Raw genomic sequence first — 60,757 nt, 5'->3', positions numbered from 1 at the left:
TATTGTACTCCAGCATTTATATCGTGAACGCCGTTTTACACGGTATTATGATCTTATATGATGTCTTCTCGTGGCTGAGCAGAATAACGAATTGTTACTTAAAACTCATGAGTCCCGTCCTTGTGGTTCTGTTCCGGTGCCCGAAGTAAATAGGGAATCGTATTCTGGACATGGACATGATTGTGGTAAGAAGGGTTATCGTGGAAAGAAGCGTAAACGCGGAGGCTATAGGCATAGAAATGCCCACAACCATCCATACAAAAAAAAGACGGAAGTGAAGCAAGATAAGGGGAAGGGATCGACTTCCAATTCTCAAAAGAAATCTTAGAATCCCTCCAAGAAAAAGGACGAGGGTTGCTATCGCTGTTGTTCTACAGACCATTGGTATAGATCCTGCCGCACTGATCTCTGTGAGCCTCCCAGGAAAAAAAAGCAAATGTTCATATGAATCGGGAAGAATGCAATATTTCCACTGAATCTCCAAAGTTAGAGGTTTCCGAATACCTATTAATTTTGAGAGAACTGAATACCAGACTGGGTTTGATCAGTTTGCTGATGGTTTGTTTAGCGTAAATTAAAGTTGTAATATCCTGTTTTAGTGTTTTTCCTGTATTTTGTACTTACCTATTTTTGTATTTTTGGGTTTGTATGTATGTAATATGTATGAGTGTATGTAATGTACGTGTGTTGCCAAAATTATCTTGTGCAACTATCTTATACCTTCTTTATGTATATGGAAGGATATGGACCCTGAAAGCAACCCCGATGGTGAATTTTTTCTTGTTGATAGTAAAACGACAAATTCAATATTCCTAAGTATTAAGTACTTTGTAACCTTGAAAAGGTTCAAGGATAATATCACTACCATCAGTGGTTCAACAAACCTTGTAGGAGGTGTTGGTAAAGCTTGTGTCTCATTACCATGTGGTACCATATTCACTATCAATAATGTGTTATATTTCTCAGGATCCCACATGAATCTGTTGAGTTTTAAAGATATACGCAGTAATGGATGCATATTAAAACGGTTGATGAGAACAATAAGGAGTACTTGTATATTACATCGCCTGACGGAAGGCATATTGTTGAGAGGCTTCTAACTATCTCTTCTGGGTTATACCATACAAAGATTCGAAGAGTTGAATCTTATTCGAACGTTTTATGACCCTAATACGTTTGTGTTATGGCACAATCGACTTGGACACCCAGGTTATACTATGATGAGTAGAATTTTTCAGACATGTCAAGGACATCCTTTGCAGAAACTTCTGCTTAACAAAGAACTTGGTTGTACTGCTTGTTCTTTGGGGAAACTGATTACGAAACCTTCCTCGACAAAAGTAGTTCTGGAATCACCTGATTTCTTGCAAAGGAACAAGGTGATATATGTGGTACTATACATCCATATAGTGGCCCCTTTCAATACTTTATGGTTCTGATCGATGCCTCTGCTAGATGGTCACATGTTTGTTTACTTTCGACGCGTAATTTAGCATTTGCTCGGCTCCTTTCCCAAATTATTAAATTACGTGCTCATTTTCCTAATTATTTTATTAAATCTATCCGGCTTGATGGTGCAGTGAAGTTTTCTTCAAAGGAATTTGATGCATACTGTATGTCATTAGGCATTGAAGTTGAGCATCTTGTTGCTCATGTGCACACACAAAATGGTTTAGCAGAATCATTCATTAAACACCTGCAACTCATTGCCAGACCTATGCTTATGAAAACTCAGCTCCCTGTTTCTGCTTGGGGACACACTATTATGCACGCTGCTGCACTAGTGCCCTATCGACCTTGTGCAAATAATCAGTATTCCCCCTTACAACATGTACTAGGTCATCCACCTGATATATCCCATTTGCGTGTTTTTGGTTGTGTTGTTTATGTTCCTATTGCACCACCACAACGCACTAAGTTTGTCCCACAACGTAAACTTGGGATATATGTTGGCTTTGACTCACCATCTATAATTAGAAATCTTTAACCATTAACAGGGGATGTTTTTACGGCTAGATTTGCATATTGTCATTTTGATGAGACAGTCTTCCCGTCATTATGGAGAGGAAGTCTACCGCCCAAGGAACGACGTGAATTATTCTGGCATACACCAGAATTGTCTCATCTTGATGTACGCACAAGTCAGTGTGAAACTGAGGTGCAAAATATTTTAAATCTTCAAAATATTGCAAATCAAATGCCTAATGATACAACAAAAATAATGAAAGTAAATGTGCCAGCTAAAAATTCTCCATCACGCATTGTGATGAGTGCCAAATATTGTATATATTTATCCCTTTTTGTTGGCATTTAACTCATCTTTTGTGCAGTAATTCTACATTTTATCCCATATTCTGTATTTTCATTGTTTTCAAGAATAAATATTTTTATTAATTAATTTTGCATTTTTAGGTAATAAATAAAGTTCGGATGAGTCGCGGAGCGAAAAGAGCAGAAAAGTAGTGAAAAGCCGGGAGAAATCACGCAAGGAAGCCGCGAAGAATGGTGCGCACAACCTCATTTTCTACACACAAAAACGCCTCCGTTCTCAGCCATCAGATCAGTTCTCAGAAGCATCCGACGGTCGATCCTTCATAGAGCATCAAAATCTGAAGTCTCTGCCGAGCACCACAGCGCTGAAATTCCAAGCCTTCAGATTAGATGGTAGTTGAATCCAACGGTCGCTCCCTTGCTGTTCATCAATGTTTGATATCTCCGCCTTACACTACAACACCTAACCCCATCTAGAGCCGTTAACTTCGTTGTATCAAAAAATCTGACGGTCGCTACCAACCTCATCAGGAGGAACCATCCGATCCACCTACCAGCTTCGCATCCAGTGACTCAGCGTCGCAGAACATCAAACTCGATACGCCCGCCTAACACCCAAATACATAATACCCTTCTTCCCAAAACAGTCGACCTCTCCTCCCTCACTTCTCCACAGCAGAGAACCATCTCCTTCACCTGCCGCACCACCATCATCACCACCACTCCCTGACGCCACCAAACACCACCAACTCTCCACAACAACCACAACCCATCACTACTATCATCACCCCCCTTTTTCTAGCCCCCTATTTGATTGATTTTTCTTCTCACCTTTCTCTGAAACCCTAGAAGAAAAATCAATCGATTAGGCGAGTCTAGAGTAGCAATTGGCGCGTGGGAATGGAGCAGGAGAGTCAGAGGAAGAATGGGTCGACGCATGGGGGAGAAATTGTGCCATAAAATTAGGTAATTTGAAAAACCTAATTTCACTGATTTTGGGGGAAAATTGGGTAGAACCCTAAATGTGTTGTGGACTATAAATAGGAACTATGGGTGTGTTGTAAAAGTATGCTTGGAATAGCCAGCATCCAGGACTTTCATGTCCTGTTAATGTTTTAAATTTCAGTTCAGTTTCATGTTCATGTCTACTATGTTCTGTTGATGTTACTGTTAATCCTTTTGCCTCCTGTTAGTGTTAGTTTATCATGTTAGGTTAAATTAATTCCTGTTAGTGTTTCTGTTAATGTGTTCATTGTTAATTTCAGTTGGTTATGTTAATGTTAAATGTTGTAATGCTCCTGTTGATGTTTGTTAATGTTCACTGTCATGTTTAAACTGCTGTCACAATTGATGGAATGCTAGGCTAGATATCTTTGAAGCATTGAACTGATTGTGCAATGGAAGAAATCAGTGCTCATAGCAAGCTGATTATCTTGCCATTCTATTTGTGTATGCTTAGGTTGCAGTGTTGATTGAGCATTGGGAGAAACTAGTGCTCATAGCAAGCTAGTTCTCTTCCCATTCTATTTGTTTGCATGTATTCTACCTTAGCCTTGCTCCATTTCAGTTTCTTTATCACCCCTGCCCTTGGCTTAGGCCTTGGTTCATCTTGTACTGTTTTATGCTTGTAGTTGCTTTGTTCTTTGTTTCTGTCACTGTTTTACTTCCATGTTCATTTTATTTGCTGATTTACTTCTATTGCTGCTACTTCTTTTGGCTTGTTGCAACTCTGTTGCATTTCTCTTATTCCACTGCCCTGTAGCTGCTGTGCAGCACTTGTGCTGCATTGCCTTCCCTTACACTTGCAGTGCTGCTGCTTTCCTTCCCTTGCAGCTGCTGCTGCTGCACTGCTGCAGCTGTTGCTGCCACTCCACTTCTCTTGCACTTGCCCTGCAGCACTTCTCCTGCTGCTGTTGCTTCACTTGCAGTGCTGCTGTTTTCCTTCCTCTTTACTGCCTTGTGCTTCTGCTGCACTGCTGCTGTTGCTGTTGTCTGCTGCTGTTCCAAAGCTCATAAGTTACAAAGCCAAAGTCCAATTCAGTGAAGCCCAAAGGCCTAGTTCAATAGCCAAGCCCAATACATTTCATCCCAAAGGCCCAGAACCTTGACTGAATCCAAAGCCCAGTTCACAACAAAAGACACTGAGCCCAATTCACAAGTGAACTGTTGAGCCCAAGTTCAGTTCCCTGTAAGGCCAAAGCCCATTTACACTTCAAAGATAACTGAGCCCAAGCTCAGTTCATTTTATTGTTAACAAACCCACTAAGCCCAATTCATTCAAAGGGCATTCAAACCCATTAGTACTCAAAGCCCAATTTAAGCCAAAAGGCTTCATAGCCCAATAGCAATTTAGGAACCCAATTAGCTAAAACACTTCCAAACACACCCGATCTCTGTGGATCGACCCGTACTTGCACATTTGCCACTTTCGACACCGTGCACTTGCGGTTATAATTTGTAGGACCTTTTAGAAGCCTATCAAGTTTTTGGCGCCGCTGCCGGGGATTGGTGCTGTGTTTTAGCTGTGTTTTTCTTAGCTATTTTTTGCATTTCATTTCATAGCATTTGCATCTGCATCTGCTTCACTTCATTTGTTGTTGGACCTGCTGTTCTGAACCTGTTTTTCCTCTGCTGGGACGCCACCAAGGAAAAGAACCAAAACCCAACTGGGTTTTTGCAACAATATCAGAGCAGCTGGGCTGTGCTAAAAAGGTAAGCCTAAACCCATTCCATTGAGAGAACCCCACCTGTGGGCTTCCAAATTTCTTTAATTGTGGGTTTGTAATAATTAACCCAATTTTTTGGGCTTTTTATTTTTCTATTTTGGGTTTGTAATAATTTATTTTTGGGCTTGTTGTTTAATTTGTGGGCTTGTATTTATTTTGTGTGGGCTTGTTTAAATTCTTCCATTGGACTTGTATTTTGGACTCTGGGTTTAAACCCAGCTGAGCTTATAACTGATTGTGGGCTTGTGTTCCACTCAAGAGTGGACCTCGAAACCAAAGTTTTAAAACAAACGTCGGGCCTTAACCAACTGGGCCAAATTAAACTTTCAAAATTAAAACTTAGTGTTTCGTGGGCCGCAGCCTTCCATTCCATTAGAGGACAAACAGTGGGCTTGCTCCCATACAAAAACCAAATTTTATTTTCTTTAAAAAAAAAAAAAAAAAAAAAAAAATTCTTTTGCTCCCAATTTTTAAAAACCAAATTTTTTTCCAAAAAGTCCAATCCCATTAAAAAACCAAAATTGTCTTGTAGATAATGTGTTAGTTAAATTTCCTTTTGTGTATATTTTGTGCTCATCCATTGTGACTGCTAATATGATGGATTTTTGCCTTGAATAAACGGAGTTTTAATTCTGCTTTCGCCGAAATCGGGTATTCTCCCTCCTTTTACTCTACTCAGCATGTCCCTTTCCATATGTTGCATTTTAATTCTTTCCATATTTTGAAACATTGAGGACAATGTTTAGTTTAGGTTTGGGGGTATAGAGTAGATACCATGATAATATGCTATAATTGAAAACGAACTCTTTCTTCTTTTTGAAAAAATTGAAAAATTCCAAAAAAATTGAAAAATCAAAATTCAAAAAAAAAATTAAAAAATTGAAAAAAATCATAAAAATGGAGCTCATTTACCTTGAAATGTTGACTCTTGTGCAAATATGTATTTTTATTAGGAGTCTTAGTCTAGATATTTAGGCACCCTGATTCTAGCACAATTCACATAGTAATAAGAAATTTGCACGCGCACGATCTACCAATACATGTATGGCCTCGATCTTCAAGGTGTTTGATAGGAAGTTACGATTGCCAATCCTTTAGAATACTGAACGAAACTTGACTAGCTTGTTCTTTGGTTGGTTGGGATAGAAGGTGGGGTTACATTAAGAAAGACAACCATCGAATTTAACTGGGTGCATCAAAAAGGGCTACCTCTTGCAAAGTGTCATGTAATCTTTGTTTCTTTTTGTTAGTATCAAAAGTGTTTCTTTGTTATAAAAAAAAAAAAAAAAATATCAGAAAAAAATCAAAAAAAAAAAAAATCAAGTATTTATCAATTCCATTCTCTCTTGTTCCAAAAATAAAAAGAGAATAGTAAATGTAAATAAGAGTCATTTTGTTGTTTCATTGTAATAAGCAAGGAGGGTGTATGCCATTGATGTACAACGCGAGTAATTGTGAAATACCTCCAACTCATTCACAATTCTCGTAAAGTCCGGACAGCTAGCTAGATTTCGACCTCAGTTCTTAGCCTGAGAAACTATCTCTTGGTGATTAGTAGTCATGACTTCAGATCTTTCTTTACACATGTGTAGATACACTTTACACTCTTATCACATGTCTTTATTTGTTATCAGTGCTAGGATTGTGCCTTCGATAGCTAGATTGACATCTCCATTTTGCTGTGAGCTTAAACTGTTTTGCACATGTCACATTTGATGGAATCTGAGCTTATATTTTGTCCTTAGGTTTTGTAGGCACACCTCTGGTAAACCTTCACGAGACTTAACTCGTCCACTAGGGACACTTAGTGGTTTAAAAGGCTTAGTGCATACGCTAAATGCATTCGAGGACCAGCGACTGTGAGTATGTTAGGATTTCCTTAGTTTTGTTTTACTTGAGGACAAGTAAAATTCAGGTTTGGGGGGTATTTGATGAGTGCCAAATATTGTATATTTATCCCTTTTTGTTGGCATTTAACTCATCTTTTGTGCAGTAATTCTACATTTTATCCATTTCTGTATTTTCATTGTTTTCAAATAAATATTTTTATTAATTAATTTGCATTTTTAGGTAATAAATAAAGTTCGGATGAGTCGCGGAGCGAAAAGAGCAGAAAAGTAGTGAAAAGCCGGGAGAAATCACGCAAGGAAGCCGCGAAGAATGGTGAGCACCAACCTCATTTTCTACACACAAAAACGCCTCCGTTCTCAGCCATCAGATCAGTTCTCAGAAGCATCCGACGGTCAATCCTTCATAGAGCATCAAAATCTGAAGTCTCTGCCGAGCACCACAGCGCTGAAATTCCAAGCCTTCAGATTAGGGGTAGTTGAATCCAACGGTCGCCCTTGCTGTTCATCAACGTTTGATATCTCCGCCTTACACTACAACACCTAACCCCATCTAGAGCCGTTAACTTCGTTGTATCAAAAATCTGACGGTCGCTACCAACCTCATCAGAGGAACCATCCGATCCACCTACCAGCTTCGCAGCCAGTGACTCAGCGTCGCAGAACATCAAACTCGATACGCCCGCCTAACACCCAAATACATAATACCCTTCTTCCCAAAACAGTCGACCTCTCCTCCCTCACTTCTCCACAGCAGAGAACCATCTCCTTCACCTGCCGCACCACCATCATCACCACCACTCCCTGACGCCACCAAACACCACCAACTCTCCACAACAACCACAACCCATCACTACTATCATCACCCCCCTTTTTCTAGCCCCCTATTTGATTGATTTTTCTTCTCACCTTTCTCTGAAACCCTAGAAGAAAAATCAATCGATTAGGCGAGTCTAGAGTAGCAATTGGCGCGTGGGAATGGAGCAGGAGAGTCAGAGGAAGAATGGGTCGACGCATGGGGGAGAAATTGTGCCATAAAATTAGGTAATTTGAAAAACCTAATTTCACTGATTTTGGGGGAAAATTGGGTAGAACCCTAATTGTGTTGTGGACTATAAATAGGAACTATGGGTGTGTTGTAAAAGTATGCTTGGAATAGCCAGCATCCAGGACTTTCATGTCCTGTTAATGTTTTAAATTTCAGTTCAGTTTCATGTTCATGTCTACTATGTTCTGTTGATGTTACTGTTAATCCTTTTGCCTCCTGTTAGTGTTAGTTTATCATGTTAGGTTAAATTAATTCCTGTTAGTGTTTCTGTTAATGTGTTCATTGTTAATTTCAGTTGGTTATGTTAATGTTAAATGTTGTAATGCTCCTGTTGATGTTCACTGTCATGTTTAAACTGCTGTCACAATTGATGGAATGCTAGGCTAGATATCTTTGAAGCATTGAACTGATTGTGCAATGGAAGAAATCAGTGCTCATAGCAAGCTGATTATCTTGCCATTCTATTTGTGTATGCTTAGGTTGCAGTGTTGATTGAGCATTGGGAGAAACTAGTGCTCATAGCAAGCTAGTTTTCTTCCCATTCTATTTGTTTGCATGTATTCTACCTTAGCCTTGCTCCATTTCAGTTTCTTTATCACCCCTGCCCTTGGCTTAGGCCTTGGTTCATCTTGTACTGTTTTATGCTTGTAGTTGCTTTGTTCTTTGTTTCTGTCACTGTTTTACTTCCATGTTCATTTTATTTGCTGATTTACTTCTATTGCTGCTACTTCTTTTGGCTTGCTGCAACTCTGTTGCATTTCTCTTATTCCACTGCCCTGTAGCTGCTGTGCAGCACTTGTGCTGCATTGCCTTCCCTTACACTTGCAGTGCTGCTGCTTTCCTTCCCTTGCAGCTGCTGCACTGCTGCAGCTGTTGCTGCCACTCCACTTCTCTTGCACTTGCCCTGCAGCACTTCTCCTGCTGCTGTTGCTTCACTTGCAGTGCTGCTGTTTTCCTTCCTCTTTACTGCCTTGTGCTTCTGCTGCACTGCTGCTGTTGCTGTTGTCTGCTGCTGTTCCAAAGCTCATAAGTTACAAAGCCAAAGTCCAATTCAGTGAAGCCCAAAGGCCTAGTTCAATATCCAAGCCCAATACATTTCATCCCAAAGGCCCAGAACCTTGACTGAATCCAAAGCCCAGTTCACAACAAAAGACACTGAGCCCAATTCACAAGTGAACTGTTGAGCCCAAGTTCAGTTCCCTGTAAGGCCAAAGCCCATTTACACTTCAAAGATAACTGAGCCCAAGCTCAGTTCATTTTATTGTTAACAAACCCACTAAGCCCAATTCATTCAAAGGGCATTCAAACCCATTAGTACTCAAAGCCCAATTTAAGCCAAAAGGCTTCATAGCCCAATAGCAATTTAGGAACCCAATTAGCTAAAACACTTCCAAACACACCCGATCTCTGTGGATCGACCCATACTTGCACATTTGCCACTTTCGACACCGTGCACTTGCGGTTATAATTTGTAGGACCTTTTAGAAGCCTATCAAGTTTTTGGCGCCGTTGCCGGGGATAATTTTTTACACCTCTTTGAGGCCTACTGATGTATTTTCAAATGTTGTAGTAATAGTGGTAAAAGGGGTTCTTTTCGAACTTGTGAAGGTAACTTTTTTTTTAGATTTAAACAAATAAATAAATGAAGGAAATTAATAGTAATGTCAAGATTTAGAAGGATTGAGGCTCAGGATTCACTACCACTCCAAGTTGATTGGTTATAAATAATATTTCATAAATTATTATTAAGCTCTTTTTCTTATTACATCACTTTTTAATTTAAAAGGTGTCCAAATATTAAGTTGTAATCCTTAAGCATGATTTATCAAAGAATTATTCTAAGCATAAAACATCAAACTGATTCACAACTAATTAAGAAAACCATTTTATCCTTTTTTTTATATTTATCCAAGTGAATTAAATAAAGTAAATAATTAAAGAAATTATAAATAAAAATATTACCAATCAAACATGAGTGAATAGATCCTCCATTGCCTCAATCACCAAGAATTTAGCCGCTCATCATGTTGGAAAACCTCTCAAAATATTTCATTGATGCTCAAAAGTGTTTTACAATATGAGAGAAAGACAAGAAAATGATGTAAAACAGGATTCTGCGACCCACGAAAAGCGTCCAGAATCAACGACAGAGCTGAAGTGCTGTTGTCGCTGAAGAACTACGACCCAAAGTGACAGTCGATGTTACTGTTGATAAACGTCTGTCCTGGGGAGTCTGTTCTTCACGTTCTTCCTCCTCGCAGCAGCAGCAGCAGCAGCAGAACCAGACTCTCTGCAAGTTGGATTTTCTTGCTCTGTAGTGTTCTAAACCTCTCCAAATTCTTCCTAAACTTCACTCCCCCCTCTGCTCGACACTAGGGACCTATTTATACACAACAGGTCACTCAAATCCTTGTAATAACTCCAAGAATATCCGGCCATAAAAGAATATTTTCCGATATTTTTTTTCTTTATTTCTCTGATTCGTTACGGATTGTTTCCTGGTTTATCTCTTTCACGCATCATCTATGAGTTGTAGGAGAAGTTTCCAGCCAATAGAGTTAACCCATGCACGTCTCTTCCATCCACAAATTCTAAAAATAGGATATCTTCCTTATTTGAGAATATCTTCCCTGTTTTGATTCCCACCGATTATCTAACCAAATTGGACCGAATCCAACACCCATACCAGCTCTGTCTAGGCCCTAGGAACAAACCCATTTAATTTGGGCCATTGAATCTCACTGTAACACCTTCGAATCATCAACCCTAGTCACGGCAGTTCAAGACAATTTTTTCCCGCCAAAACTGTTCTTGATGTTTTCATCACCTGGTGATTATCCAGCCAAATCCGATCGAATTCGATGCCATAAATGTGTTTATTAAGCTATATCACATCTTCCTACCAAGTTTCAGCCATTGAATCGCACCACAACACCTTCATTTTGTCGATTGAAAATCTGCCAGTTGATGAACCTATTTTTCCCGCCAAAAAAATTAATTTGAATTTGAGAAGAAGGTGTTCTGGTGGTGCCCTTAGTAATTAGGTTGCCCCTTATCCAAAAGCGAGAGTCCAAATAACACTTGTCCTCCGGGTACCAAAATCAACTTTTCGAGCCAAATTTTCCAAAAATGTTTATTTCCTAAAAATACATAAAAACACAATATTAGTACAAAAATAGAGTTCCAACAATACTGACATTGAGGACAAATTAGACACAAAAATGTGTCTATCAAATACCCCCAAACTTATTGTTTGCTAGTCCTCGAGCAAATTTATTCTTGAAAAGTGACCGAGTTAATCTCGGGTGGGTTTATCAGAGGTGTACCCAAAAAACCAATACTCAGACCCTAGCTATCTACGCAGAACCTTGGAAAGCACTAAAGAACCTCCTTGGTTGGCATACAATTATTGACTCTAAGAGGAAGAACCCTGATGCGAAATTCCAATTGTTGTACACGAGTTTGCACTCAAGCATACTAAAATTCATATAAGTGACAGAGCTCTACTAAGATAGTTTCACGATGGACATCATACTCGGAGTCAGACTAATCACATGAAAAGATTAAGAAGATGGAAAAAGAAAAATGTAGATGGTTGAAAAGTGAACGGTGTTTCCCATATCTGTCTGAAGGCCTCTGCCAAGGTGAACCTAACCTAAATGACTGAGATACCGGTCTGACTAATATTAACACACTGGCATATACAAGGGAACCAGTGGTCAATAACTTAAATCTAGATCAACAAACTGGCAAATACAAGGGAACCAGCAGTTGACTACACATAACAATACCATTTTATTTTTTTTTTACTTAACGGCATGAATAGATCTTTGGATCCAAGCGCAGCTTCTTGTCAGCAGATTACACGATAGTTCCCACGGGTCCTGCATTCCACGCTTGCTTAGGCGACGGAAACAGGGAGAACACACACATATTGCTATCCAAGTGTTAGTACTTATTCCGATTGGTCTAACTGGTCTGGTTTTTTTTTTTTTTTTTTTTTTTTTTTTTTTTTTTTTTTTGGAAAAGGTAACTCAGTCACTCTATTTCATCCTAGCAAGGTAACAACTTGAATCGTGTGCCCCACCAAATCACTTGAAATAAAAGAAAACTAAAAATAGAAAGTGAAAAGGACTCGACAAGATATGGCGAAACTATCATGTTATTTCTAACACCTGAGCTCTGTGCTTTTATGAATAGACTCTATAGATGTTTCCATCTAGTCAGATTGGTTCCTCAACTCCTAAAACAAAAATGTTTCCATCCACTTAGATTGGTTAGTGCTATCCTAAATACGCATAAATTTCTAGGCTCTGGAGTTTATTTTTGCAACTTAAAACTAACAAAAAGTTTCTTCCCCCCCCCCAAACTTAAATCTAACATTGTCCTCAATGTTCTAAAGATGAAACTAAAAGCATGAACAAGGAGAGACAGTTACTATTTGAAGTAAAAGAGTTAAGGAAGGATATTACCGTGTTGCGAGAGATTGGGTTACCTCCCAAGAAGTGCTAAGTTTTAAGTCTTCAGCCAGACATCAAATACCTCAAAAAGGATCTTCACCTTCCAAAGTCATATACCAATAGCCGAAAAAGTTGTGGGTCCATAATACCAAATAGAGCTAACACCAATATGAGACAACTGCACTGGTTCAGAAAAATGAACAAAAGGAGCACATCCTCATCTAAGGTTTCTTGCAAGACAACCGGATCTATCCAGTGCCTCCAGTTGGGCTTCATAAGAGTGTCTTGAAAAATAGGTTCATCCGAAAAACGGGTTTCTAATATATGGATTTCCTCCTGAACAGAATCAGGCGGATCAGGTTGTGGAGTCTGAATAGACTCAAGCAATACCTCAGATGCACTAGGCTTGAGTCCCAAGTTAGGAACTTCTACTGGGGATAATTGACAATCTCTACCCCCAAATTTAGGATAATCACTATTCTCCGTAAGACCTTTAACTATGGCTTGAATTTCCGGATCCGGAGAGTATTTAAAATACTCTAGAGCTTCTTCTAGTTCACTACCCCCCCAAACTTAGAGTTTTGGGTGTCTCTACATAAACTAGTCACAATATTCCTAATTTCTAGACCATCCGGTTCCTGAAAAAGGTCAATTGCTTTCTCTGAATTATAATCAGGTGGTTCATCCTCTAAATTATTTTGAGGTATACTAGCTATAGGACTTATATGTTTTATATCCTCTATGGTCATCCCTAGAGTTTTCTTATTGTGTTGAAGCACGGTTACTGGCCTAATCTCATGATCACTATCCAAATCGGAAGTTATAGGCAAAATCTCAGATGGGCCTACAAATGCATAATTGGGGTCCAACTTAGGAGGATCTTTAGGCTCTTCGAAATAAGGGATTAAGGTAGATTCGGTAGCTAGTAATGGTTCAAACCTAGATTTCCATCTATCGGTATCTAACATAGGAATAGAATCCAACAGAGCATTTACTTGTTCAATGTTGCTATCATCGTCGAAATCCATGCTAAAACGGGCTAGACAACTCTCTAATGGATCTTCCGATTCGATGTTTGGTACAGACTTCGGAACTAAGGTTCCTATCATGTTGACCTCCTCAATGCACGTGTCATCTAGCTCAGAATGTAGCTTATTGACATTAAAAATATTCAACTCAATAGTCATATTACCAAAAGATAGATTCATAATACCATTTCGACAGTTTATGATCGCATTAGACGTGGCTAAAAACGGGCGACCTAAAATCACTGGTATTTGGTTCTCTAGGTCAGGGACAGGTTGGGTATCTAGGATAATAAAATCCACTGGATAAATAAACTTGTCAACCTCTATGAGAACATCCTCAATCACACCACGAGGAATTTTAATGGACCTATCAGCTAACTGAAGTGTCATCTGTGTAGGTTTCATCTCACCAAGCCCTAGCTTAAGGTACACATGGTATGGAAGTAAGTTCACACTGGCTCCTAAGTCAAGCAACGCTTTCTCTACACGGTACTTACCTATTGTACAAGCAATGGTAGGGGACCCTGGGTCTTTATACTTAGGAGTAGTGGTATTCTGAATAATAGAACTCACGTGACTAGCTATGAAGGCTTTCTTCTGGACATTGAGCTTACGCTTTCGCGTACACAAGTCCTTAAGGAACTTGGCATAAGAGGGAATCTGCCTAATTGCATCTAATAATGGAAGGTTGATATTAACCTGCTTAAAAACCTCCAATATATCATTAAAGTTGGATTCCCTCTTAGTCGGAACTAACAGCTGGGGGAACGGGGCTCTGGGAACAAAGCCGGGCTCATCAGGACCCTCATTGGTCTCTTTGGAGACTCTATCAGTCTCTTCATTTTCTGGCTCATAAGCATGTTCACTATCAGGCATGGCAACCTTATTGTCAACTTTCTTTCCACTCCTAAGGGTTGTAATAGAGTTCACATGATTGTACGATTTATCTTCTTTAGGATTGGGTTGAGTTTGACTAGGAAACTTACCTTTTTCCCTCAAAGACTCATTTATATGACTAACCTGGGTTTTCAACTCGGAAATAGCCTGAGAGTTAGCCTGACCTATTCTCTTATTTTCTTCTATACCTTGAGCAACAGATTGCTGAAACTGCATAGTGTTACGAGTTAACAAAGCAAGAGACTCTTCTAAACTCATAATCTTTTTATCCGAAGGGTTCTGAAACTGTGCCGGGGCTGAAGGATTCTTAGGATAGCCAAAGCCTGGGGGAGCTTGAGAGTTACTAGACTGACCTTGATTCTGGCCCTTAGACCAAGAAAGGTTGGGATGGTTTCTCCAGCCAGGGTTATAGGTTTCTGAATAAGGGTCAAACTTCTGACGGTTATCGAATCTAGTGTTGTTATAAAGAGCATTGGCTTGCTCTTCAACAGTATGGTCTTCCCAAAAAGGCTCTATTTTACCACTAGAATGACCTAATTCCAACGCTTCTAACCTTTTGGCTATGGCTGCTATTTTAGCATCTGACTCATAGGATCCTTCTACCCTATTGACGTTTCCTCTACTTAGAAGAATTGTTTTCTGGGGTTCCCTATTATTTTCCCATTGTTGGGTCTTATTGGCAATTTCATTCAAAAATGTCATCGCCTCATCAACAGTTTTATTCTCAAACCCACCTGTGCATAAGGACTCAACCATGGTCGTTGTTGAATAGTCTAAACCCTCGTAGAGGATCTGAACTAACCTAACCTTCTCTAAACCATGATGAGGACATTGAGAAATTAAGTCATTGAACCTTTCTAAATACCTATATAAAGATTCTCCCTCTTGTTGAGCAAAAGTACAAATTTGTGTCCTAATAGACGATGTTTTGTGCCTTGGGAAAAACTTATGTATAAAGGCAGATGTAAGTTGTTCATAGGTTTCAATTGACTCAGAATCCAAACTATACAGCCAAGATTTGGCTTTATCTTTTAAGGAAAAGGGGAATAATTTAAGTTTCAGTGCATCATCACTAAGGTTTTTAATTTTCAGAGTACTACATATTTCCTCAAATTCCCTAACATGAAAATAGGGGTTCTCATTCTCTTTTCCTAAAAAGGTTGGGAGCATCTGTAAAGTCCCAGGTTTGAGTTCATAATTTGCCTCGGTTTCAACTAACTTGATACAAGACGGACGAGAAGTCCTAGTTGGGTTCAACAAATCTTTTAAAGTTGCCATTTCTGGCACTACCAAAGGACTAGGAGAAATTTCTTCACAAAGACGCAGATTCTCAAAACTGAAGCTTCCAAAAACAGGGCTCTCAAAAGAACAATCTTCGAGCTCCCTGCCTAAATCAGAAGAACTACTAGGTTTTTCCCTAATCAATCGACCTAGAGTATCTCTTTTCCAAGCCCTATTAACAAAATCGGGCATACACTAAAAAAATCAAAAAGAAATAAAAATCCTAACAGGAAGGTTCTAGCAATCACACAGCAGGCTGACTCGACTTTACCACAGCAAACCTAGAGATTTCTAGCAAACAACAAGCATGATGGCTCACTTAGATTGTTTCTAGACCAGCTTCTATCTCTCGAAGGGGAATTCGTTACAATTTAAGCAAACCCCTCTGGAATCAATCCGAGTCAAAGTAAGTTGAATCGAGGCGAGGGAAGCTTTGTGGAGCTTTGATACCCAAGGCCTCACCGCAGTACAAGGCGGCGCAGTCACGCATTCAACTCACAGAAACCGTCATGAACTTCGAAGTATGCTAAAAGAATAACCAATATCCTTCGAAAAATTTTCCTAATAAGCTCGATACCCTATAGGTCTCTTTCTAATCAGATTTTAAGGCTTAGGTTCGCGTGAGGTTTTGTTTTCCTAAGGCGGGCAAGAAGGGAGCGGTGATGAAATCCGAACCCTTATCTTGTCTAGGCCAGGCCTTGCCCTTTACTAGGAAAATTAAAGACAGTCCAAATTCGTCCTCAAACAATTAGCACCTTAAGGCAGACAGTAACTCGCTTGCAGGGGAGTCGCGAGTGTTTCGATGGACTTACCTCCCGTTCCAGACGGGGGATGAACCGTTGTCGTCGACTCGGGCCACGACTCCTATGCCGTGTGCGAACCCGAGGGGCCGAGGTGATATTGTAATCACCGTCCTTCCCTGCACACAGTTTGTATTTAACTACCCTTCCGTAGGGTTTAAAAAAAAATTAATAATAAAGTCCAAGAGTCCAGTCCAAAGTCCAAATAAAGTAAAGTGCAAAAGAAAAAGAAAAATAACCTAAAAAAAATATATAAAAAAATCTCTCTCTTTTTTTTTCTCTCTTTTCTATATATAAAACAAAAAAAAAAAATTCCTCTTTCGCTCCTTCCGCTTTAAGCTTTTCCTTCCCAGGTCCTTAGCACTCCACTTCGAACCTGCAAATCAAAACAAAAAAAAAACCAGTAAAAAGGAAAAAAAAAATAATAATAAACCTAAAAAAAAAAAAAAAAAAAAAATTCTACCTAAGCACAGGTCCGCGTCGGCGGCGCCAAAAACTTGATGTATTTTCAAATGTTGTAGTAATAGTGGTAAAAGGGGTTCTTTTCGAACTTGTGAAGGTAACTTTTTTTTTAGATTTAAACAAATAAATAAATGAAGGAAATTAATAGTAATGTCAAGATTTAGAAGGATTGAGGCTCAGGATTCACTACCACTCCAAGTTGATTGGTTATAAATAATATTTCATAAATTATTATTAAGCTCTTTTTCTTATTACATCACTTTTTAATTTAAAAGGTGTCCAAATATTAAGTTGTAATCCTTAAGCATGATTTATCAAAGAATTATTCTAAGCATAAAACATCAAACTGATTCACAACTAATTAAGAAAACCATTTTATCCTTTTTTTTATATTTATCCAAGTGAATTAAATAAAGTAAATAATTAAAGAAATTATAAATAAAAATATTACCAATCAAACATGAGTGAATAGATCCTCCATTGCCTCAATCACCAAGAATTTAGCCGCTCATCATGTTGGAAAACCTCTCAAATATTTCATTGATGCTCAAAGTGTTTTACAATGAGAGAAGACAAGAAAATGATGTAAACAGGATTCTGCGACCCACGAAAAGCGTCCAGAATCAACGACAGATCTGAAGTGCTGTTGTCGCTGAAGAACTACGACCCAAAGGTGACAGTCGATGTTACTGTTGATAAACGTCTGTCCTGGGGAGTCTGTTATTCACGTTCTTCCTCCTCGCAGCAGCAGCAGCAGCAGCAGAACCAGACTCTCTGCAAGTTGGATTTTCTTGCTCTGTAGTGTTCTAAACCTCTCCAAATTCTTCCTAAACTTCACTCACCCCCTCTGCTCGACACTAGGGACCTATTTATACACAACAGGTCACTCAAATCCTTGTAATAACTCCAAGAATATCCGGCCATAAAAGAATATTTTCCGATATTTTTTTTCTTTATTTCTCTGATTCGTTACGGATTGTTTCCTGGTTTATCTCTTTCACGCATCATCTATGAGTTGTAGGAGAAGTTTCCAGCCAATAGAGTTAACCCATGCACGTCTCTTCCATCCACAAATTCTAAAAATAGGATATCTTCCTTATTTGAGAATATCTTCCCTGTTTTGATTCCCACCGATTATCTAACCAAATTGGACCGAATCCAACACCCATACCAGCTCTGTCTAGGCCCTAGGAACAAACCCATTTAATTTGGGCCATTGAATCTCACTGTAACACCTTCGAATCATCAACCCTAGTCACGGCAGTTCAAGACAATTTTTTCCCGCCAAAACTGTTCTTGATGTTTTCATCACCTGGTGATTATCCAGCCAAATCCGATCGAATTCGATGCCATAAATGTGTTTATTAAGCTATATCACATCTTCCTACCAAGTTTCAGCCATTGAATCGCACCACAACAACTTCATTTTGTCAATTGAAAATCTGCCAGTTGATGAACCTATTTTTCCCGCCAAAAAAAATTAATTTGAATTTGAGAAGAAGGTGTTCTGGTGGTGCCCTTAGTAATTAGGTTGCCCCTTATCCAAAAGCGAGAGTCCAAATAACACTTGTCCTCCGGGTACCAAAATCAACTTTTCGAGCCAAATTTTCCAAAAATGTTTATTTCCTAAAAATACATAAAAACACAATATTAGTACAAAAATAGAGTTCCAACAATACTGACATTGAGGACAAATTAGACACAAAAATGTGTCTATCACCTACCACATTGGTATTCCTGTAGAGCAATCTGTGGATGTGGCAGCAAACAAGTCGTCTGAGGTACGTCGTAAGCGTGAACGACCAATTGGATCAAAGGATTCTGCTCCTCGAAAGAGGAAAAGCCAATCTCAATCATTGACTAATAGTGTTATTGAGGAGACTATTAAAGAAGGATCCAAACTCTTTGAGAATAAATCTCCTGACGAGGAGAATGTCTCGACGGAGACAATCAAACCTCAAAATGAGGAAGCCTCTATTATTTATGCATGCAATAGAGAAGTTTGGGATCGAAACACAGTGGTTGTTGACGACATATTTTCATTTGCAATAGCTACTGACATTTCCTTGATAATGATGGTGTTGAACCACACTCTATAGAGGAATGTAGTCAAAGGGAAGATTGGCCGAAATGGAAAAAGGCAATCCAAGCAGAATTACTTTCTCTCGCTAAGCGCAATGTTTTTGGTACTGCAGTCCGAACACCAGATAATGTGAGCCCAGTTGGCTGCAAATGGGTGTGTGCGCAAGCGAAATGAGAAAAATGAAATCGTTCGCTATAAAAGCGAGACTAGAGACACAAGGTTTTTCACAGAAACCAAGGATTGATTACGAGGAAACATATTCTCCTGTAACGGATGCAATTACCTTTCGTTATTTGATTAGTATGGCAGTCCATGAAGGAATCGACATGCATTTAATGGACGTGGTTACCGCGTATATGTATGAAAAACTGGATACAAATATCTATATGAAAATCCCTGAAGGTTTTCAGTTGTCAGTAGACAAACCATGTCATATGTATTCACTAAAATGAAATCGAGCCTTGTATGGTTTGAAACAATCCGGAAGAATGTGGTATAATCTTCTGAGTGAATACTTGTTAAGTCAGGGTTATGTGAACAATCCTATATGCCTATGCATTTTCATTAAAAGGAAGACACTGGGTTTGCCATAATTGTTGTATAAGTAGATGCATCAATCTTATTGTAACTCCTAGAGAGTTATTCAAAGCGCAAAAATGCTTAAAGAAAGAGTTCGAGATGAAAGATCTCAGTAAAACGAAGTTTTGTCTTGGTCTACAACTTTAGCAATATGAGGGAGGAATTCTTGTCCATCAATCATCGTATACAGAAAAACTTCTCAAACGCTTTAATATGGACAAATCGTATCCGTTCAGCACTCCAATGTTTGTGAGAACTCTTGATCCCAAAAGAGATCCATTTCGCCCAAAGGAGGAAGGCGAAACACTTCTTGGACAAGAAGTACCATATTTGAGTGTCATCGGTGGGCTACTGTATTTAGCTCAGTGTACTAGACCAGACATTTCTTTTGCAGTAAATCTGTAAGCCAGGTACAGTTCTGTGCCGACAATGAGACATTGGGTTGGAGTAAAGCACATTTTCCGTTACTTGCGCGGCACTACGGACATGGGACTTTTCTACTCAAAAGACTCAGATAACTGCTCGAAGATTAAGAGATACATAGATGCTGGTTATCTTTCAGACCCCCACAAAGCAATCTCTCAGACATGATATGTCTTTACAAGCGGCGACACAGCGATTTTATGAAGATCTTGTAAGCAGAGCATGCCATCTACCTCCTCCAATCACTCTGAAATAATCGCTCTACATGAAGCGAGTCGAGAATGTGTGTGGATGTGATCATTAGTCGAGCATATCAGAATCTCTTGTGGTCTACCGTCCATCACCAGTACCCCAATAATAATTTGTGAAGACAACTCAGCTTGCATAACGGAAATTAAAGAGGGCTACATCAAAGGCGATAGGATAAAACATATTTCTCCAAAGTTATTTTATGCTCGCCACCTCCAGAAGAGCAACGAGATTGAGATCCATAAGATACAATCTTGTAATAATTTTGCTGATCTGTTCACCAAGGCATTGCCAACAACGCTCTTCCGGAAGTTGGCCTACGAGATCGGAATGCGCCACATATAGAAGCAGACAAATTAACAGAGATTTTGTTGAGGGGGAGATCTTGGACTATAACGCGTTGTACTCTTTTTCCTTCGCCAAGATTTTGTCCCACTAGGTTTTCCTTGTCAAGGTTTTAACGAGGCAGCATATGTGTGTCCAACACTGTTCTAAGATTTTTGTTGTACTCCTTTTTTTTTGTCTGGGTTTTGTCCCATCGGATTTTACCGGCAAGATTTTAACGAGACAACATACTTAAAATGGTGGTCATCCAAAGGGAAGCGTTATATAATGTGTCAAAAATATGTGTGGCTGACTCACCATATAGGTCAGGTGTCTACATCCTACGATACTCTAACCTCTCATGCAATTCCACCTATAAAAGGGGATGCTCGGTTTGTTAATTTGGTGTAAGAATAGAACTTGTGAAAGAAATATCAGTGCCTTTCTCTAGCATTATTAATTAGTACTATGACTGTTCATATGCTGGTACCGTAGAATACAACTACAGATGTGTAGTACCACTAGTATATAGCCTTTCCCTACTTTATTAATTAACATAGCTATATATAGTTTGTATACAGTTCTTGGTAAATTCTAAGGTTGGTCATCCCAACATAATAACAGAATACCACTAGTACCACGTAGTGGATTTATAAAACGACAAACAATGAAGGCAACACCCCATCAAAAATTCTCGTGCAAATTAACTAAGTAAAAAACGTGTAGGCACAACCCTCTGTATTTTATGAATCTTGACCTTACTTTCATATTTTACTCGTAGAAAAACGAGAAAATGACACCGACAGACTGTCCAATAAGGTTTGAAGCTACTCCCTCCGTCTTAAATAATAGTCTGGCTTCATGTGTAATTTGTATATGAAATCAGCCTATGCTATAAGAGGGAGGGAGTATTTTCTTTTTGACTCCCGGAACCTCCAATGGATCCACCTTCTTTAACAGTTGAGAGTTATTAATGTTTTGATTTAGTCGAGAATAGAGATTCATGTACGTAAGACTTTAGAGTTTTGACGCTCAAATTCAAATGTCTAAATGGAAGGACTTGGTATATTGAGGATTTTCTTCCAATATTCAGCAACGATAGAATTCTTCTTAGACTGCCGTTTAAGACTTTTGATTTTGGGCTGTGATTGTTCATAAGGAGTACCTTCACTAATCATCAGATGAGTTCAATATGGGTCATCCTCCTCCTCGTCATTATCTATCACGGCGGCCTTGGCCTTAATCCTGGACAGTTTTCTGTTCCACCACCACCACTTTTTGTTTGACAGTTCTTCTTCTTCCCAGATCTGGACTGGTCTAAAAAAATTGAGTTCTTATATTCAGTGAAGAAACCAACTATATATGATGGTCAGAAAACTGTACCTTTTTGTTGCATCTCGTCTACTCTTCTGGAATGGTAATTTTTCGTTTTTTGGATTTCACATTCAGCTTCTTGCTGCTCCAATCTGTATTACCTGCACTTTTTCGAGATTTTCCACCAATAGCAATTTGACAGATACCTAAATCACAACTCTACTACCAAAATTAGAGTCACTACCACTACTAACAATATTCGAAACATGCGTATCATAAATTGAGAAAGTGGGAACGTGTATATAGCTTGTTGTAAACTTAGGTCAGGGGGTATAATATCTTAATTAAATCATCAAATTTTATTTACTTTTTAAATTTATTCTTTCTTATTTTAAAACAAAAACCAGAATTTTATTTTAATTGAATTAAAATCATCAACAACAATAGAGGACTTATTTTAGAATATAAAGAATAAGTTATCTTCAGTAATTTGTAGTATCTTTTAAGTTTTGTGGTGAGAAGAACAAGCTGAGAAGAACAGTTTCAGCTAGTGGTGATTGTAATATTTCTCTAACAAGAGACATTTAGAATGGCATGGGCTAGTTTATACAAGAGAATTCTTCCGTCTCCACCTGCAATTGAGTTGGCTGCCACACAAGGAAAGGTAATTTTTTGTCTTCTCTTTAAAATATTAGGGTTTTTTCAGTTGAGTTCGATAATGCAAATTTGAAAAGCAAAATAAATATGCTTGTTGTATACATGTTTGTTATGTTCAAATCCTAAATTAGAGTAGGCTTCCCTAATATCCTTACTGGTTTCCGGTGGCCAAGGTAGATTGAATAAACTGTCCATGGGCAAAACCCAAGAACTAATATTTTTTCAAAAAGTGACCGATCAAAAAAAAAAAAATGCTTCTCGTTCTCGCTGTAGTCGTAATTCTTTGTGCACTTTGTTTTTTCTGTCTTAGTATGCAGGTGTAATGCCTAGGGTTTTCTTTTTTCCGCAGTAGCTTTTGTTTTTTTTTTGCTGTTCATTTCTTGATGGTCTTTGTAACTGTAATTCGTTGTGCTCTTGTTGCCTTTCTCTAAATAATTTTTTATTTACCATCAAATTTTTCTTATAACGATGACCGTTTGGAGTACACTTGTTTTATTCATTTTTATTTGGTTTTGTTTCTAAGATTTGGTACTTTATATTTTCAAAATTTTGACCATTTTTTGGTTTGTGGTTTGACAGAAACTTTTTGGAGAAGCACTTCAAAATGGAACAATGGAAGGATTTTTCAAGTTACATTCTTCCTGCCAGACACAGTCGGAATTTGCATTTTGTGGACTGGCCAGCTTGTCGATGGTCTTTAATGCGCTTGTAATTGAACCACCCTAGAGTTATGAATCATGATAATAATCGTATTGTTTTTCTAACATTTATCTTCCATTTTGTGGGATTTCTCCCAGGAGCTTGGAGATGGTGGGACGATTCCATGTTCGAATGCTGGGTACCTTTAGAGAAAGTTATGGGCAAAGGATTGCCATTTAAAAAAGCTGTATCTGTGGCCCGTTGCGCCGGAGCCAATGTTGAAGCTTTTTACTCAAACAAAAGCTCTATTGATGATTTTCGCAAATGTGTCATGTCATGTACGTCAAATGATAAGTCTCACATGATAACCTCGTACCACAGACCAACTCTAAGCCAGGTAATGTATGCCTCTTCTTACCCATAACCTTCTCTAAAGGTATGAACAGTAGTAGACACTTACTTTACAACTACTCGTCATATGTAAGATTTTTTTTTTCTAAAGTGTGGTTGCTGTCTATTCTGTAACATTGGTACCGGTGAGATTTTTTTCTCCATAATGCTTATTAGATTTTTCAATCCATATTGCAGATAATCAGTTTACTACTTGTATTTTTTGGTTATCGTATTTTCTAGTATCTTAGCTTAGTGGAATGTTGTGCATGCTTGTTTTCAGACGGGAAGAGGTCACTATTCTCCAATTGGTGGGTACCATGCTGGAAGAGATATGGTGTTGATATTAGATGTTGCTCGATTTAAGTATCCTTCTCATTGGATTCCATTAACACTTTTACGGAAGGCCATGAATACCATTTAAATACAACTTAGGGGGTATGAACATCTTTCTCTTTCACACAATTTATTCATTACTATAAAAAAAAATACGATTATAATGGTTTGAAACCTCTAAATCTGTCAACCACCAACTAAAAATAAAATCAAGTTAAGATGGTTTAATGCATTTGTTTAACCTTTCGCATCCACTTTTAGTTTGGGCTCTGGATACTAAATTCATTCATCATATTTCAGGTTCATGATCATCTCAAAGCTTCCAAAAACACCATCTTTGTTAAATATTTGGGTATGGTTTAGCAATTTGTTTTCTAAATTTGTGTTTGATATTGGGTTGTATGCTTGATTAATTTGGTTGCACTAACTTGAGTTGTAGATACGAGAGTTGGCTTGATGTTGCGAACTACTTGATGGATGATGTTCCTGTTAACCTTAAGTCGTCTGATGTTACAAATGTTCAAGAAGTTCTATCGCTTATCGTCACATCATTCCCTACCAGTTTTGCAGAAATTACCAAATGGATTGAATTGAGAGGACAGACGGGGCCAGAGATCAAGGTTTTTCTCGGTTCTATTATTTTTACCCTCCAAGTTTATGATTTCTTTCAAGACTCATATATATCTAAGTGTTATTACACCTCGTCTTATGGGTTTCCGTAACAGGTATTGGAACAAGTTTGTGAGACTCAACTATTTAAACATATGGTTATGGTCGACCGTTCTCATATATGGAGAGAAGTTCAAACTATATTTTTGCTTTCATTGCCTCCACAGAGGTGGTCTTGTATAAAAGATCGAAACTTATTGCAAGAGATTTATAGTTTATTCTCATTAGATGAGCTTCCTCATATGCTTCGAGAGGAGGTAATCTAATTTCTACCAAATTTATGACATGAAATAACTCTTGGCCGTTTTTTCCTTATTTAGCTATTTTAGATATTTTTGTGACGTCTAAATTGTTTTGGTTAATTTATTTCTGCAGGTCTTGAACTTGAGGGGGGAGCTTGATAGATTGAAGATATGTCAAAAGGAAAAATACAACAACTTAACGGACTAAAAGGTCGACCTTCCCTTTGTCAATATCACTTTTGCTCCTATCTTTTAAAACAAAATATACTACTTACTTATAGTAGAAACAGGCAGTAAATGCCAAAGTCATTAACTTGTAATACTAACTAGGAAATCAGTATATTATGAATAACTATAACTATAATACCCACAAAGAATTTACCAACTTATTCTTTTTTTTATTGTTTGTTTGATACCAATACACTGCCGGTGGCAGGAGAATTTTTTCACTAGACGCAGAAATCTAGTGTGTAGTCTGCATAAGAGGCGATGCTCCGTATCCAGCTATGACACGACTAATTGGGTCTCTTTCTTCTTCCCTACAAGGAACTGCATAAGCATGTGAGAGTATCTTCTTGAATCCCTCCCCTCTGCTAATTTGCAATACTGCGTCCTGAAGAATTTCTCCCCACTGCTTGTATATTCTGTCCTCACTACCATTAACGACAACAAGCATCTCCTGACAACCCAAGTGAAACTATCACCACTTTCTATAGTCCCTAACCCGAGATTCAGCGAAGATAAGTTGAATTCCTGCTGCAAATATTCAGAACACGGCTTGCTAGCACCAAATAAAGGAAACACGAGCACAAATATAAGTCTCTTTGAAATAGTCTGCGACATACTGTAATTGTTCTTTGCATCAACACAGAGCTTTGAGGATTTATGTGAACCACAGAAACTGCATCTACTACGATGATGTAGTTGATCAAATAAGCCCCATGCATTATCTCCTATCATAAGAAGGAACGACGTAATTAAGCCCTAGAACTATACCCTGCTACACCCTTTTATCCCATAACGTGCAAACAACACCAGTCTTAACCCCAAGTTCAACTTGAGAGTATCACATAGCAACTTCAATGGTGGGTATCCAAGTTTGAAGACTAGTGCATAAACAAATTTTACCGTATAATTGGCCATTACCGTGGACATATTACAACTCTTTCCACGATCAAATAATGGACGTGTAACAAATACCATCCATGTCACCATTTGTAACCAGCACCATTACAATTGAATTCATAAGCCACAAATTTAATCAATACCCATATTCAAGAATTACCTACTACGGAGCTTCACCCCTTATCCGAGGATAAAATGTAAAAACATTCTATCTCATAAGAAAAATAGTTGCCTCTTGTTACTGTTTGAAGAGAGGGGAGGGAGGAAAAGATGAACAAAACGAATTGACACTGTATTCAGAGTCCCTCATAGAACGTACGTAAAAGACGGCGGTTCGTGCACAAAAAAATAAACGCAGGCAACATAATAGTTTTTTCACTGGACTGCAAAAATCTATTGGATTGGTTTAAGAGAGGGAGAGGCAGGGATGAGAAAACTGGCATCCAATTCACATATCCTCTCAAGGAACATAATTGCGAGGGAGCTTAGGAGCAACGCATTGACCTTTTGTATGTTTATGTTAACCCGTGGCAAAAATTCCCAAAGACAATGTTTTGGTTTCTGATTTTTTGTTGTTTCAAAGATCATAACGATGTTTCTATACCTCATCGTGAAGGGAATGAATGAACAGTACTTGTCGGTTTTGAGGGGTTCTTACAAACTCGCACTAGAAGCCGGTTCTAGGAGACTGACAAGGTCTTCGCTCCATAAGTATCCAATACTTTGATCACCATCATATCCAGCCCCATGTTCCCAGCTTACCTTCTCACACGCTATCCTTTTTTTAAATGCCATAGAGAACTTGATTATTGACATCTGATCAATTTTTTCTGTCTTCTACAAATATAATTTGCACAATTTGCACTAAGGAATAGAGTTCATGTTAAGGATGACCTAAAATCTAAATTCAATTCAACAAAATCTAAAATCTCTAATCTTTACTGAAGCAAAACTAAAACACATGCAAATAAACTTAAAACACGTGATAATTAAGAAAGCAAATCATATTGATGAGATCTAATAAAAACTGTCTGGACTACCACATAATAAAAGAAACCACATAAATTAAACCAAAAAGAAAAGAAAAGAAACCCTAGCTAGATGATCATCATCTGGATCATTCAAAAGCCCACTGGTTCTCCCTTCTGACCTCCTCCTCTTCCTCAGGGGTGAAGTCATTCTCGATGTTGAATGTCTTGCGGATCTCCTCTGGTGTCTTATCCTTGATCATATCAGCCACAGTCTGGCAAGTCAAATCCAACAACTCCATAATATTCAGATAATTTGCAGCCAAAGTAAGATCGAACAACGTAGCTTGATCGACCTTAACAAACTCAGCATCCCAGTTCTTAAGTTCATCATCTTTCTTTTTTTCATCGGCATCACCGTCATGTTTCTTGCAGTATTCAATAACTTTAGCCAAAATCTTGCTTGTTACATTGGGTAAAGGTATTCCGTTATCAGCACAATCATCTTCGATCATATGCTTAATGGTTTGAGATTGAAGAGCAACGGATTCTTCAACATCAAAAGTTTCTCCATCAGAACTCTTCAAGGTTACCATCTTTGAAGTCGACATATCCTATCAGTTTAGGGTTGCAAAAAAAAAACCTTTGTATGATCAGAAAAAAAAAAAAACGCAGAGGTGAACGTAGAACCAGTACCTTCGTTCACAGATATATATAGGCTTTATGATGAACTCTAGAATCAGAAAAGATTGCAATTCGGAAGTTTTTTTCGTTTGGGAAACGGAAAATTACGGTTGCGGATTATGGTAAGAGTGAAAAGATGCGTCTTTAGCAGTAGGTTCCAAATTTGATCTTGGGCCTTCTACAGACATAAGGTTGGACTTTGAAGCCAGATTTTCTCCGCACCCACATAGGCCCATGCAATGTTCAACATCGACCCAAATGGTACTGGTTGGTGTCTCTTAGCTAAACTAATTTTTTTCTCGTGTGTGTTAGTAAATCATACTCCATTACTCCCCGTTTTTGGAAAAAAGATACTTTCATTTTTTTCAATTTGGCATATTTTTAGGTTAAAATAAAAAAGTGAAAGTATTGTTTTTCCAGAAACGCAGGTAGTATTGTTTTCTGCTTTTTTTCACCAATTTAACTCAATTCGATGATCCTTTAGATTCATAAATTAAGACAATTCTTTAAAATCCATATTGCAAGGGATTAGCATATGAAGATTGTTCATTTAAAATGAAGACTTTGGACAAAAAAAAGTATCCTTTTTCTCGCATTAAGATGATAAAGTTCAAGAATTTATTATATTTTAGCCAGTGTAAACAGAATCAAAAAATATGGTTGCAAAAAAATTATAAGTTCAAAATAAAATTATACAAAAAATTAGTAGGTTCACAATGTAGTTTTGGTCCGAACAAATTAATAAAATCAGTCCAAAATAACAAAATTAGATCGTCTTCGAACTAATTAATAAAATCAACCCAAAACAACAAAATCATATTGTTTTTAATGATCTGAACCATAATACTTTTCAAAAAATGTTGTTTGAAGTTAAAAGTATTTTTGGTAATCAGAACCAGAAGTCGTATCATAAGTCATAAGTAAAAGAAAATTGTTTCAGAAAATAAATAAATTACTATATTCTTTTGCTTTTAAAAGTCATTATGAAACTTTGTGTCAAATATAACTTCAAACTTTTTGACTTAATTAATTATTAAGATGTTGAGAATTACTATATAATTTAATGACATTGAGATGTTGATTTTGAATCACTAAATTAGGGTTTTGTTTGATTTAGAAGTAGGGGTTTCAATTTATTGAAATTGAGGTCTTGATTTGGGAGAGTAATTGATCCAATGGCTTTGTGACTCCAATCTCTAATTGATATGTGAGTTTCTAAGAGTGAGGGATTCAGAATTTAGGCACTGGAAGAAGACGAAGACTGAGTTAGGTATGAAGGAAAAGGAAAGAGTTAAGTATTAGGGTTATTGGTTTTTTGCAACCGAGCTGTATAGTGATTTTGTTTTTAACCATTGGATCTTAGACGCACCTCAGGGCTAGACTCGTAATCTCAGTATTTTACAAATTTTTATTTTACAAATTAATTAAAGTTAGGTCATAGACAGTCAACTAGAGTCAACATCCAGTCCAGGTACCAAGCCCTAACATTGGACAAATATTAGACTAAAGCCTAGTGTTGGACAAACCCTGAGTACTAAAGTCCAATTAACCATTCTTTTTTGCATGAATTGAATTACAAGGTAACAAGAGTATCTTGTTTTCATCAAGGAAATACAATCTCAACTTACTATGTAATTGAATTGCATCCATTGATATGTGTTTTTTGTAATTCATTCACGACGAGGAAATAGATTTTGAAAATTGAATAAATAGTGCTGATGTTAAGGTGTTGAAAGTGTCTTATTTTCTTTATTTTGCAGGTTTGAGCAATGTCCACCATGCAACTAACTGCAGCTGGTTCTAATTCAACTTTAGGAGTTTCTCCTTCTTGGGATATTTGTTGTTTGATATATGGATTATGCCCAGAACTGCGAAAATCGACAAAAGCTATAACGAAGTGTTAGAAAGATCCAATCCATCGATAAATGAGACAAAATTTTCTTTCTTTAGTGAAAGAGTATGTGGAATCATGACAGACATTGAAATATACATTTTTACTGGCACAACTACAGCAAAATATACCACAAGAGAGACGAATGGAAAATTATAGCCGGATGCATATTCCAGAAGGACTAAAAAAATTACCTCAAAAAATACAAGAAGTCTTACAACAGATGATGCATGCTGAACATCAAGAACAACTTCGAAAAGAACTCTTAAGAATTAATGATCAACTCTTAGTGGGTAGGGTGGTACATATTTTTATGACCTCCCATGTCTTTCCCATCACTAGTGGAAAAGAGGCTATATGAGACGTAACAAAAAAACACAAATTAAATTTCGCGAAATAAATGCATACCGAAAGTGTCGTTGACAAAAGTCCAAATGCTGTTGATTTTGGAATTTGGTTGACCAAAGTCCAAATGCCGTTGATTTTGGAATTTGGTTGACTTAAACAAAACGATGCTTCTACTGTTTGGCTGACTAAAGTCAAGATGTTGTTGTATAAAGACTTTTATTGACTTAGACAACAACATCTCAATAGTTTCGTTTCCTTGGTGGATATTCCACCTTATATGTTTGGGATTTAATCTAAAAAATATGATTGCTTTGTTCAAATGCCTCACCTCAACCTATATTTATCCTAAAGTAGAGAGAGAAAAAAAATTCACTCTTTATCTCCTTCTCCGCCTCTCTTTCTGCTCCTTCCTCGTCTTTTCTCTCCTCAACTGGACCTCAAGAAAGCACTCTAAACCTACCCCTAAATCAGAAATTGGTAATCTTATCTGAGATTTGCAAACTCATTTTACAAAAATAAAATGTATCTTTGAATGACTTGATTTCGCAAACCCCAGATTGTAAGAGTCTAAGAAGATTCAAGTATAAGAACCTTAAAGTTTATAGGAAATATCAGGTAAACTTGAACGAGATTTTCTAAAATAGACCATATTTATCCTTAATCTCTCTCTTTAGCACTGTTTCGATTTGCTTCTCTAGGTCAGATGGATAGTTACACATTTTGTTTCTATAGGTTTGGGTTTTTATTTCACTTTTTTATGAATAGTTTATATTTTTTTGTCCGCTAGGATTTTGGTTACAACTTTTTTCTTTCTACTATGCATTATTTTGGTATAGTTTTCAAACGGTCTAGATAAAATCCAGCAGTTATCATCTAATGGTGCGGATCAATCCAAATCAATTATACATGATCCAATGGCCCAGATTAAATAGCTCGAATAAGTGACTGTTTGGAACCGTTATATAATTCAAATTATGTGAGTGTTAGTAACAGTCATAAGTTTTCAATTGGTGACGGTTGGGAGCAGTTGCAACTGTTAGCAAAGGTGATGTTTCAACCCTATATACACTCTTTATCCTGTTGAGTTTGAGACACAAAATTTGGTTCTTCCATCTGATATTTTGAGAGTCCGTAAAAGAGAGTTTGTGTTACATCAATCTGCGTTCGTTTTTGGCGTTCATCAAAGTGTTGTTGAAGAACACCAAAGATATTATTGAATGCTGGAGACATATGCCATTACTTGCATCAGCATCTAGGGCATGGCATTAAATGTCTTAAGTAAAGAGATTACTCACCTCAATGCACACTGTTTGTTTGTTTAATTGTTTCTGTTCTTTATTCTTCTTGCCTCTTTCTTTAATTCTGTTTAAAGATATTCTTTGCAACTTGTGTAAAGAATTGTGGTTAACTAATCATGATTCATAATCAGTTATTTGGTAACGTGAATACGATTTAAAGCTCCAAAGTCAACATGTTTGAAGAGGGATCTGATGGAACAAAAAATAAGCGTAAGAACAATGGCTCTCGCAAGGAAAAGAGCAAGTCAGAGAAAAAGAAATTCGATGGAGATTGCTACAAGTGTGGCAAACCGGGACATTACGCTATAGAATGTCTTTCAAAGAATGGAAATCCCAATAAGAAGAAAAAGAAAGACAAGTTTGAAGCGTCTCTTGTCAAAGATGAACCAGAACTTAACTTGGTTGTTATGATTACTCAAAACTTTCATAACTTGAACCTTGGGTCTGGTTCTAAGGATAAGTACATATGCTCCGTTGTTTCTGAAACAAATATGGTAAACAACACTAATGAATGGTGGGTTGATACTGGTGCAACTCGCCATGTTTGTGCTGATCAAAGTATGTTTCCTGCTTTTGAAGAAGTAGAAAACAGTGAACCACTATACATGGGTAATCCAGTAACATCAAAAGTTATGGGCAAGGGAAAAGTGATCTTGAAGTTCACATCCGGCAAGGAAGTGACTTTGACAAATGTGTTGTATGTTCCGGATATTCGTATGAACTTAATTTATGGTTCCATTCTTGTAAAGAATGGTTTTAATCTTGTATTTGTGAAAATAATTTCGTCATTTCTAAGAGTGACGTGTATGTCGTCATCTCTAAGAGGCAGCATATGCGTGTCCAACACTGTTCTAAGATTTTTGTTATACTCCTTTTCTTTTATCTGAGTTTTGTCCTATCGGATATTACCGGCAAGATTTTAACGAGACAACATACTTATAATGGTGGTCATCCAAAGGGGAGTGTTATATAATGTGTCAAAAATATGTGTGGCTGACTCACCATATAGGTCAGGTGTCTACATCCTACGATAGTCTAACCTCTCATGCAATTCCGCCTATAAAAGGGGATGCTCGGTTTGTTAATTTGGTGTAAGAATAGAACTTGTGAAAGAAATATCAGTGCCTTTCTCTAGCATTATTAATTAGTACTATGACTGTTCATATGCTGGTACCGTAGAATACAACTACAGATGTGTAGTACCACTAGTATATAGCCTTTCCCTACTTTATTAACATAGCTATATATAGTTTGTATACAGTTCTTGGTAAATTCTAAGGTTGGTCATCCCAACATAATAACAGAATACCACTAGTACCACGTAGTGGATTTATAAAACGACAAACAATGAAGGCAACACCCCATCAAAAATTCTCGTGCAAATTAACTAAGTAAAAAACGTGTAGGCACAACCCTCTGTATTTTATGAATCTTGACCTTACTTTCATATTTTACTCGTAGAAAAACGAGAAAATGACACCGACAGACTGTCCAATAAGGTTTGAAGCTACTCCCTCCGTCTTAAATAATAGTCTGGCTTCATGTGTAATTTGTATATGAAATCAGCCTATGCTATAAGAGGGAGGGAGTATTTTCTTTTTGACTCCCGGAACCTCCAATGGATCCACCTTCTTTAACAGTTGAGAGTTATTAATGTTTTGATTTAGTCGAGAATAGAGATTCATGTACGTAAGACTTTAGAGTTTTGACGCTCAAATTCAAATGTCTAAATGGAAGGACTTGGTATATTGAGGATTTTCTTCCAATATTCAGCAACGATAGAATTCTTCTTAGACTGCCGTTTAAGACTTTTGATTTTGGGCTGTGATTGTTCATAAGGAGTACCTTCACTAATCATCAGATGAGTTCAATATGGGTCATCCTCCTCCTCGTCATTATCTATCACGGCGGCCTTGGCCTTAATCCTGGACAGTTTTCTGTTCCACCACCACCACTTTTTGTTTGACAGTTCTTCTTCTTCCCAGATCTGGACTGGTCTAAAAAAATTGAGTTCTTATATTCAGTGAAGAAACCAACTATATATGATGGTCAGAAAACTGTACCTTTTTGTTGCATCTCGTCTACTCTTCTGGAATGGTAATTTTTCGTTTTTTGGATTTCACATTCAGCTTCTTGCTGCTCCAATCTGTATTACCTGCACTTTTTCGAGATTTTCCACCAATAGCAATTTGACAGATACCTAAATCACAACTCTACTACCAAAATTAGAGTCACTACCACTACTAACAATATTCGAAACATGCGTATCATAAATTGAGAAAGTGGGAACGTGTATATAGCTTGTTGTAAACTTAGGTCAGGGGGTATAATATCTTAATTAAATCATCAAATTTTATTTACTTTTTAAATTTATTCTTTCTTATTTTAAAACAAAAACCAGAATTTTATTTTAATTGAATTAAAATCATCAACAACAATAGAGGACTTATTTTAGAATATAAAGAATAAGTTATCTTCAGTAATTTGTAGTATCTTTTAAGTTTTGTGGTGAGAAGAACAAGCTGAGAAGAACAGTTTCAGCTAGTGGTGATTGTAATATTTCTCTAACAAGAGACATTTAGAATGGCATGGGCTAGTTTATACAAGAGAATTCTTCCGTCTCCACCTGCAATTGAGTTGGCTGCCACACAAGGAAAGGTAATTTTTTGTCTTCTCTTTAAAATATTAGGGTTTTTTCAGTTGAGTTCGATAATGCAAATTTGAAAAGCAAAATAAATATGCTTGTTGTATACATGTTTGTTATGTTCAAATCCTAAATTAGAGTAGGCTTCCCTAATATCCTTACTGGTTTCCGGTGGCCAAGGTAGATTGAATAAACTGTCCATGGGCAAAACCCAAGAACTAATATTTTTTCAAAAAGTGACCGATCAAAAAAAAAAAAATGCTTCTCGTTCTCGCTGTAGTCGTAATTCTTTGTGCACTTTGTTTTTTCTGTCTTAGTATGCAGGTGTAATGCCTAGGGTTTTCTTTTTTCCGCAGTAGCTTTTGTTTTTTTTTTTGCTGTTCATTTCTTGATGGTCTTTGTAACTGTAATTCGTTGTGCTCTTGTTGCCTTTCTCTAAATAATTTTTTTATTTACCATCAAATTTTTCTTATAACGATGACCGTTTGGAGTACACTTGTTTTATTCATTTTTATTTGGTTTTGTTTCTAAGATTTGGTACTTTATATTTTCAAAATTTTGACCATTTTTTGGTTTGTGGTTTGACAGAAACTTTTTGGAGAAGCACTTCAAAATGGAACAATGGAAGGATTTTTCAAGTTACATTCTTCCTGCCAGACACAGTCGGAATTTGCATTTTGTGGACTGGCCAGCTTGTCGATGGTCTTTAATGCGCTTGTAATTGAACCACCCTAGAGTTATGAATCATGATAATAATCGTATTGTTTTTCTAACATTTATCTTCCATTTTGTGGGATTTCTCCCAGGAGCTTGGAGATGGTGGGACGATTCCATGTTCGAATGCTGGGTACCTTTAGAGAAAGTTATGGGCAAAGGATTGCCATTTAAAAAAGCTGTATCTGTGGCCCGTTGCGCCGGAGCCAATGTTGAAGCTTTTTACTCAAACAAAAGCTCTATTGATGATTTTCGCAAATGTGTCATGTCATGTACGTCAAATGATAAGTCTCACATGATAACCTCGTACCACAGACCAACTCTAAGCCAGGTAATGTATGCCTCTTCTTACCCATAACCTTCTCTAAAGGTATGAACAGTAGTAGACACTTACTTTACAACTACTCGTCATATGTAAGATTTTTTTTTTCTAAAGTGTGGTTGCTGTCTATTCTGTAACATTGGTACCGGTGAGATTTTTTTCTCCATAATGCTTATTAGATTTTTCAATCCATATTGCAGATAATCAGTTTACTACTTGTATTTTTTGGTTATCGTATTTTCTAGTATCTTAGCTTAGTGGAATGTTGTGCATGCTTGTTTTCAGACGGGAAGAGGTCACTATTCTCCAATTGGTGGGTACCATGCTGGAAGAGATATGGTTTGATATTAGATGTTGCTCGATTTAAGTATCCTTCTCATTGGATTCCATTAACACTTTTACGGAAGGCCATGAATACCATTTAAATACAACTTAGGGGGTATGAACATCTTTCTCTTTCACACAATTTATTCATTACTATAAAAAAAATACGATTATAATGGTTTGAAACCTCTAAATCTGTCAACCACCAACTAAAAATAAAATCAAGTTAAGATGGTTTAATGCATTTGTTTAACCTTTCGCATCCACTTTTAGTTTGGGCTCTGGATACTAAATTCATTCATCATATTTCAGGTTCATGATCATCTCAAAGCTTCCAAAACACCATCTTTGTTAAATATTTGGGTATGGTTTAGCAATTTGTTTTCTAAATTTGTGTTTGATATTGGGTTGTATGCTTGATTAATTTGGTTGCACTAACTTGTATTAACATAATTGCATTTTGTAGAGTTGTAGATACGAGAGTTGGCTTGATGTTGCGAACTACTTGATGGATGATGTTCCTGTTAACCTTAAGTCGTCTGATGTTACAAATGTTCAAGAAGTTCTATCGCTTATCGTCACATCATTCCCTACCAGTTTTGCAGAAATTACCAAATGGATTGAATTGAGAGGACAGACGGGGCCAGAGATCAAGGTTTTTCTCGGTTCTATTATTTTTACCCTCCAAGTTTATGATTTCTTTCAAGACTCATATATATCTAAGTGTTATTACAACCTCGTCTTATGGGTTTCCGTAACAGGTATTGGAACAAGTTTGTGAGACTCAACTATTTAAACATATGGTTATGGTCGACCGTTCTCATATATGGAGAGAAGTTCAAACTATATTTTTGCTTTCATTGCCTCCACAGAGGTGGTCTTGTATAAAAGATCGAAACTTATTGCAAGAGATTTATAGTTTATTCTCATTAGATGAGCTTCCTCATATGCTTCGAGAGGAGGTAATCTAATTTCTACCAAATTTATGACATGAAATAACTCTTGGCCGTTTTTTCCTTATTTAGCTATTTTAGATATTTTTGTGACGTCTAAATTGTTTTGGTTAATTTATTTCTGCAGGTCTTGAACTTGAGGGGGGAGCTTGATAGATTGAAGATATGTCAAAAGGAAAAATACAACAACTTAACGGACTAAAAGGTCGACCTTCCCTTTGTCATATCACTTTTTGCTTCCTATCTTCTAAAACAAAATATACTACTTACTTATAGTAGAAACAGGCGAAATGCCAAAGTCATTAACTTGTAATACTAACTAGGAAATCAGTATATTATGAATAACTATAACTATAATACCCACAAAAATTTACCAACTTATTCTTTTTTTTTATTGTTTGTTTGATACCAATACACTGCCGGTGGCAGGAGAATTTTTCTAGACAGCAGAGAAATCTAGTGTGTAGTCTGCATAAGAGGCGATGCTCCGTATCCAGCTATGACACGACTAATTGGGTCTCTTTCTTCTTCCCTACAAGGACTGCATAAGCATGTGAGAGTATCTTCTTGAATCCCTCCCCTCTGCTAATTTGCAATACTGCGTCCTGAAGAATTTCTCCCCACTGCTTGTATATTCTGTCCTCACTACCATTAACGACAACAAGCATCTCCTGACAAACCCAAGTGAAAACTATCACCACTTTCTATAGTCCCTAACCCGAGATTCAGCGAAGATAAGTTGAATTCCTGCTGCAAATATTCAGAACACGGCTTGCTAGCACCAAATAAAGGAAACACGAGCACAAATATAAGTCTCTTTGAAATAGTCTGCGACATACTGTAATTGTTCTTTGCATCAACACAGAGCTTTGAGGATTTATGTGAACCACAGAAACTGCATCTACTACGATGATGTAGTTGATCAAATAAGCCCCATGCATTATCTCCTATCATAAGAAGGAACGACGTAATTAAGCCCTAGAACTATACCCTGCTGCACCCTTTTATCCCATAACGTGCAAACAACACCAGTCTTAACCCCAAGTTCAACTTGAGGGTATCACATAGCAACTTCAATGGTGGGTATCCAAGTTTGAAGACTAGTGCATAAACAAATTTTACCGTATAATGGCCATTACCGTGGACATATTACAACTCTTTCCACGATCAAATAATGGATGTAACAAATACCATCCATGTCACCATTTGTAACCAGCACCATTACAATTGAATTCATAAGCCACAAATTTAATCAATACCCATATTCAAGAATTACCTACTACGGAGCTTCACCCTTATCCGAGGATAAATGTAAAAACATTTATCTCATAAGAAAAATAGTTGCCTCTTGTTACTGTTTGAAGAGGGAGAGGGGAGGGAAAAGATGAACAAAACGAATTGACACTGTATTCAGAGTCCCTCATAGAACGTACGTAAAAGACGGCGGTTCGTGCACAAAAAAAATAAACGCAGGCAACATAATAGTTTTTTCACTGGACTGCAAAATCTATTGGATTGGTTTAAGAGAGGGAGAGGCAGGGATGAGAAAACTGGCATCCAATCACATATCCTCTCAAGGAACTAATTTGCGAGGGAGCTTAGGAGCAACGCATTGACCTTTTGTATGTTTATGTTATTAACCCGTGGCAAAAATTCCCAAAGACAATGTTTGGTTTCTGATTTTTGTTGTTTCAAAGATCATAACGATGTTTCTATACCTCATCGTGAGGGAATGAATGAACAGTACTTGTCGGTTTTGAGGGGTTCTTACAACTCGCACTAGAAGCCGGTTCTAGGAGACTGACAAGGTCTTCGCTCCATAAGTATCCAATACTTTGATCACCATCATATCCAGCCCCATGTTCCCAGCTTACCTTCTCACACGCTATCCTTTTTTTAAATGCCATAGAGAACTTGATTATTGACATCTGATCAATTTTTTCTGTCTTCTACAAATATAATTTGCACAATTTGCACTAAGGAATAGAGTTCATGTTAAGGATGACCTAAAATCTAAATTCAATTCAACAAAATCTAAAATCTCTAATCTTTACTGAAGCAAAACTAAAACACATGCAAATAAACTTAAAACACGTGATAATTAAGAAAGCAAATCATATTGATGAGATCTAATAAAAAACTGTTGGACTACCACATAATAAAAGAAACCACATAAATTAAACCAAAAAGAAAAGAAAAGAAACCCTAGCTAGATGATCATCATCTGGATCATTCAAAAGCCCACTGGTTCTCCCTTCTGACCTCCTCCTCTTCCTCAGGGGTGAAGTCATTCTCGATGTTGAATGTCTTGCGGATCTCCTCTGGTGTCTTATCCTTGATCATATCAGCCACAGTCTGGCAAGTCAAATCCAACAACTCCATAATATTCAGATAATTTGCAGCCAAAGTAAGATCGAACAACGTAGCTTGATCGACTTAACAAACTCAGCATCCCAGTTCTTAAGTTCATCATCTTTCTTTTTTTCATCGGCATCACCGTCATGTTTCTTGCAGTATTCAATAACTTTAGCCAAAATCTTGCTTGTTACATTGGGTAAAGGTATTCCGTTATCAGCACAATCATCTTCGATCATATGCTTAATGGTTTGAGATTGAAGAGCAACGGATTCTTCAACATCAAAAGTTTCTCCATCAGAACTCTTCAAGGTTACCATCTTTGAAGTCGACATATCCTATCAGTTTAGGGTTGCAAATAAAAAAACTAATTTGTATGAGCAGAGAAAAAAAAACCGCAGAGGTGAACGTGAGAACCAGTACCTTCGTTCACAGATATATATAGGCTTTATGATGAGACTCTAGAATCAGAAAAGATTGCAATTCGGAAGTTTTTTTCGTTTGGGAAACGGAAAATTACGGTTGCGGATTATGGTAAGAGTGAAAAGATGCGTCTTTAGCAGTAGGTTCCAAATTTGATCTTGGGCCTTCTACAGACATAAGGTTGGACTTTGAAGCCAGATTTTCTCCGCACCCACATAGGCCCATGCAATGTTCAACATCGACCCAAATGGTACTGGTTGGTGTCTCTTAGCTAAACTAATTTTTTTCTCGTGTGTGTTAGTAAATCATACTCCATTACTCCCCGTTTTTGGAAAAAAGATACTTCATTTTTTCAATTTGGCATATTTTAGGTTTAAAATAAAAAAGTGAAGTGAAAGTATTGTTTTTCCAGAAACGAAGGCGGGGGTGGTAGTGTGGGGTAGTGGAGGTAATTGGTGCGGTGGTGGGTGGAGGGTAGTGGTAGGGGTAGTATTGTTTTCTGCTTTTTTCACCAATTTAACTCAATTCGATGATCCTTTAGATTCATAAATTAAGACAATTCTTTAAAATCCATATTGCAAGGGATTAGCATATGAAGATTGTTCATTTAAAATGAAGACTTTGGACAAAAAAAAGTATCCTTTTTCTCGCATTAAGATGATAAAGTTCAAGAATTTATTATATTTTAGCCAGTGTAAACAAATCAAAAATATGGTTGCAAAAAAATTATAAGTTCAAAATAAAATTATACAAAAAATTAGTAGGTTCACAATGTAGTTTTGGTCCGAACAAATTAATAAAATCAGTCCAAAATAACAAAATTAGATCGTCTTCGAACTAATTAATAAAATCAACCCAAAACAACAAAATCATATTGTTTTTAATGATCTGAACCATAATACTTTTCAAAAAATGTTGTTTGAAGTTAAAAGTATTTTTGGTAATCAGAACCAGAAGTCGTATCATAAGTCATAAGTAAAAGAAAATTGTTTCAGAAAATAAATAAATTACTATATTCTTTTGCTTTTAAAAGTCATTATGAAACTTTGTGTCAAATATAACTTCAAACTTTTTGACTTAATTAATTATTAAGATGTTGAGAATTACTATATAATTTAATGACATTGAGATGTTGATTTTGAATCACTAAATTAGGGTTTTGTTTGATTTAGAAGTAGGGGTTTCAATTTATTGAAATTGAGGTCTTGATTTGGGAGAGTAATTGATCCAATGGCTTTGTGACTCCAATCTCTAATTGATATGTGAGTTTCTAAGAGTGAGGGATTCAGAATTTAGGCACTGGAAGAAGACGAAGACTGAGTTAGGTATGAAGGAAAAGGAAAGAGTTAAGTATTAGGGTTATTGGTTTTTTGCAACCGAGCTGTATAGTGATTTTGTTTTTAACCATTGGATCTTAGACGCACCTCAGGGCTAGACTCGTAATCTCAGTATTTTACAAATTTTTATTTTACAAATTAATTAAAGTTAGGTCATAGACAGTCAACTAGAGTCAACATCCAGTCCAGGTACCAAGCCCTAACATTGGACAAATATTAGACTAAAGCCTAGTGTTGGACAAACCCTGAGTACTAAAGTCCAATTAACCATTCTTTATTTGCATGAATTGAATTACAAGGTAACAAGAGTATCTTGTTTTCATCAAGGAAATACAATCTCAACTTACTATGTAATTGAATTGCATCCATTGATATGTGTTTTTTGTAATTCATTCACGACGAGGAAATAGATTTTGAAAATTGAATAAATAGTGCTGATGTTAAGGTGTTGAAAGTGTCTTATTTTCTTTATTTTGCAGGTTTGAGCAATGTCCACCATGCAACTAACTGCAGCTGGTTCTAATTCAACTTTAGGAGTTTCTCCTTCTTGGGATATTTGTTGTTTGATATATGGATTATGCCCAGAACTGCGAAAATCGACAAAAGCTATAACGAAGTGTTAGAAAGATCCAATCCATCGATAAATGAGACAAAATTTTCTTTCTTTAGTGAAAGAGTATGTGGAATCATGACAGACATTGAAATATACATTTTTACTGGCACAACTACAGCAAAATATACCACAAGAGAGACGAATGGAAAATTATAGCCGGATGCATATTCCAGAAGGACTAAAAAAATTACCTCAAAAAATACAAGAAGTCTTACAACAGATGATGCATGCTGAACATCAAGAACAACTTCGAAAAGAACTCTTAAGAATTAATGATCAACTCTTAGTGGGTAGGGTGGTACATATTTTTATGACCTCCCATGTCTTTCCCATCACTAGTGGAAAAGAGGCTATATGAGACGTAACAAAAAAACACAAATTAAATTTCGCGAAATAAATGCATACCGAAAAGTGTCGTTGACAAAAGTCCAAATGCTGTTGATTTTGGAATTTGGTTGACCAAAGTCCAAATGCCGTTGATTTTGGAATTTGGTTGACTTAAACAAAACGATGCTTCTACTGTTTGGCTGACTAAAGTCAAGATGTTGTTGTATAAAGACTTTTATTGACTTAGACAACAACATCTCAATAGTTTCGTTTCCTTGGTGGATATTCCACCTTATATGTTTGGGATTTAATCTAAAAATATGATTGCTTTGTTCAAATGCCTCACCTCAACCTATATTTATCCTAAAGTAGAGAGAGAAAAAAAATTCACTCTTTATCTCCTTCTCCGCCTCTCTTTCTGCTCCTTCCTCGTCTTTTCTCTCCTCAACTGGACCTCAAGAAAGCACTCTAAACCTACCCCTAAATCAGAAATTGGTAATCTTATCTGAGATTTGCAAACTCATTTTACAAAAATAAAATGTATCTTTGAATGACTTGATTTCGCAAACCCAGCAGATTGTAAGAGTCTAAGAAGATTCAAGTATAAGAACCTTAAAGTTTATAGGAAATATCAGGTAAACTTGAACGAGATTTTCTAAAATAGACCATATTTATCCTTAATCTCTCTCTTTAGCACTGTTTCGATTTGCTTCTCTAGGTCAGATGGATAGTTACACATTTTGTTTCTATAGGTTTGGGTTTTTATTTCACTTTTTTATGAATAGTTTATATTTTTTTGTCCGCTAGGATTTTGGTTACAACTTTTTTCTTTCTACTATGCATTATTTTGGTATAGTTTTCAAACGGTCTAGATAAAATCCAGCAGTTATCATCTAATGGTGCGGATCAATCCAAATCAATTATACATGATCCAATGGCCCAGATTAAATAGCTCGAATAAGTGACTGTTTGGAACCGTTATATAATTCAAATTATGTGAGTGTTAGTAACAGTCATAAGTTTTCAATTGGTGACGGTTGGGAGCAGTTGCAACTGTTAGCAAAGGTGATGTTTCAACCCTATATACACTCTTTATCCTGTTGAGTTTGAGACACAAAATTTGGTTCTTCCATCTGATATTTTGAGAGTCCGTAAAAGAGAGTTTGTGTTACATCAATCTGCGTTCGTTTTTGGCGTTCATCAAAGTGTTGTTGAAGAACACCAAAGATATTATTGAATGCTGGAGACATATGCCATTACTTGCATCAGCATCTAGGGCATGGCATTAAATGTCTTAAGTAAAGAGATTACTCACCTCAATGCACACTGTTTGTTTGTTTAATTGTTTCTGTTCTTTATTCTTCTTGCCTCTTTCTTTAATTCTGTTTAAAGATATTCTTTGCAACTTGTGTAAAGAATTGTGGTTAACTAATCATGATTCATAATCAGTTATTTGGTAACGTGAATACGATTTAAAGCTCCAAAGTCAACATGTTTGAAGAGGGATCTGATGGAACAAAAAATAAGCGTAAGAACAATGGCTCTCGCAAGGAAAAGAGCAAGTCAGAGAAAAAGAAATTCGATGGAGATTGCTACAAGTGTGGCAAACCGGGACATTACGCTATAGAATGTCTTTCAAAGAATGGAAATCCCAATAAGAAGAAAAAGAAAGACAAGTTTGAAGCGTCTCTTGTCAAAGATGAACCAGAACTTAACTTGGTTGTTATGATTACTCAAAACTTTCATAACTTGAACCTTGGGTCTGGTTCTAAGGATAAGTACATATGCTCCGTTGTTTCTGAAACAAATATGGTAAACAACACTAATGAATGGTGGGTTGATACTGGTGCAACTCGCCATGTTTGTGCTGATCAAAGTATGTTTCCTGCTTTTGAAGAAGTAGAAAACAGTGAACCACTATACATGGGTAATCCAGTAACATCAAAAGTTATGGGCAAGGGAAAAGTGATCTTGAAGTTCACATCCGGCAAGGAAGTGACTTTGACAAATGTGTTGTATGTTCCGGATATTCGTATGAACTTAATTTATGGTTCCATTCTTGTAAAGAATGGTTTTAATCTTGTATTTGTGGAAAATAATTTCGTCATTTCTAAGAGTGACGTGTATGTCGTCATCTCTAAGAGGCAGCATATGCGTGTCCAACACTGTTCTAAGATTTTTGTTATACTCCTTTTCTTTTATCTGAGTTTTGTCCTATCGGATATTACCGGCAAGATTTTAACGAGACAACATACTTATAATGGTGGTCATCCAAAGGGGAGTGTTATATAATGTGTCAAAAATATGTGTGGCTGACTCACCATATAGGTCAGGTGTCTACATCCTACGATAGTCTAACCTCTCATGCAATTCCGCCTATAAAAGGGGATGCTCGGTTTGTTAATTTGGTGTAAGAATAGAACTTGTGAAAGAAATATCAGTGCCTTTCTCTAGCATTATTAATTAGTACTATGACTGTTCATATGCTGGTACCGTAGAATACAACTACAGATGTGTAGTACCACTAGTATATAGCCTTTCCCTACTTTATTAATTAACATAGCTATATATAGTTTGTATACAGTTCTTGGTAAATTCTAAGGTTGGTCATCCCAACATAATAACAGAATACCACTAGTACCACGTAGTGGATTTATAAAACGACAAACAATGAAGGCAACACCCCATCAAAAATTCTCGTGCAAATTAACTAAGTAAAAAACGTGTAGGCACAACCCTCTGTATTTTATGAATCTTGACCTTACTTTCATATTTTACTCGTAGAAAAACGAGAAAATGACACCGACAGACTGTCCAATAAGGTTTGAAGCTACTCCCTCCGTCTTAAATAATAGTCTGGCTTCATGTGTAATTTGTATATGAAATCAGCCTATGCTATAAGAGGGAGGGAGTATTTTCTTTTTGACTCCCGGAACCTCCAATGGATCCACCTTCTTTAACAGTTGAGAGTTATTAATGTTTTGATTTAGTCGAGAATAGAGATTCATGTACGTAAGACTTTAGAGTTTTGACGCTCAAATTCAAATGTCTAAATGGAAGGACTTGGTATATTGAGGATTTTCTTCCAATATTCAGCAACGATAGAATTCTTCTTAGACTGCCGTTTAAGACTTTTGATTTTGGGCTGTGATTGTTCATAAGGAGTACCTTCACTAATCATCAGATGAGTTCAATATGGGTCATCCTCCTCCTCGTCATTATCTATCACGGCGGCCTTGGCCTTAATCCTGGACAGTTTTCTGTTCCACCACCACCACTTTTTGTTTGACAGTTCTTCTTCTTCCCAGATCTGGACTGGTCTAAAAAAATTGAGTTCTTATATTCAGTGAAGAAACCAACTATATATGATGGTCAGAAAACTGTACCTTTTTGTTGCATCTCGTCTACTCTTCTGGAATGGTAATTTTTCGTTTTTTGGATTTCACATTCAGCTTCTTGCTGCTCCAATCTGTATTACCTGCACTTTTTCGAGATTTTCCACCAATAGCAATTTGACAGATACCTAAATCACAACTCTACTACCAAAATTAGAGTCACTACCACTACTAACAATATTCGAAACATGCGTATCATAAATTGAGAAAGTGGGAACGTGTATATAGCTTGTTGTAAACTTAGGTCAGGGGGTATAATATCTTAATTAAATCATCAAATTTTATTTACTTTTTAAATTTATTCTTTCTTATTTTAAAACAAAAACCAGAATTTTATTTTAATTGAATTAAAATCATCAACAACAATAGAGGACTTATTTTAGAATATAAAGAATAAGTTATCTTCAGTAATTTGTAGTATCTTTTAAGTTTTGTGGTGAGAAGAACAAGCTGAGAAGAACAGTTTCAGCTAGTGGTGATTGTAATATTTCTCTAACAAGAGACATTTAGAATGGCATGGGCTAGTTTATACAAGAGAATTCTTCCGTCTCCACCTGCAATTGAGTTGGCTGCCACACAAGGAAAGGTAATTTTTTGTCTTCTCTTTAAAATATTAGGGTTTTTTCAGTTGAGTTCGATAATGCAAATTTGAAAAGCAAAATAAATATGCTTGTTGTATACATGTTTGTTATGTTCAAATCCTAAATTAGAGTAGGCTTCCCTAATATCCTTACTGGTTTCCGGTGGCCAAGGTAGATTGAATAAACTGTCCATGGGCAAAACCCAAGAACTAATATTTTTTCAAAAAGTGACCGATCAAAAAAAAAAAAATGCTTCTCGTTCTCGCTGTAGTCGTAATTCTTTGTGCACTTTGTTTTTTCTGTCTTAGTATGCAGGTGTAATGCCTAGGGTTTTCTTTTTTCCGCAGTAGCTTTTGTTTTTTTTTTGCTGTTCATTTCTTGATGGTCTTTGTAACTGTAATTCGTTGTGCTCTTGTTGCCTTTCTCTAAATAATTTTTTTATTTACCATCAAATTTTTCTTATAACGATGACCGTTTGGAGTACACTTGTTTTATTCATTTTTATTTGGTTTTGTTTCTAAGATTTGGTACTTTATATTTTCAAAATTTTGACCATTTTTTGGTTTGTGGTTTGACAGAAACTTTTTGGAGAAGCACTTCAAAATGGAACAATGGAAGGATTTTTCAAGTTACATTCTTCCTGCCAGACACAGTCGGAATTTGCATTTTGTGGACTGGCCAGCTTGTCGATGGTCTTTAATGCGCTTGTAATTGAACCACCCTAGAGTTATGAATCATGATAATAATCGTATTGTTTTTCTAACATTTATCTTCCATTTTGTGGGATTTCTCCCAGGAGCTTGGAGATGGTGGGACGATTCCATGTTCGAATGCTGGGTACCTTTAGAGAAAGTTATGGGCAAAGGATTGCCATTTAAAAAAGCTGTATCTGTGGCCCGTTGCGCCGGAGCCAATGTTGAAGCTTTTTACTCAAACAAAAGCTCTATTGATGATTTTCGCAAATGTGTCATGTCATGTACGTCAAATGATAAGTCTCACATGATAACCTCGTACCACAGACCAACTCTAAGCCAGGTAATGTATGCCTCTTCTTACCCATAACCTTCTCTAAAGGTATGAACAGTAGTAGACACTTACTTTACAACTACTCGTCATATGTAAGATTTTTTTTTTCTAAAGTGTGGTTGCTGTCTATTCTGTAACATTGGTACCGGTGAGATTTTTTTCTCCATAATGCTTATTAGATTTTTCAATCCATATTGCAGATAATCAGTTTACTACTTGTATTTTTTGGTTATCGTATTTTCTAGTATCTTAGCTTAGTGGAATGTTGTGCATGCTTGTTTTCAGACGGGAAGAGGTCACTATTCTCCAATTGGTGGGTACCATGCTGGAAGAGATATGGTGTTGATATTAGATGTTGCTCGATTTAAGTATCCTTCTCATTGGATTCCATTAACACTTTTATGGAAGGCCATGAATACCATTTAAATACAACTTAGGGGGTATGAACATCTTTCTCTTTCACACAATTTATTCATTACTATAAAAAAAAAAACGATTATAATGGTTTGAAACCTCTAAATCTGTCAAACACCAACTAAAAATAAAATCAAGTTAAGATGGTTTAATGCATTTGTTTAACCTTTCGCATCCACTTTTAGTTTGGGCTCTGGATACTAAATTCATTCATCATATTTCAGGTTCATGATCATCTCAAAGCTTCCAAAAACACCATCTTTGTTAAATATTTGGGTATGGTTTAGCAATTTGTTTTCTAAATTTGTGTTTGATATTGGGTTGTATGCTTGATTAATTTGGTTGCACTAACTTGTATTAACATAATTGCATTTTGTAGAGTTGTAGATACGAGAGTTGGCTTGATGTTGCGAACTACTTGATGGATGATGTTCCTGTTAACCTTAAGTCGTCTGATGTTACAAATGTTCAAGAAGTTCTATCGCTTATCGTCACATCATTCCCTACCAGTTTTGCAGAAATTACCAAATGGATTGAATTGAGAGGACAGACGGGGCCAGAGATCAAGGTTTTTCTCGGTTCTATTATTTTTACCCTCCAAGTTTATGATTTCTTTCAAGACTCATATATATCTAAGTGTTATTACACCTCGTCTTATGGGTTTCCGTAACAGGTATTGGAACAAGTTTGTGAGACTCAACTATTTAAACATATGGTTATGGTCGACCGTTCTCATATATGGAGAGAAGTTCAAACTATATTTTTGCTTTCATTGCCTCCACAGAGGTGGTCTTGTATAAAAGATCGAAACTTATTGCAAGAGATTTATAGTTTATTCTCATTAGATGAGCTTCCTCATATGCTTCGAGAGGAGGTAATCTAATTTCTACCAAATTTATGACATGAAATAACTCTTGGCCGTTTTTTCCTTATTTAGCTATTTTAGATATTTTTGTGACGTCTAAATTGTTTTGGTTAATTTATTTCTGCAGGTCTTGAACTTGAGGGGGGAGCTTGATAGATTGAAGATATGTCAAAAGGAAAAATACAACAACTTAACGGACTAAAAGGTCGACCTTCCCTTTGTCAATATCACTTTTGCTCCTATCTTTTAAAACAAAATATACTACTTACTTATAGTAGAAACAGGCAGTAAATGCCAAAGTCATTAACTTGTAATACTAACTAGGAAATCAGTATATTATGAATAACTATAACTATAATACCCACAAAGAATTTACCAACTTATTCTTTTTTTTATTGTTTGTTTGATACCAATACACTGCCGGTGGCAGGAGAATTTTTTCACTAGACGCAGAAATCTAGTGTGTAGTCTGCATAAGAGGCGATGCTCCGTATCCAGCTATGACACGACTAATTGGGTCTCTTTCTTCTTCCCTACAAGGAACTGCATAAGCATGTGAGAGTATCTTCTTGAATCCCTCCCCTCTGCTAATTTGCAATACTGCGTCCTGAAGAATTTCTCCCCACTGCTTGTATATTCTGTCCTCACTACCATTAACGACAACAAGCATCTCCTGACAACCCAAGTGAAACTATCACCACTTTCTATAGTCCCTAACCCGAGATTCAGCGAAGATAAGTTGAATTCCTGCTGCAAATATTCAGAACACGGCTTGCTAGCACCAAATAAAGGAAACACGAGCACAAATATAAGTCTCTTTGAAATAGTCTGCGACATACTGTAATTGTTCTTTGCATCAACACAGAGCTTTGAGGATTTATGTGAACCACAGAAACTGCATCTACTACGATGATGTAGTTGATCAAATAAGCCCCATGCATTATCTCCTATCATAAGAAGGAACGACGTAATTAAGCCCTAGAACTATACCCTGCTGCACCCTTTTATCCCATAACGTGCAAACAACACCAGTCTTAACCCCAAGTTCAACTTGAGGGTATCACATAGCAACTTCAATGGTGGGTATCCAAGTTTGAAGACTAGTGCATAAACAAATTTTACCGTATAATTGGCCATTACCGTGGACATATTACAACTCTTTCCACGATCAAATAATGGACATGTAACAAATACCATCCATGTCACCATTTGTAACCAGCACCATTACAATTGAATTCATAAGCCACAAATTTAATCAATATCCATATTCAAGAATTACCTACTACGGAGCTTCACCCCTTATCCGAGGATAAAATGTAAAAACATTCTATCTCATAAGAAAAATAGTTGCCTCTTGTTACTGTTTGAAGAGAGGGGAGGGAGGAAGAGATGAACAAAACGAATTGACACTGTATTCAGAGTCCCTCATAGAACGTACGTAAAAGACGGCGGTTCGTGCACAAAAAAATAAACGCAGGCAACATAATAGTTTTTTCACTGGACTGCAAAAATCTATTGGATTGGTTTAAGAGAGGGAGAGGCAGGGATGAGAAAACTGGCATCCAATTCACATATCCTCTCAAGGAACATAATTGCGAGGGAGCTTAGGAGCAACGCATTGACCTTTTGTATGTTTATGTTAACCCGTGGCAAAAATTCCCAAAGACAATGTTTTGGTTTCTGATTTTTTGTTGTTTCAAAGATCATAACGATGTTTCTATACCTCATCGTGAAGGGAATGAATGAACAGTACTTGTCGGTTTTGAGGGGTTCTTACAAACTCGCACTAGAAGCCGGTTCTAGGAGACTGACAAGGTCTTCGCTCCATAAGTATCCAATACTTTGATCACCATCATATCCAGCCCCATGTTCCCAGCTTACCTTCTCACACGCTATCCTTTTTTTAAATGCCATAGAGAACTTGATTATTGACATCTGATCAATTTTTTCTGTCTTCTACAAATATAATTTGCACAATTTGCACTAAGGAATAGAGTTCATGTTAAGGATGACCTAAAATCTAAATTCAATTCAACAAAATCTAAAATCTCTAATCTTTACTGAAGCAAAACTAAAACACATGCAAATAAACTTAAAACACGTGATAATTAAGAAAGCAAATCATATTGATGAGATCTAATAAAAACTGTCTGGACTACCACATAATAAAAGAAACCACATAAATTAAACCAAAAAGAAAAGAAAAGAAACCCTAGCTAGATGATCATCATCTGGATCATTCAAAAGCCCACTGGTTCTCCCTTCTGACCTCCTCCTCTTCCTCAGGGGTGAAGTCATTCTCGATGTTGAATGTCTTGCGGATCTCCTCTGGTGTCTTATCCTTGATCATATCAGCCACAGTCTGGCAAGTCAAATCCAACAACTCCATAATATTCAGATAATTTGCAGCCAAAGTAAGATCGAACAACGTAGCTTGATCGACCTTAACAAACTCAGCATCCCAGTTCTTAAGTTCATCATCTTTCTTTTTTTCATCGGCATCACCGTCATGTTTCTTGCAGTATTCAATAACTTTAGCCAAAATCTTGCTTGTTACATTGGGTAAAGGTATTCCGTTATCAGCACAATCATCTTCGATCATATGCTTAATGGTTTGAGATTGAAGAGCAACGGATTCTTCAACATCAAAAGTTTCTCCATCAGAACTCTTCAAGGTTACCATCTTTGAAGTCGACATATCCTATCAGTTTAGGGTTGCAAATAAAAAAACTAATTTGTATGAGCAGAGAAAAAAAAACCGCAGAGGTGAACGTGAGAACCAGTACCTTCGTTCACAGATATATATAGGCTTTATGATGAGACTCTAGAATCAGAAAAGATTGCAATTCGGAAGTTTTTTTCGTTTGGGAAACGGAAAATTACGGTTGCGGATTATGGTAAGAGTGAAAAGATGCGTCTTTAGCAGTAGGTTCCAAATTTGATCTCGGGCCTTCTACAGACATAAGGTTGGACTTTGAAGCCTGATTTTCTCCGCACCCACATAGGCCCATGCAATGTTCAACATCGACCCAAATGGTACTGGTTGGTGTCTCTTAGCTAAACTAATTTTTTTCTCATGTGTGTTAGTAAATCATACTCCATTACTGCCCGTTTTTGGAAAAAAAGATACTTTCATTTTTTTCAATTTGGCATATTTTTAGGTTAAAATAAAAAAGTGAAAGTATTGTTTTTCCAGAAACACAGGTAGTATTGTTTTCTGCTTTTTTTCACCAATTTAACTCAATTCGATGATCCTTTAGATTCATAAATTAAGACAATTCTTTAAAATCCATATTGCAAGGGATTAGCATATGAAGATTGTTCATTTAAAATGAAGACTTTGGACAAAAAAAAGTATCCTTTTTCTCGCATTAAGATGATAAAGTTCAAGAATTTATTATATTTTAGCCAGCGTAAACAAAATCAAAAAATATGGTTGCAAAAAAATTATAAGTTCAAAATAAAATTATACAAAAAATTAGTAGGTTCACAATGTAGTTTTGGTCCGAATAAATTAATAAAATCAGTCCAAAACAACAAAATTAGATCGTCTTCGAACTAATTAATAAAATCAACCCAAAAAAACAAAATCATATTGTTTTTAATGATCTGAACCATAATACTGTTCCAAAAATGTTGTTTGAAGTTAAAAGTATTTTTGGTAATCAGAACCAGAAGTCGTATCATAAGTCATAAGTAAAAGAAAATTGTTTCAGAAAATAAATAAATTACTATTTTGCTTTTAAAAGTCATTATGAAACTTTGTGTCAAATATAACTTCAAACTTTTTGACTTAATTAATTATTAAGATGTTGAGAATTACTATATAATTTAATGACATTGAGATGTTGATTTTGAATCACTAAATTAGGGTTTTGTTTGATTTAGAAGTAGGGGTTTCAATTTATTGAAATTGAGGTCTTGATTTGGGAGAGTAATTGATCCAATGGCTTTGTGACTCCAATCTCTAATTGATATGTGAGTTTCTAAGAGTGAGGGATTCAGAATTTAGGCACTGGAAGAAGACGAAGACTGAGTTAGGTATGAAGGAAAAGGAAAGAGTTAAGTATTAGGGTTATTGGTTTTTTGCAACCGAGCTGTATAGTGATTTTGTTTTTAACCATTGGATCTTAGACGCACCTCAGGGCTAGACTCGTAATCTCAGTATTTTACAAATTTTTATTTTACAAATTAATTAAAGTTAGGTCATAGACAGTCAACTAGAGTCAACATCCAGTCCAGGTACCAAGCCCTAACATTGGACAAATATTAGACTAAAGCCTAGTGTTGGACAAACCCTGAGTACTAAAGTCCAATTAACCATTCTTTATTTGCATGAATTGAATTACAAGGTAACAAGAGTATCTTGTTTTCATCAAGGAAATACAATCTCAACTTACTATGTAATTGAATTGCATCCATTGATATGTGTTTTTTGTAATTCATTCACGACGAGGAAATAGATTTTGAAAATTGAATAAATAGTGCTGATGTTAAGGTGTTGAAAGTGTCTTATTTTCTTTATTTTGCAGGTTTGAGCAATGTCCACCATGCAACTAACTGCAGCTGGTTCTAATTCAACTTTAGGAGTTTCTCCTTCTTGGGATATTTGTTGTTTGATATATGGATTATGCCCAGAACTGCGAAAATCGACAAAAGCTATAACGAAGTGTTAGAAAGATCCAATCCATCGATAAATGAGACAAAATTTTCTTTCTTTAGTGAAAGAGTATGTGGAATCATGACAGACATTGAAATATACATTTTTACTGGCACAACTACAGCAAAATATACCACAAGAGAGACGAATGGAAAATTATAGCCGGATGCATATTCCAGAAGGACTAAAAAAATTACCTCAAAAAATACAAGAAATCTTACAACAGATGATGCATGCTGAACATCAAGAACAACTTCGAAAAGAACTCTTAAGAATTAATGATCAACTCTTAGTGGGTAGGGTGGTACATATTTTTATGACCTCCCATGTCTTTCCCATCACTAGTGGAAAAGAGGCTATATGAGACGTAACAAAAAAACACAAATTAAATTTCGCGAAATAAATGCATACCGAAAGTGTCGTTGACAAAAGTCCAAATGCTGTTGATTTTGGAATTTGGTTGACCAAAGTCCAAATGCCGTTGATTTTGGAATTTGGTTGACTTAAACAAAACGATGCTTCTACTGTTTGGCTGACTAAAGTCAAGATGTTGTTGTATAAAGACTTTTATTGACTTAGACAACAACATCTCAATAGTTTCGTTTCCTTGGTGGATATTCCACCTTATATGTTTGGGATTTAATCTAAAAAATATGATTGCTTTGTTCAAATGCCTCACCTCAACCTATATTTATCCTAAAGTAGAGAGAGAAAAAAAATTCACTCTTTATCTCCTTCTCCGCCTCTCTTTCTGCTCCTTCCTCGTCTTTTCTCTCCTCAACTGGACCTCAAGAAAGCACTCTAAACCTACCCCTAAATCAGAAATTGGTAATCTTATCTGAGATTTGCAAACTCATTTTACAAAAATCAAATGTATCTTTGAATGACTTGATTTCGCAAACCCAGCAGATTGTAAGAGTCTAAGAAGATTCAAGTATAAGAACCTTAAAGTTTATAGGAAATATCAGGTAAACTTGAACGAGATTTTCTAAAATAGACCATATTTATCCTTAATCTCTCTCTTTAGCACTGTTTCGATTTGCTTCTCTAGGTCAGATGGATAGTTACACATTTTGTTTCTATAGGTTTGGGTTTTTATTTCACTTTTTTATGAATAATTTATATTTTTTTGTCAGCTAGGATTTTGGTTACAACTTTTTTCTTTTCTACTATGCATTATTTTGGTATAGTTTTCATTAATGATTTTACCTTTTATGGATGACTAATTTTGGATTGGTGGTGATGCAGGCAGTATTTAGTAGAGCATTTTGAATATCCTTTTATGGGTTTGTCATGGTGGATGGAAATTTTGTTGTAGATATTGGCTTCAGGTGTTGGTGGTTGATGGTATTTTTCTTGTAATTGTTGGTGGTGGTAGTTTGATGGTGAAGCTGGTGGTTCTATGGATGTTGGTGTTATGGGTGGCCGTTAGTGTTTCTCATGGTATTTTTGGTGATTGTGGTTGTTAGACCTTCTCTTGTTGATAGTGAAGTGGTGAGCCATTCCTACTGGAGGTGGTCGCGGTTGGGTTACTTAGGATTGATTTGAAGCTGATGTGCAGTGTGTCCATGGCATTCGGCTTCAGTTGTTCACATGTAAATTCTAGCTAGAGAAGGATCACAAATGCTTAAATAGTGTTTCTCTATTTTTTGTAACTCACTTCTCATTCAACAATTGTTGTTTTTTTGGAATGTTTTGTTTGCAGGCACTCTTGTAAATTCTTTTACAAATGCTGAAATCTGAAAGTCTTCAACAAATGGTGGAGTTCAGAGATCCCCAGGCTGTAACGTCGACAATCAAAACATAATTAGACAAAGAGAACTTTTGTGTTGCTGAGAATATGTAATTTGTATAATCACTGATTAGAATGTTATTTTGATGTTTGATAAATTCCCTGGTGTATAGAAGTAAATTTGATATCTGATAAAAGGTTTGTACTAGCTTTTATATCTTTAATCCGTGATTAGTCTTTGATCTGACTTTGTAATGTATTTCTATAGTGTATTGCAGGAGTTGCAATATCTAGTCTTATTGGAGTCTCGTGTAAAGTAGATGTATACTTTGAACCTATCTTGGTTTGAATTTTAACTTACATGAAAGCACGGATAATTAAGGTCATTTGTTGCTAGTTTTATTTTCCCTGTGTTAGCAGGAAAGTATGGTTGATGCGGGTGATGAGTCGGACATGTGAAAGGATTATGTGAATGATAATTATACAAGAAGTGGTATGTAAGTGTATCTATACTACATTCGTTCGTATATTTCTTTGTTGATAACAACATGTCTAGCACTAGTTTGAGTTCTAATTTTCTGTCATGGCAGGACTCGCTCCAGAAGGCTAAAAATTTGATGCCCGTCTCTGTGATTCCAAACTGTTTGAAACGTAAGTTTTTCATTCCTTATGTATGCTTTGCATTTCTGTTCCCCTGTATTTTTTTGTAGTACTGTGAAGTTGTAAACGTTATCTTGTGGGCATCATTTGTCATATAATGTGAACCATAATATCATTCTTGATATAGTTCAAGACATCAAAATGTCAAGTTTGTTCATTCCATAAAGAAATTTTGTATTTAACGAGTCTTCAAATATGATTAACTTACGTCCGGGACCGTTGTGTTGAAGAGTTAGTGATATCTTTATCTTTATGTCAATACCCAAGAACTTTTTTTCTTTTCCATGAACCATAGGGGATCAGTTTGTTATTGCTAGATTCAGTTAAGTTTTGTCTACGTATTCATCGGTTGAGGTTTGTTCATTAATTTCATCGTGTTTATCTTTTGCATGGATGAAATAAATAACAGTCTTCTGTGAAAAAATTCAATCTGTGGTTGGTCTGATGCAGGCACTGGCTATTTTTTGCGCACTTTTTACTTGGATTGCCATCTTATGTACTTTTAACTAAGTTATTAATCCTTCGTTGATTAGTTTCTTGTGTTGTTGTCTTGCTGATCTATTTTTGGTAGTTTTCCTCTTTTTTGGTTTTGTCGGAGCTACGACCATAAATTTTTGTTTATTGTTTTGTATTTTTGGTTCTTGATCTTTAACATCGTATTGTTGCCAGATTTCTGATACGAAGAAGTTAATGTTTGGGGATTTTGAGTTGTGGTTAATGTTCAATTAGTAGATTGGACTAGTGTAAGCATAATTATATGGTTTTTGTTTGTATGTTTATTGTCTTTTATCTTTATTTCATTTTATGTTTATTATTAAGTTTTATACTTTTATGTGTCAATAAAAAAAAAAATAGGCCACAGAAACTTACATAAGGGTATTTTGCTATAGAACAAGAGCGTGCAGATCTACCAGGGCGATTCTCTCTTTTCTGTTGGATGGGTACTTTCGTCTGTGGTAGCTTGGTTAAGGTTTGTGCTTTCCTCCTCGATCAGGCTATATTGATTAGCTTTATGCTCTGTAGATACTATTGTTCATTTTAGATTTGGCTCTAAAACTGGAATTGTCCCAGTGCTTGAATAATTTGGTTAATACTTCTGATATGTTCAGATTTTACTATTATTGGTTGATACTATTGAAACCCATCATTGGTTCACCGTTTTACTTCCATTTGTATGTTTTAAAGTTTTTGAGCTATGGAAACTTCTTCCTATGTCAGCCCCTTATCACTTAAACATCCATATGAGTGATTTCATAGTGTTTAAGGATGATTCCCCATTAAATTCATTAGTTAAGTTTATCAAGTTCTTTTCTTTTATTTTTTCTCTTCGATTGTCAGTCCTTTCTGTGTGCAACTAAAGTCTAAGGTAAGGCATTACTTATATGTTTTGTTTGTCATGCAGGAACTTTGTGGATTAACATCCAATGGAACCATCTCATCTTTCAAGGTACCTGGGTGTGAGTTTATTATTTTTGCAGCCTAAGCTTTATTCTTTGTTTGAGCAAATAATACACCACTGCATATTCATGAATACAACACTGCCAAGAGGCATGACCGTGTAAGTGTAAACATATTTAACGAAGTAGCTTTAATTGCTCTAATGATGCAAGATCTAAGCTCCTCCACCCTTGAGTCTGTTTCTGTTGCATCTACTAATGGTGTCTATGTTTCCTGTTTATAGTTAGAGATTAAAAACTATAAGTTAACTAGTCCATTAATTTGCTTAAAGGACAGTTTGGATGATCCATTGACGAATATAATTTAATCATCCTTACTAGTAAATCTTGTTTCGTTGTTTCGTTATGGTTATGTATGTTCTGATGAGAAACTAGTGCTGCTAATTGCCAAGAAACTCTTTATATTTCCATCTTTCAAGTCAATCACATTTATATTAAATATTTAAGTTCTGAAACATAATTAGTATAAAAAACGTGACCATGATTTATGTTCTGTATTGTTATTTGTGTTTCGGGAGCAAATACAACCTGGGTTCATTAATCTTCATTCTCTACTCCAGTTCACTCTCCAAAAAAGCAAGCAGGTAACTTGTCTATGTTCGGTCTAAAACCAGTTGGTTCGAGCATCTTTAGTTTACTTGTTTATGATAATGTCATTTATACCTTCTACATGGTGTAAGCTTTTGTATTGTATATGGGCTTGGGAGGTTTAGGTTAACTGATGTTGGTAACTTTTCTCTATTGTAGGTGTGCCATTCTGAAGTGGTGATCGAAGTATCTAAATGTTTTTCTAGTTTGCAGTTGTCTTAATGAACCTTAGAATCATCTGTCCCAATAAAATAGGGCAATAATATCAAGTGTAGATTCATCTGTCCCAATAATATCAAGTGTAGATTCATAATAGGTTTAAATTCATATGGCCGACATGGTGAATATGCTATGATATTTTTGAATGAGGTGTTGAATTGAGCAAGTAAAGGAAAAATGTTCAGAGCCGCAAGATGGAAGAGTGATAAGAAGAAAATTAAACCAAGATATATTGTTTCATTTCTACTCCGATGCAGTGGCGGAGCTGCATGTAAGTTGTGGGTGGTCATGTCCACCCAAACATTTCACAAAATTCTCTAGGATAATAGGTAAATTTGGTCCTAATTTTCTAAGTTATAGTTAATGGCCTCCCATCATTTATGTTCTGGCTCCGCCACTGCTCCAATGCAAGTGATATTGTAGAAATAATCAAAACTTACAGCTTCTAATATCAAATCTTAGATGGGCTTGTTTTAGTTTTCTTTAAGTTGATGTCAAAATTTATTAAGTGAAATCCTTGGTTTTTCTTTTTTCTTTTTGATAAATGTCACAAAGTTTCATTCATGATAAAATATAGACTAGATGGACTTCAACAACATCACGATCAAAGATCGAAATACAAAAGAAGGTACTAACAATGAGTAATCTGTGAAGAGAAGTACGTAACGAACTACCAACAAGAATACCAAGGAATCCGAAGATGAAAAGAATGCATTTAAAAGTACATTGCAAGTCTTGGTTAAACCAAATAGAAAAATAGATCTAATATAGTGTACCATTTGAAAGATCATATGAGTTCGACAACTTATATCATGTTGATTAAACATAGTATGTTCATGGTCTTTTCTTCTTTGTTTTTTTTTAATAGATAAAACAGGTTATAAACTTAAAGTTACATTCCTGAGATTAGATTTCTAATAAAGTCAAATTCTTTTTGTCTTGCAAAAGTGGACAAAAGGAAAGAAAGGGATTGCGTATCACATTATTTGAAGGCAGAAAGATTCCAACTATAGTTTGCTAGGCTATAAGCTATATAGTTGTGTTGGAAATAGGGATTAGCCCATATCCAAATATAAATATAAATTGTTAAGTTGAAACATAAGGGAAATATTTAGTCCCACGATGTTTAAAACTTGAAGGCTTTTCTTGTATATAAGCTATTAGTGTAATACTATCTTATGAATACAAGTCTAAGGTGCACCCATCCTTAGTGCTTCGCACGGAAGCACCGTATATGGCACCATGCGTGGCGTGGGCGAATGGACGTTTAGGGTGCAACTGGGCACTCCTCGTAGCGAGGAGCCTTGGAGCCTTTAACTTTATACAATGAGATTCTAATGGACGGTCAGGATTGCATCTAGAAATGATCAGTTAAGATCAAACGGTCTAGATAAAATCCAACAGTTATCATCTAATGGTGCGGATCAATCCTAATCAATTATACATGATCCAATGGCTCAGATTAAATAGCTCGAATAAGTCATAACTTTTCAATTGGTGACGGTTGGGAGCAGCCAGTTATCATCTAATGGTGCGGATCAATCCAAATCAATTATACATGATCCAATGGCTCAGATTAAATAGCTCGAATAAGTCATAACTTTTCAATTGGTGACGGTTGGGAGCAGTTGCAACTGTTAGCAAAGGTGATGTTTCAACCCTATATACACTCTTTATCCTGTTGAGTTTGAGACACAAAATTTTGGTTCTTCAATCTGATATTTTGAGAGTCTGTAAAAGAGAGTTTGTGTTACATCAATCTGCGTTCGTTTTTGGCGTTCATCAAAGTGCTGTTGAAGAACACCAAAGGTATTATTGAATGCTGGAGACATATGCCATCACCTGTATCAGCATCTAGGGCAGGGCATTAAATGTCTTAAGTAAAGAGATTACTCACCTCAATGCACACTGTTTGTTTGTTTAATTGTTTCTGTTCTTTATTCTTCTTGCCTCCTTCTTTAGTTCTGTTTAAAGATATTCTTTGCAACTTGTGTAAATAATTGTGGTTAACTAATCATGATTCATAACCAGTGATTTGGTAACGTGAATACGATTTAAAGCTCCAAAGTCAACATGTTTGAAGAGGGATCTGATGGAACAAAAAATAAGCGTAAGAACAATGGCTCTCGCAAGGAAAAGAGCAAGTCAAAGAAAAAGAAATTCGATGGAGATTGCCACAAGTGTGGAAAACCGGGACATTACGCTAGAGAATGTCTTTCAAAGAATGGAAATACCAATAAGAAGAAGAAGAAAGACAAGTCTGAAGCGTCTCTTGTCGAAGATGAACCAGAACTTAACTTGGTTGCTATGATTACTCAAAAATTTCATAACTTGAACCTTGTGTCTGGTTCTCAGGATAAGTACATATGCTCCATTAATTCTGAAACAAACATGGTAAACAACACTAATGAATGGTGGGTTGATACTGGTGCAACTCGCCATGTTTGTGCTGATCAAAGTATGTTTTCTGCTTTTGAAGAAGTAGAAAACAGTGAACCACTGTACATGGGTAATCCAGCAACATCAAAAGTTATGGGCAAGGGAAAAGTGATCTTGAAGTTCACATCGGTCAAGGAAGTGACTTTAACAAATGTGTTATATGTTCCGGATATTCGTATGAACTTAATTTCTGGTTCCATTCTTGTAAAGAATGGTTTTAATCTTGTATTTGTAGAAAATAATTTCGTCATCTCTAAGAGTGACGTGTATGTTGTCAAGGGTTATATGACCTCTAGCCTATTTAAGGCTATTGTAATGATTGTAATTCCTAATATGAATAAAGTTGAATCTTCTACTTATATCGTTGAGTCTTATTCTAATTGGAATGAAAGATTAGGTCATGTTAATTATGGTTCATTAAGAAAACTAATGAACATGAAATTGTTACCCAGATTTGAAATTGATTCAACCAAAAGATGTGAAATCTGTGTTGAGTCTAAGTTTTCAAAGCTTCCTTTTCATTATGTTGAAAGGAATACAAAACCATTAGACTTAGTTCACACTGACTTATGTGATTTTAAATTGGTTCAAACCAGGGTGGAAAAAAGTATTTTATTACTTTCATAGATGATAGTACAAGATACTGTCGTGTTTACTTATTAAGAAGTAAAGATGAAGCAGTTGAAAAAAATCAACTTTATAGAAATGAAGTTGAGAATCAACTGAACAGGAAAATCAAAATTCTGAAGAGCGATAGAGGCACTGAGTATAAAGCTACTTTAGATGATATTTGTGCATAAAATGAAATCATTCATCAAGTTACGCCTCCATATTCGCCAAAGTCAAATGGTATTGATGAACGCAAGAACAGTACTTTAAAAGAGATGATGAATGCTCTTCTAATAACTTATGGAGCACCCGAAAACTTGTGGGGGGAGCTGTAATTACAGCGAATTATATCCTGAATAAGGTACCCCACAAGAAAAAGGATAAAACACCGTATGAACTATGGAAGGGGAGAAAACCTTCATATAAACACATTAAAGTATGGGGGTGGTTGGAAAAGGTAGTAGTACCACTTCCTAAAAAGGTCAAGATTGGACCAAAAACAATAGATTGTATTTCATCGGGTATGCTGAGAATAATAGTGCATACAAATTTCTGGTTCACAAATCAGAAATTGAGGATATACATGTAAACACAGTGTTCGAATCGAAGGATGCAGTACTCTTTGAAAATGTGTTCCCATGTAAACCAGAAAGTAATAATCCTCTCAAGAGGAAAAGTGTTAGAGAAGATGAAAATACAAGTTCTTCACAGCAGGAACAAGAAATTGTTGATGAACCTAGGAGAAGCAAAAGATTCAGGAAAGCAAAAGGTTTTGGTTCAGTCTTTGTAACTTGTATGTTAGAGGATGGACCTCAAACATATAAACAAGCTATGGCTACGCCAGAAGCTCCATACTGGAAATAAGCCAGTCATAATAAAATCGATTCTATCATGCAAAACCATACATGGGAGATAATGGATTTTCCCCCAGGTTGTAAATCTTTGGGTAATAAATGGGTTTTCAAAGGGAAGTTGAAAACACATGGAATGATACACAAGTACAAAGCAAGACTAGTCGTCAAAGGATTTAGACAAAGAGAGGGTTTAGATTACTTCGACAC

General features: G+C 36.3%; 2 protein-coding genes and 4 pseudogenes across 2 annotated transcripts; 3 read left to right on the top strand and 3 right to left on the bottom strand.

Moving 5' to 3' along the window:
• Positions 1-22,381: 22,381 nt before the first annotated feature.
• On the top strand, positions 22,382-23,902 carry LOC113328996 (annotated as a pseudogene).
• Positions 23,903-26,967: 3,065 nt separating this feature from the next.
• On the bottom strand, positions 26,968-27,433 carry LOC113329251 (SKP1-like protein 1B). Its single transcript, XM_026576212.1, has one exon. It carries the CDS (start codon positions 27,427-27,429, stop codon positions 26,968-26,970), a length of 462 nt encoding a protein of 153 aa, XP_026431997.1. The 5' UTR covers positions 27,430-27,433.
• Positions 27,434-33,622: 6,189 nt separating this feature from the next.
• On the top strand, positions 33,623-36,198 carry LOC113329184 (annotated as a pseudogene).
• A 2,027-nt stretch (positions 36,199-38,225) lies between these two features.
• LOC113329257 lies at positions 38,226-38,703 on the bottom strand (annotated as a pseudogene).
• A 6,254-nt stretch (positions 38,704-44,957) lies between these two features.
• On the top strand, positions 44,958-47,534 carry LOC113329183 (annotated as a pseudogene).
• Positions 47,535-49,568: 2,034 nt separating this feature from the next.
• LOC113329250 (SKP1-like protein 1B) lies at positions 49,569-50,047 on the bottom strand. Its single transcript, XM_026576210.1, has one exon. It carries the CDS (start codon positions 50,028-50,030, stop codon positions 49,569-49,571), a length of 462 nt encoding a protein of 153 aa, XP_026431995.1. The 5' UTR covers positions 50,031-50,047.
• Between the last annotated feature and the right edge of the window lie 10,710 nt (positions 50,048-60,757).

Source organism: Papaver somniferum, unplaced genomic scaffold, assembly GCF_003573695.1.
Source record: "Papaver somniferum cultivar HN1 unplaced genomic scaffold, ASM357369v1 unplaced-scaffold_115, whole genome shotgun sequence".
In the NCBI taxonomy this organism is placed as follows: Eukaryota; Viridiplantae; Streptophyta; class Magnoliopsida; order Ranunculales; family Papaveraceae; genus Papaver; species Papaver somniferum.
This window is presented reverse-complemented; position numbering and strand designations above follow the sequence as displayed.

Coding starts and splice junctions, on each gene's coding strand:
- LOC113329251 (XM_026576212.1), bottom strand. CDS start 27,429: ATGTCGACTTCAAAGATGGTAACCTTGAAGAGTTCTGATGGAGAAACT.
- LOC113329250 (XM_026576210.1), bottom strand. CDS start 50,030: ATGTCGACTTCAAAGATGGTAACCTTGAAGAGTTCTGATGGAGAAACT.